Source organism: Pinus tabuliformis, chromosome 8, assembly GCF_031772625.1.
Source record: "Pinus tabuliformis cultivar Carrire ecotype Pingquan chromosome 8, CPIR1, whole genome shotgun sequence".
Lineage (NCBI taxonomy): Eukaryota > Viridiplantae > Streptophyta > Pinopsida > Pinales > Pinaceae > Pinus > Pinus tabuliformis.
This window is the reverse complement of record NC_142294.1, coordinates 260007786-260079874: the sequence shown is the minus strand read 5'-3', so window position 1 is coordinate 260079874 and position 72089 is coordinate 260007786. Positions and strand designations below refer to the sequence as shown.

General features: G+C 34.9%; 1 pseudogene; it reads right to left on the bottom strand.

The window, feature by feature from the left end:
- Positions 1 to 31631: 31631 nt before the first annotated feature.
- LOC149235142 (UDP-glucuronic acid decarboxylase 1-like) lies at positions 31632 to 52262 on the bottom strand (annotated as a pseudogene).
- Between the last annotated feature and the right edge of the window lie 19827 nt (positions 52263 to 72089).

The following is a 72089-nucleotide window of genomic DNA, read 5'->3' as shown; positions in this document are numbered from 1 at the left end:
ATTGGGAAAACCGCAATTATTTCCAATTATATCAAACAATTATAACTAATCAAATAATTTATATGAAAAGTTATAATAACTAAATTTACAACGGAATTGAAACGGGATCATCACATGCTTTTGTCGGCTGAAAGTCCTTGAAAAATAAAGGCCAGGATTGAAATCAGCCAACGAGAAAATGAGTTGACACCAATAGCAAGTGGATAGTAACTAGAGTCTACGGCGGAATTGCAACGGGATCATTACATGGTTTTGCCGGCTGAAAGTCTTTGAAAAATAATCGCGAGGACTCAAATCAGCAAAGGAAAAAATGAATTGACACCAATTGCAGGTGGATATTGCAATGGAATCATTATCATGGCTTTGTCGGCTGAAATTCTTTGAAAAATAATTGTCAGGCCTGAAATCAACCAACGAAAGACTAAACGAGATTGTCGCGGGAAATTAATCATCAAACAAATTTAGAAGAATATCATTAAAAACAGAAAGTATTTATACCTTAAACTAATTTTCTAAAAACCCTTCAACTAAGAACAATGTGAGGAGTGAAACTATAATCATTATAAACCCAAATAATCACCATAAACCCCAGCTAAACAGCCTTTTCCCAGTTTTCCTTGATCGAAAAGCTTGGGAGAAAAAAATATGGGAAAGGAAATGAGCTAAGTTAATGAAACGCGACTGATATTATTATTCCCACAAACATCACCGCAGCATGTGAAATATCAAAATCGATAGCCTGATATTTTCACTCCAAAACCGGTTATTCTTAAAAAGTATATTAACAATTAAAACCCAATGCAATTTTCTATAACTAGGGATAATCCAAAATAATTAAATCAGGGTGGTAATTACCAGTAATAAGACTTTCCTGAAAGAAAGGGTGAGTAGGAGGCAACCAGCTAATTTCAGCGTTTCCGCAGCTGAAGTGCTTGGAGATCAACTACCTGAAAATTTCCGCAAAGTGCGTGGACGAAAATTACTATTTAATAAAAATTGACAGGTACATTGATATGTAAACCATTAAGCTAAAACAAGGATTAAAAGAAAGTGTAACTTTCGTAAAGCTTCGGACTAGAACAATAAGTAATACGTATAATAGATCCCAGTGACGCCCACTCTTTTGGATTCGCTTGCAAATGATAAAACCTTCATCGTCGACCAGGAATTCAAAACGTACAGACCGGGAAGAATCAAATCAAAGTCGAAAACGCCAAAGATTAAAAGAATGCACAAACAAAAAATTCGAAAAATAAAATGGAAAGGGCAAACAGACCAACTATGCACTAATTAAGTTAAATCTAAGGAAAAGAAAATCGGGAGGCTAGAATCAAATCCTCAAACTCCGAAATTTGGCACTGCTTAAGCTAAATCTAAATCTAAGGAAAAGAAAAAGATGGGGCTAGAATCCAATCTTCAAACCCCGAAATTTCTCCCTGCTTAAGTTAAATCTAGGGAAAAAAGAAAAAGAAACAAAAGAGGGTAGAATCAAATCTTCAAACCCCGAAATCTCGACAGTGCTATCGTGACAAAATAAAACAAAAACTCCACAATCTCGCCTCAGCTCGCCCCTCCTCTCCTCTCTTTTCATTTCGTCTCGTATCTCCCATCTAACAAGTGTAATAACCAGAGCGGATTCCAATAGATATATATCGTGTTTATTAGATTTCAATCCGCCACCTGTCATCCAGTATGGCAAATAGTACCGTTATATGCGCTCCCTCATTCCGCACAATTGAGTTTTGAATTTTCCCTATGTGGACACAATGCTTCATACTTGCGCGTTTTAATTAAATGTTCTTTTATATGTTATTTTTTAATTAAATATTCATATTTACATTTTAGTTTTTTCTTAAATATTAGTTCGTTGCAAAAGATTCTGAATAGAGATAACTAAAAACAATCGTGTACACCTAACTAAATGGTTCTCTCTTTTCACATACAGGCTTGACCACATGCTAGACACGTGGGTTCAATTTGTTATTAAGGCAAGCGGACATCTCAACTTTGATTTCAAAATATTGTGAAAATCACAACGGGGCCAACTTTCGCTTATGTTGTCCAACCAGAAAAGGGCACCCTTCTCTTAATGAAGACTCCGCGTTACACTTCACTTCTTTTTATGTCACGAAAAATAAATTTCATTTTTTTCTTACGTGAAAAATAGTACATTGGTAAAGCATTAAATGAATAAATCAAATATATTTTAAAAAAATTAGTATTCACGGTCAGTTTTAACTTATTTAGTAATATATAGGTTTAGTTTAAATATAATTATATTTGAGTAAAAATTAATTCATATATAGTTTTATATTAATAAAATTTACAATTAAAATATCAAGGTATTTGATAGTTGCATTATTTCTGACCACACAAAGATAATAAGAATTCTGTGTGGATGGTTTTCACTATATTTTTTCATTTTAATCGATTATTTATATAGCGCTGTATGGAAAATCTATATTTTTCACCAGACCCTATCCATGCATGTGAATGGAGGATTATGGATGGATGGCAAACAAGTTTTAGAACAATAATGCTAAGCTATTGATGTTGAATGGTGTTGTAAATGAAAACCAAGCAAAAGATATATTAAAAAAATAAAATACATATAACATTGACAAATATTTTTAAATCCAATAGTATATTTCCATTTTATAAGAAATTTATTTCTTTACTTTTAAATTTAACAATAATTTACAATGCAATGTTTGGAACCTATTGAACATTTATTGCAATATTATAACATGATAAGTGATGCATATTAAGATGCTCTAGTAATTTATTGGTACATTGTTTTCTCAAATTCATTAGGATGAATTCGGAAACTACCTAAACACTTGGCCTTAAATAGATATCTATAAAAATATAAAGGAAGAAATGAAACACTAAAGGAAAAAACATTTCAAATTAGAAGTAGAGAATGGAGAAAAATAATCATATTGGGAAGAAATGAAAACCACCTAGACACTTCGCTATTATTAGAAATATTTAAAAATATAAAAGCAAAAACAATTAAAATTAGGATTAGATCTTAATCTCATTCACGTATTTTTAAGGAACATGATGATTGATTTTAATCTCATCCTTCCCTATTACTTAGCACAACAACCATGGAAAATATTCAATAATTAATATAAATAAATTAACTCTAGAATTTAAAATTTAAAATTTTAAAAACAATGAACCACCATCAGACAGAAAAATTAAAAAATGAGAATCATTATAATAATATAAATTGGCACAAATTCATCTTTGTTCCAAATTAATCAAGTTCTAAGATAAAATTCACCTATGATACTTGTAACCTATGCAAATGCACAAGCATGCTTAAGTTAAAATCAAGTTATTTTTTAATGTATTATAAAAAACAATTTCATTAGATATAATTTTAATTATTCTTTATGTGAAAGTAATTATATTTCAACATGCTTAAAAGTTTTTTTATTTTACATAGTTTTAATGGTTGCTACATATATTGGGCACTTTCTTCTTCTATATTAAAATTATCCAAAGCATATTGATCTTTGCTAAGTCATAAACTTGTATTATTCTATTTAATGAAGATTACATTTTGATATTAGAGTTAATATTTTGAAGTGATCAAATAAATTTCAAAATATGGAACTTTAATTGTTCTTTATATAATAAATCTTTCTTCCTTGAAAGTTCAATGAAAAAGAAAAATTGCAATAAGATTTTGGTAAAAAAATAAGATTCTAAGAAAGTAAATTGATTACTTGATTATAAAAAACACTAATAAGGAAAATTATATACATTTAAAATATATATAGTTTGCTAATTTAAAGAATGTTTATTTTATAAAATTTATTAGAGTTTAAATGTTAATAAGTAATGAGAATGTCATCATTATTGGTTACTATATATATAAACAATTGACTTTTATTTTTACTAAATAATTTACTATTATTTAAAAAAAATGTGTGGTATAAAATAATTTTCTAATAACATACCAAAAAAACTATTTACAGAACTACCGATACATTTCAGTATTCTACCACTAACTCTTTTTCCATTCCATTTTACATCTAAAAATCCTATTATAAAACAAAATATTAAAGAAATTAATTAATTAATTGAAAGAAAAACTCTTTTAGTTGTGGCGATGCATATTAACGAAATCAAAAAAATCTTATTATAAAACAAAATCGTAAATAAAATTAATTTTTTTATTTTTATTTGTTTATTTATTTATTTTTTCACCAAGACTGTTTTATATTATGATTAAAACAATAGATATATATGATTGACAGAACATCATCATAATTATGATATTGTATCCACTTTTTTACTACACAGTGAATTAAAAATTCAGTACATTCTATAGTTACAACCACATGCTAATAAGAAACAGAGATTTAGACTCCTACAATAGCATCGGCCCCTTCCAAAATATTTATCAAATTCACACAATGGAAATGAGAAAGCTTAAATACACATATGATATAGAACGTGTTTTTCATAGAGCTAAATATAATTGATCTTTCATCTGTCTTTTTTATACAAGACCATATACAAAACATTTACAAAAAATGGTACAAAAAATTTGCAAGGTACTTATCTGTGTTGACGTTCTGCTCCTTTGTGTTGAACTTTAATGCTCTATCCCAGCATCTTAATGCTTCCTACTTTTGTCACAGTTGATCCCATTTTTACCTAGATATGCATACCTTCTTCTGTGTCTAGTAATCCTTTTTTCGACATTTCATCTGCGTTCTTGTTGTGTACCCTGCTGATGTGTTGAATGGAAGATTGATGAAGAGTGCTCCATAGGCTTTGTAAGCATTTCAGCCAGCCTTGTAGAGAATTTTGTTGAATATTATTCTTCCCCAAAATGTGATCAACCATACATTTGGAATCTCCATATATTTGCATTTGTGGGACATACAAAAATTTGGTAAACCATAATAATCCCCATAAGGCTATTGCTTTTGCTTTCATACTTGTTCCCTCTCCTACATTCCAATGAATCCAGTACTCTTGTTCTTCTGTCACCTCTAGCCAAATTCCACAACCACATCTCCCTCCTTGTGCCACCCCATCAAAAAATCCTGCTGGGTATTTGGTAACTTGTACCATCCCCTTTTCTGCCTTCTCTTTTTGCTTGGCGCCAGCTCTCTGATTTGATTTAGATCATTGTTCTATGTACTCATAGATTAAATCCTCTCTCCATCTATTATATCCAAAAATCAATTGGTTTCAGCATTTCCAGATCTCCCAAAAGACAACCATAGTAACCGATCGCCAACAACTGTGCTTTGTGTACTCCACCATTTTGAACATTCCTCAATTGTATTAATCTCTATGTATGGAATCTACATCTTGGTGGTAAAGTGCTTCCAGATACTTATAGATCTTGGACAGTGTAAGAATAAGTGACAATTATCCTCACCTTCTTTCCTACACAGATAACATATCCTAGGTCCATGATGATTCCTCTTTTGTAAATTTTCCCATGTAAGATTCTTATTCTGCCATGTTAACCAAAGGAAAATGATAATCTTTATGGGGATACTAATTTTCCAAAACTTATAAAACCAACAATATTCCTCATCCTGTAGCTCCTTCAAACATAATTTGAGATAGCAATCCGCCACTTCAATCTCTCTGGATTTCTTCTTTTTTACCAACCTAGGTGATGTAGTCCCTTTTACTCTCATAACATATACCTGCATATTTTAATGATTTCACAAGTTGGAGCCAATCCAGTTCATACTATCCTGTAAGGTTCAGTTGGATGGAGTCAAGCCAGATTGGTATATTACCATTCCAATCACTGATCATCTGACTCAGGACAAATATGCCCTTTCTATTCAAGTGGTTTGTTAGCTCCATTGTACCGAGTGGGATCTCACTAGATCCCATAATGATGTCTTTTCCCAAAATAATTATATTACCAGATCCAAATATCCATGAGATGTTCTGGAATAGGATATTTTTGACCATGTTGAAACTGTTCCATATCTTAGATCCACATTTTTTCCCAATTGCACCTTGTCTCATCCAAAAGGTAAAATCCTTATTCTTCATGTACTTAAACCAAATCAACTTTCCCCATATGCCATTACTGTTGATGCCCCGCCACAGTGATTTTAGAATCAGTGCCCATCCAAAAATTTTAAGATTTAAAACACCCCATCCGCCCAGCTTTTTTGGTCTAGTAATCCTCTCCAACTTGACCAAATGATATTTGCAGCTTCTTCTTGCACCTGACCAAATATAGTTTTCCATTATGTGGTTCAGTAGTTTTATTATCATCTGCGGGATGCAGAACAAGTGAGCCCAATATATCCCCAGCTGCGTAAGAACTGACTGTGTGAGGGTGATACGACCTCCCATTGATAAACATCTGTGCTCCCACCCCTTAATCCTGGAGTGGAATCTTTCCACTAACCACATCCAGTCAGCATTTTTGTAGTTTCTTGGCTTTAGGCAGTATCCCAGATATTTCATTCCATTGTCTAAATTTATTGCATTTACCCCAAAGCACCTATTGATATAGTTGATATCGTCATGGTTGCAGGATCCATATAAGATGATGGATTTGTGTTCATTTTGAACAAGACCAGTAACTTTTCCAAACTTCTTTAGAATTAATGACAGTGCATACCACTTAAGTCTGTTTAACATACCCATCAGCAAGATATCATCAACAAAGAAACTATGGGAGATAGAAATATGACTGTTGATTTTTAGCGCTTCAAATTTGCGCGTGTTAAAGGATTTTTTAATTTTCAAACTAAGGCCATCCATCACCAGTATGAAAAGAAGGGGGGATAAAGCACATCCCTGTCTAAGTCCCCTGCCCACAGCAAAGTACCTTGTTGGATATCCATTAATTCTCACAACATAACGCATTTTTGTTACACATCCCATAATCCATTATGCCATGTTTGTTTTTATGCCAACTTTATGATGGACCAGTCTCAGATAACCCCAATCTAACCAGTCATATGCCTTTTTAAGATCCACCTTCATTATTGTTGCATTCATATTTTTTGTCTTGATAATGTGCATGCATTCCTGTGTGACAACCACAACATCAGGTATTATTCTATTATTTAGAAAACCATATTGCTCTAGTGAGACGAATTTTGATAAGGATGTGTTTATTATGTTGGCAATTATCTTTGATATAATCTTATATGTAAGATTTCACAGTGATATTGGGCAAAAATCAACAAAGGTATCTGCCTCTGTTTTCTTTGGAATAAGGGAGATATAGGTTGATTTTAAATGGGGATGTATGAATCCCTTCGTTCTAGATTCTTCTATAATCTGTAGTAGGTCCTCCAGAAAGATGTATATGAAGTGGGTGAAGAATTCCACAGTCCATCCATCTGGACCCAGGCTTTTGTCTCCTTTCATTGATTTGATAGCCCGTATCAGTTCCTCCTCCTTAACCTCCTTATACAACTCCACATTCTCCTCCTCATTAAATGTTGTAGGGTATTCATTTATTGCACATAGCCGTGAATCTGTTTCCTCCACTACCATTCTTTTATATGCTTTTTTGAAATATGAAACCGCCAAGGTTGTAATTTCTGATTGTTTCTTATAACAATTCCCTTCACCATCATTCATCTGCCAAATTGTGTTTTGTTTCCTTCTGTGATTGGCAAAGCGATGAAAGAACTTGGTATTTTTATCCCCTTCACTAATCCAGATGGCTCTGCTTTTCAATCTCCATGTCGTCTCTCTTACTTGAAGAATCTTCTTCTTTTTTACTTCGAGAGCATGGATCCGCTCCCTTACTTCGGCAGGAAGGGAATGGGTGGCCATTTGGCTATGCAGTGTCTTTAAGGCCTCCTCTATATCTATCAACTCCATTCTCAGATTTGCCTTCTTCTTCCGCTCCCATGTTTTTACCTCTGTTTTAAGGATTCGAAGCCTACTCATGAACCTTTCAGTATACGAAAGGTCTTCCTCTGTATCTCTTCTTTCCAGCCAGTATGATCAGATAAGTGAATCAAAATCTATATCTTCAAGCCAAACTCTATTAAACATGAAAGGCAAACTGACTCTTATATCAGTATTGCACAAAAAGAGAGTGATTGGGCAGTGATCTGATACATAGTTTCCAATAATGTGAGATCTTTCATACCCCATCTTTTCCACCATATTTTCTCGTACAAGGAATTTGTCAAGTCTCTTTGCTATATAGTTATTCCCACTTCTTCCATTATCCTAGGTGGGGGCATTATTTGGTAGACAAATATCTATTAAGTTGTGGGAGAAAATAATGTCCCTTAGCTTTTGTGCCATCTTATCCACCACCCTAGATTGCCCCCACAACTCCTCGATCCCTAAGGTACAGTTAAGATCCCCAACCAAAATCAGAGAAGATGAATGAAGGATCCCAGTTGCCTCCATTGTATCCCAAAAACATTCCCTCTCTTTGTAAGGAGCATACACATTAAGGATGTGTGTTCTTCTCAGGATACCTTTGATGCTACCAGCCAGAAAAATACCCATCGAGCAGGAAAATGCCTTCAGTTTTGCCCATCTTGGGTCCCAGAAAGCTGCTAAACCCCCAAATCTACCTGTGGCATCAGTTGCCACAATATACCATGTCGGAAACATCCTCCAAAAGTAGTCGACAGTTTGTGATGCAGAATGCATTGATTCTTGGATGAGAATAATATTGGAATGAGATGAAATAAATAGGTCTCTTAATGCGAGGAATTTTGGAAGGGCCCCCAAACCCCTGATATTCAGTGAGAGAATGGAGTTCATTTGAGCCTGTTAGAGGGCATACATGCTCTAAGTGCCTTGGGAGAGATGGGAGAGGAAATGGGGATATCAATGAGGGACAATGAGTTTGTCAGGGTTGTATGTGTTTGGCACGGATGACCTCTGAAGTGTCTACTGCCTCTGTTATTTGTACGTCTCATAGTTATATTCTCGGTAGAGGAGGGGCTTATTACAGGGGACCCGAAACCCTTTGGCTTATGAATAGTGAGAGATTTAAGGTCAAGGGTTTTCCTTTGTAGTAGGAAGTTGAGGTCGTTGTCAACAGAGTTATTTGGTGATGAGACCAAAGATATTTGAGCGGGAGACTTAGCAATGGGAGAATTTGGTTGTGTAGCCAGTGAATGGAGCCTTCGAGCTTGAGTATACATGGCATAAGAGGTAGATGGAATATCAACCATAGTGTGTTGTGACAGTACCAACAGCGGAGGCATGACCAGAGTGGAAAGAAGGTGGTGATGCTCCTAATATGGAGAGTTAGCAACAATATAAGAGCTAAACTATTCTGATGTCAGGGAGGAGGAGTGAACATGAATAGGAGTAGAAACATTTTTTATAGAGCGAGGAGAGGGCTAAAAAAAAACCTGATTAGTGTGAATGGAGTTACCTGAACCCGAAATGTTTCCAGTGTGTTTCGTGGCATATCCATGAGGTGGAGAGAGGCATTCTGACTTGTTCTCCTTCTATAGTCTTTGATGAGTCCCTTTACGCTCCCACGAAGGCCGCCACCCACCTCTTCCTTTGGGACAATTAGCTATTAAATGTTCAGTTTGGTGACAATTGAGGCACCAGAATGGAATTCCCCAAAAATCCAGGCATTGTGTGAGATTAATGTCCTCCCACCTTAACTCAATGTGATCCAAAAAAGCCTCGCCAAAATATTTTTCCATAAGGACCCATGCAATCCTTTTATCCTTGTCTCCCAGACATCGTGGATCAACATATATGAACTTACCAATGGCATTGCCAATATCAGTAAATACTTCCTTCATCCAAAATTCTAAAGGTAATCTGGAAATTTAACCCAGATAAGCTTGTTTTTGGGCATTTGCTTCAATGGATTAAAGCCTACGTACCATGCATACATTGCCAAAAATTTACAGTCCTTAACCCATGGCATTGCAACGATTTTTCTGAGATCCTCTTTGCTTAGAAAATGGAAGCTGTACCAGCCTCCCATGAGCCTCACCACCGTGGGGACATAACCCAACAAGATTTTCCATTTTTTTTCCAGCCATTGCCTCATCTCAGCTTCTTCTATCTCTATAAAATACCACCTTCCCACTAAGGCCCTCTTCTGGAGACTCGTTACTCTATCAAGGAGAACATCATGGTCGAATGAAAGTATAGGTGCAGGTGCTGTAATCTTGATAGCACGATGTTTTTTGCCACCCCACCTTCCGCCACCTTTTTTCCCCTCCAAATTATTTTATAACTGACAGCTGACATCTGTCCACATGTCACTTCCATCACCCAAGGTTGTCAGCCAAGGAGAGCATGTCACATTCAAAGTCATGCCCAAGTTTGCGTGGCGTTGTGACTCAACCGCCAACGTGGCTTGGATGAAGGCCTCGTGTAAGGATGTGTCATACTCGAAAGGGTCCATCGGCACAAATGGAATTACTGGTACACCCCTCAGGACTTAATGACATCCCTCCTACCAAGACATATTATTGCAGTCAAGATAGTTCCCATGTCCCAACCCACCTGGAAACCACCTCCCAAGAGAATGTCAACATCTCCAGGTAAGATAAACGTGAAGGCAAGTACATCCCCTGAGAATAAATATCTCCCCTTCTACTCGGATAGGCTACGAAAAACAATAAAGATCACCCGTTTGCATGCAGTCGTGGCCGTTCCCATGCCTCAACCCTCTTGGAACTCGCCGCCCAAGGGAATGTCAACGTCGTAAGATCGAGTGCCTGAATTGGGAAAATATCACCTCGAAAACATAGATTGTCTGAAAACAGTAATATCACATGTATGAGGGACAGCGGAAGACGTCAGGAGGACTGTGTAAAGAGTAATGGAAGGGACACCCGTTACCTCCAACGGGTGCTAGCAAGTGGTTGCAATGATGTTTTAAAAATTAATAATTTTGAAAACTCCCCGAAAAGTCCCAGAAACAGAATCTGTAACTGCACATTCCTAGAAAAACCAGTGAGTTTGAAAACCACCTTCCGAGCCGAGTCAGGAATTAGAAACCTCACAACAGCAAATGCAGTACCAGCCCTGGCAAAACCACCACCTATAGCAAATTATAATGGCAAAGCTTTTGCAGGGTCGTGATACAAAGAAAATGTTATTCCACTTATACCAAAATGTGTCCAGGGCATGAGACTGTAAACATGAGGTTTCTATCTGGAAAAAAGAAGGGCATGAGGGAGCTATAAGATAATTGTAGGCTGGCATTTAGACTGTGAGAGGAGTGTAGGGATTATCTTTTAAATGCCTATCAGTATGTCAATAACTAAGAGAATAAGAAGGGGAATGCATAATAAAACCAATATAACCAAAGCCGAGGGTATTTCATAACAACATTGTTACGTCATTCGAATATAAACCACCCTCGAGAAAGATAAACCAGAGACGAGGGGATATCAGGAAATATACAATAGAATTTTTACATCATTCAATTATAAATCACGCTCAGGAAATACAGACATACGTAAACTACACTATATCCTATTTTTTGTAGACGAATGAGATTTAATTCCTAATTAACAAGGAGTTGTCCAGGTTCAAAAAATTCTACCCAGACCCATTAAAACAACAAAACTATGTGCTTTAATTGCTTCAAAACATACCTTTTCCCCTTTGGTGCGGCGGCTTTCTTGTTTTCGGTCTGTTTCAGGTTCTTGCCAGCAACAACCCAATGTGTATTCCAGGAGAAAGCGGTATTCAATTCTGTCACAACCTTAAACTGTAACTGTAAACAATAAAACCTAGTAACTAATACCAATTTCAGGAATTCACCATCAGGTGAGGAGACTGTTGAGTCTGAATTTGTGGAAATTACCATCAATCCTCACCAAGGACACTGATAAGCTTAGTGGCAAAGCTCTCTCTCACCCGAAAGATATAATGATTTACAAACACAAACTAATTATCAAATTGTAAAGAAATTAATTAATTAAGTGAATGAAAAAATGTTTTAGACGTGGCGATGCATATTAACCAAATATTCAATTCGGTAAATTGTAACACTCATGAGCTCTCTATAATATATATATATATATATATATATATATATATATATATATATATATATATATATATATATATAGATATGTGCATTAAATCCTTATTAGGAATATTATAATAAAGGGACCCTCCAAGACATTTAAGTTTCATCACATAATTCTAGTAATACATAAGAAAACTTAATATATATATATATATATATATATATATATATAAAGAGGGTAATCACACCGCCTAACTACGAAAATGGAAATTACGTTCCTTTCTCTCTTCAATCATTTGTTTACTACCTTTTTTTTTTTTAATGAGTAATTTCATCAGGGTTATTTGAGAGGCATCAGAACCCTTTAGGTTCAAACTAGAACTAATATTAGTCTTGAATCTTTCACTGGCACTCTGTCCAGTTCAAGAATACCTTATGGGAGAAGCATCCCGTCTCATCCTCAAAGTCTCCTATATAGGTTTCTAAATCTAATTCTTTTCCTCGTGATGTCTCTTGCTTCCTCCTTGACTGCCTTTTTTGGCTATTTTCTTTTTTAGATTATATTTTATCTCAAAGGAAAGAACGGTAACTAATTCTTAACTATATGGGAAAAAGCGTTTTATGTTAAGGTTCCCTTCAGTGAACTCCAAGATTTCCCTTAGTTATTATTTGTTTTAGAATAAACATAGCAACAAACTATTCTCGTTAGGCTTCCACTCAACCTATAAATTATTTAGTCTTAAACGGTAAAAGTAAATGCAAGTAAGTAAAAAATATTCACAATGTCTGGAGGGGTGCTATATCTTTGCCCCCTAGAGCATAGCATTGTACCTAGTTTTATCTTGTCCTTTCAATAAGTTAGCATAAGCTTCTTGCATAAAGTTCTCATCCTCCAAAGTAGGGTCTTCTATGCTAAAGTGTCTCTACTGCACCTTAACCTCAGTGATGGCTCGCATTCATAACATTATTTCTCTCAACTCAAGAATACGTTGAGGCTCTACCAGGATCTATGCACCTCACTCACCCTGTTATAGAAACATACACTGTAATTATCTCATGCTTATCATTACATCAATATTACTTATACAAATTAAATTAATCTTTTTAAATTTTCGTTGAATATTTCGCTAATGAATAAGATGTCTAGGGTCATATATATCGCTTCAACAATAAAACATGAAATACATTATGAACCATTATATCACTGGGTAATGCTACTTGGTATGCCACTCATCCAATTCTTTCCAATATTTGGAAATGACCAAAAAATCAAGGAGCAAGTTTTGCGCAACCACTCCATCTCAAGGTATTTTTCTTTGGTTTGATTTGTACATATACATGATCCTAGACTTTAAATTCTTGATAGGTTCTTTTCTTATCAGCATAAGCCTTCTTCCTATCTTGGGCAAAATTTAAGTTTTATCAGACCTTCTTCATTATTTGCTCCATTTCCGCTAACATGTATGGCCCTAACAATATTCTATCTTCAAGGTTATTCCAATTACTAGGTGTTTTACACCTTCTCCCATATAATACCTCAAATGGGCTCATATTCAAAGATTCATGTTAACTATTGTTATATGCGAATTCAAACAAATGTTAATATTCTTTTCGCTTCTGTGGTCTGCCCACTTGTTTGTGGATGGGATGCAGTGTTGAACTATACCTGGGTTCCCAACCTCGTGAAAATAGCCTTCCAAAATGTAGAGGTGAATTATACATCTCTATTTGATATAACTACTTTAGGTACACCATGCAATCGAAACACTTCTTTCATAAAAATATCAACAATTCGAATAGTCTTATAAGTAGATTGCACCTGAATAAAATAAGTAGTTTTATTGAGTTTGTCTACTACCACCATGATTAAATAATTATGTCTCTTGGATTTGGGTAGTCCTGTTATAAAATCAAGTGTAATGACTTCCCATTTCCACTCAAAAATGGGTAGTGGATGGACAAGTTCGGTGGGGTGTTGGTATTTAGCTTTTATTTGTTTATACTCTAAACATTTTGCTAAATATTCTGCAATATCTCTTCTCATTCCTGGCCAAAAGTAATCCTATTTTTATTTTTGAAAGCATTTTTTGGTAATCAGGGTGAGGAGTATAAGGACTTCTATGAAATTCATCTAGAATCAGTTTTCTAACTGAAATTTGGTTAGGGACATATTCTCCCCCCCTCCCTTAAAAGTTAACAACTAATCTCATTAATGCCATATTCATATTGTTTTCCAGATTTGTTCGTCGTATCGCCTTGTTTCCATAAAAAAATATATTCAGAGACTTTTTGGGAAGCCTCTTTGATATATTCCAAAAAATTTAATTCTATTTGGTTATAGTGAAGTTCATATACACAATGCAACCTCTTGCTTAATTCATGCGCTACACGATTTTATGTTACCTTTAGATGCTTAATGTCAAATTTGAATTCACTAAGACATGCATACCACCTCACTTAATGGCCATTCAAATTAGGCTGCTTAAAATAACACATTAGACTATTATGACCTGTCATTAGTAGAAATATTTTACCTAGTGGATAGTGTCTCCAAATTTTTAGTGCATGGATTACAACAATTAATTCCATTTCAGAGGTAGAGTATCTCTGCTTATTTTCCTTCAACTTCCAGGACTCATATGTTATCACTTTCCCATATTGCTTCAATAATGCCCCTATGCATTCTTGATAGACATCCATGTAGACCACAGATTCCTTATTCGAGTCAGGGATATTTAACATGGTGGCAATGGTTATTAGTTGTTTTAGTTTCTCAAAAATTCTATGGAAATCTGTTTTTTACTTGAAAGTTCTTCATTTCTTTTGCATAGAAGTAATAGGGTAAGAAATTCTAGAAGATCCCTCAATAAAATGGTGGTAGTACCCTACTAGAACCATGAAGGATCATATAACTGCTACATTTTTTGGTACATGCCATTCCATAATGGTTCTAATCTTTTCAAGATCAATAGCTATACCCTCAGCGGAAATAACATGTCCCAAATATTGGATTTTGTCCTTTTAAAAATCACACTTGCTAAATTTAGCATACAATTGACACTTTCGTAAGACTTGCAACATTATACACAAATGTTCTTTATATTCCTCTAAATTTCTGGAATAAACTAGAATATCATCTATGAATATCAAGATAAATTTATCCAGAAACAAGTGGAAGATACCATGCATTGGACTCATGAACGTTGTTGGTGCATTGGTTAGTCCAAAAGCTAAGACCATAAACTCATAAATTCCATAATGGGTTCTAAACTCTATCTTATAAATGTCCTACTCTTTCAATCTAATTTGATGGTAACCTGATCGTAAATCGATCTTAGAGAAAATTGTAGCGACTTTAACCTGGTAAAATAGATCATCAATTCAGGGCAATGGGTACTTATTCTTGATAGTTAGTTTATTAAGTTTCCTATAATCAATGCAAAGTCTTAAAGTTCCATCATTTTTTCTTACGAATAACAATAAAGCTCCCCAAGGTGACACACTTGGACATATGTAACATTCGTCGAGGAGTTCCAGCAATTGCATCGTGAGCTCTGTTAACTAGTGTATACTCATATAATATTGAGCTTTTGACACTAGGAATGCTCCAGAGGCTAACACAATTGTAAATTCAAAATACAGCTTTGGAGGCAGTCTCCGTATGCTCTTAGGAAACACATCGGCAAAATATTGGATTATTGGTATGTTCTCTATGGAAGTTGTCTTCTCCTTACTGTTAGAATACCCAACTTGAACAACATATATCACATAGCCCTTTCTAACATATTTTCCTAACTGCGAGGCACTAACGGGACGTAATTTTATTGGATTTTTAACGCCTTGGATTTCTTGCTTGGAGCCATCTTTCAACAAGGTAACTAATAGAATTTTCTTTGCAATTCACTAAGGACCAATGCCCTTCTAACCAATCCATTCCAATCAACATGTCATAAGATCCTAATGGAAATATATTCAAATTAGCCTTAATTTGTTGTCTCCTTATTTCAACAGAACAATTTGGTACCTTAGTGGTCACTCTTTGCTTTGCTCCAGTAGCTAGTTGTACCAACTAGGGATTTTTAAATTTATGAATTTATAAATGACGTTTTTCCACAACTTTGTCATTAACATAACTTAAATTTGCTCCAAGATCTACTAAAATAGACATAATCTGGTTAAATAAATTACCTTACAGCTCTATCATGGTAGGTTGATAATCATCTTGATGATCTTCTAACGCAACATTGATCCTTGGCGTACTCCTCATCACCTCATCGATTGTAGAAGCTTCCTGTACTTAAGCATCTTGCTCAGGCCTAAAGCAATGAGGGGAATTTTTATAATAATGGGGTTTGTTACAACCCCAACACTATATAACGGGGGTTTTTGCGATTCATTGGGTTCCAACTTGCTTAATGTTTCTATTTGTTTGTGTTCAATTTGTGGAAGTCATTGAAGATAGATTTTCAGTTTTGAAATCATTCACCACATCGTTAAATTAGGCCAGCCATGTAGATTTAATGGCTAGGAAATATTGAAGCTTCAATTTATGAGTCGTCTAACGAGGCGGAGGAATTGCTCGGACGACCAAAAGTGGCCGTAATCCGGGCAAAAAAATTTCAAAAAATCTTGTAGAGGTAGTGTTTGAATCGTGTTTTCGATGGTGGAAATAGATTCAGCACCATCAAAAATGTCTAGGACACCTAGAACTTTGAAGTTTAACAACTATAACTTGGATTTACTAAAATTCTTGCTGGATTTTCTCTAAATATAACCGGAATTTCCATAACTTTCTGGGCAACTCCTTCACCCTATTAGACTACACGTTCAATTTATGGTAAATATGAAAAAACTTTATCATACATTTGATCCTTGAGAATAAACTATCGTAAACTTCCACTTGATAAGGCGAAAAATGAGTTAAGACGAATTGCAGGTGGTAGAGTCTACAACGTCGGATCAAGAGCTGCTGAAAGTGAATCGTCACGGGATCATTACAGTGTTTTGTGGGCTAAAAGTCTTCCCAAAAAAAAAATCCCTGTTTGATATCAGCCAACAAAAGGCTAAATGATCTTGTGGCTGGAAATTAGCATCATCAAACTAATTTCGAAGAATAGAATAAAAAACAGAAAGTATGTAAGCTTTAAGTTAATTTTCTAAAACCCTTAAACTAAGCCCAATGTGTAGAATGAAACTATAATCATTATAAACCCAAATAATCACCATAGGCCTAAGGGAAAGTCCCTTTTCCCAGTTTTCCTCGAGGAAAAACTAAGAGAAAAATTATTTGAAACGAAATCAGTGAAGACTGAAACTTAACGAAGATCGGCTGATATTGTTATTTCGCACAGACATCACCGAAGCATATGAAATATCTAAACTCATAGCGTAACATTTATACTCCAAAAGCGTGGATTCTTGGATTAGAAAAGCAATTAAAACCCAATGTAATTTTCTATAACCAGATCAAATCCAAAATAATTAAGTTAAGGTAGTTATACCATGTTATAATACTTTCTTTAAAAAGGGTGAGTAGGAGGCAATCAGTTCCAGCAACTGAGGTGCTTGGAGATCAATTGCCAGAAAAATTGCTATTTAATATAAACTACAGTTATATTGATCTGTAAACGATTCAACTAAAGCAAGGATTAAAAGAAAATGTAATTTTCCAAAACCTTTGAACTAGCGTAAACCTTTGAACAGAGAACGAAGAATCAGATCAAAGTTCAAAATGGCCCCGATTAAAAGAATGCAAACCAATAAAAAAACAAAAAAAAAGAGTGGAAAGCACAAACAGAACAACCCTGCCCTATTTAAGTTAAATTTAAGGAAAAGAAAAGAAAAAAGAGGTAGAATCCAATCTCCAAACCGCGAAATCTTTCATCCGAGCAACAATCATCACAAAATTAAACAAAAATCTGACAATCTCGACTCAGCTCGCGAGTCGCCGCTCATCTCCTCTTTTCTCATTTCGTCTCCCGGCTAGCGAAATGAAACCGCTCATCTCTTCCCATTCAATCAGCGGAACGGATTCCAATAGATTTCCGTCCTGTTTATTACGTTTGAATTCCGCCACCTGTCATCCACGATGGCAAACAGTACCGTTTAATGCGCTCCCTCATGCCGCAATATTGAGTTTTGAATTTTTCGTCCATTGGAAATGAGGTTAACCTTTTTAATTGAATATTCTTATTTTAAATAATTTTAAATTGAATATATATAAAAGCAACCATGTATACCTAACTTAGTGGTTCCCTGGGCCTGGAGTATGCCCCAAAACTGCTTCTGCTTGGCTAAGAGCTCGTCTTCCTAGGACGTAAGGAAACAGGTTAACGGCCCAAGACCCAGAGGCATCTGGAAGGAGTGAAAGCCTGCTCCCTTACAGACCACCAGCGGGTTATTTCAGGTGGCGTGGTTTCCCTTGATAACAGTGATGTGTCAACTGACATTCGCGGATAGCAGCCAGAGATGGCTGTCCTCACTGTTGGTTTGACAAACTGAGTTTGATAGGTTTTTCCACCTTTTGAAAAAAAAAAAAAAAAACAAAAACAAAAACTTAGTGGTTCCGTTGTTTGCACGTAACGGCACCACATAGCGCGACACATAGGGCGCCCATTTTTGCTTCTGTTAAGAGTACCCTTTTCTCAACGAATACCACAACAATCTGACCCACTACACTTCACTCTTTTTATGTACACACTTTTTTAATGTTAAAAGAAATATATTAGTAAATTTATCAAACGACTAAATCAAGCTCATTTTAATAATGATTATTTTATGATTTTACATTTATTTTACTTTTATTTTGAATAATTAGTTTTAATTTTATTTTAAGTAGATTAATTAAGTGAACATTACATCACATAATGTTTTAAAACATGATTGGTCATAACAAGGTGCGGAATACATCTAAATGTTTTAAAACATGATTGTCATAATAAGTTGTAGAATACATCTAAATGAATTATATGAATTTGCAATGCATTTCATTTCCATCATTTAACTTTTTGGCTAGGTAGATTTAATTAATTTTTTTTATTATTATTTAATTTGATTTTGTTATAATTTTTTGAAATATTAATAATAATAATATATTAATTAATATAGAATTATTTTAATTTCAGATTTATAAAATATGGAAAAAAAATTAAATTTTTTAAAATATAATTTTCTTTCATATATAAAATAAATAATAAGTGGTATATTTCAAGATTCTATAGATTTCTATTAATTGTTAATAATATTATACATAAATTTAACATTTTTATATATAAAAATATTTTTGTTTATATATATATATATTTTATAAAATTTTTAATTTAATTTAAAAGAAGGGAACGGAGTAAGCGGAGTTAAAATCATAATAAACCAAGCCATTCCCATTTCTCCACGAATAATCAATATTTGACAAAATCAAATCAACAAAAACTCCAGAAAGTGAAATGACATATTATTTACAATAGCCGGTCACACTATCTAAACCCTTAACATAACATTTATGTTTCAAAATCATATACGTTATGGTTATTGTATGCACCACTACTCATTTGATGTTAAACATACTTTCAGCCAACATAGGTTCCAGATGGATTTTAATTTTAAACTAAGTAATCAACCACATATGATAATCGTTTCTATGTGCATGTTAACCTATATAGCACGGCCTCACTATTTCCTTCTTCGCTCACTTATGTTTCCATTATTCTTTGCATCTGCAACCGCTGAACAAATTAATAGAATAGAAAAGGAATACATACTTGTATTAAGATGACTACATAAATGTTAAAATAGAAATTGCAAAGCTGAAAGAGCCCGCTGCGGTTGAAAAGGGATGGTGCACTAAACCCTAAACCACTTGAAAATTGCAAAGAGTTATCTTTTCAATGAAGGACACAAGACATGAATGACTGGATACTGGAGGGATATAAACTAAACATGCATAAAAGTTACTCGGAAACCAAGAAAATACAAGAGTTCGCCGCGCACAATGAAAACAAACAAAGAATAAGGCCATGTTTAAAAACCATTAATAAAACTATAATTCTAAATTGTTTATTGTTCAACCTTCAAATTTTTATAATCATAGTTTGGAGCTAGCAACAGTGATGCCCACCCTGTTAGAAATCTGCTATTGGAAACAGCAAATGCTTTTAACGTTAAAGCAGTTTCTAATCTTAATGTGACCCGATCTGATCTTAAAGCATTTAGATCTTATCTTAAAGCAGTTTCTAATCTAAAGCATTAGATCTTAAGCGTTGAATTGGTATATGATGGACGTACCAGATTAGAGTTAAATAATATATAAAGGATTGGGTCCTCTCTCTCCCACACAAGAGTTGCATTCTTCTCCATCAAGAAGCACATAAAGAAAGTGAGGGCAAGAGGAGAGAAACCGAATTCTGAAGAAGAGGAACAGTCAGGAGTCAGATCAAAGTAGATGGCAGCCATTACATCTTCCGCTGTTGATCAAGGTATGTCATCTCATATAAAGTTCTGTTTGTGAAATATTCGGTATTGATGATCTTTGGGCTGTAAGTTAAGAGTCTTAGCAGGTGCCTTTTTCTTCTTGAAATGACTTGATTTTCCTTTCTTTTCTTTACCAGCTTTATTACTCACAAAACTTACTGAGTGATTCACTTGATTTTTCAAACGTTCTTCTTCCTGAACAAGACTATTGGCCAATTCATTAACATTCCACTTATCCTTTATAGTGTTATAGTTAATCTGAAAAGGTCCATATTCAGAAGGTAGCGAGTTTAGGATGAACTGGACAAGAAAAGAATCCTCTACTGTAAGTCCCAGGGAGTTTAACCTTGCTGCAATATTAGTCATCTCTATAATGTGCTCTTGCATAGTTCGCGACCCATCAAACTTCATGGTCGTGAGTTCTGCCATAAGAGTACCAGCGAGTGACTTATCAGCTGAACAAAAACGCTCTTCCACAGACTGCATATATTCCTTAGCACTTTCTGTTTGTGGAATTGTTGACTTGATGTTGTTAGCAACAGTCATCTTAATAAACATAAGGCTCAATCTGTTACTGCGTTCCCATGTGTTATGGTGTGATTTCTCTGCCTCAGTACTATCTCTTGTAAGAGCAGCAGGCTTATCCACAAGAAGAGCCAATCAATAACTGAATATTTCCTATGATTGCAATTGATCTGTTTTGTGCTTTACTCATGTGATTGAGCCTTCGGGAAATTGTGGGGTTTCATGAATGGTATCAATGTTGTTCTGTATGATCAAGAGCACGCCAAACCCTAAACGGCTTTTTGATTGTTCCCAACAATGGGTTTCCTTCGTTTGATTTTAACACTATGAATTTTCATGTTTGAGGAAAGGATTTCTCATCAACTGGTTGCTTCCTCATTTCTGTTTTCCAAATGGCTTTGAGAATTCACGCCTTCTTGTGTCCACCCGGTATTCTCCCACTCATAGTAACAGCTAAAGTCGATTCCAAAGAGTCTTGCCTGGTAACAGCAGCGTATCGCTAATGTATGTTTCGACATTCACCCATCAAGGAAATGACTTGAATTTTTATAGTTATCTTCTGCATACGAGTGCGTGTATGACCATTCGATGAAGATAGTCCTTGCAGTATTTGTTTATGAGCTCCCATCCGAGTTCAATAAGGATTAGCTTGAGAACAGCCGTTGCGCCAGTCATTTGTTCGCTACAGAGGTTGCCATACACCGTGCTCTGTTGAATAGATCAGTGCGCGTGTTACTGTCTCTTATCATGTCACTAAGGTGGTCATTGCCTTGAGCTTCTCCATTGTAATTCGTTTGATAGCCCGGAGCACGCTCAATTTAATTCGACAATCATCGCCTCGAAGGAAAACTCATTCTTGGAACTGTATCATTGTTCGGTTGTCACAACCCTATTGCATGTCACATAACCATAACATCGGAGCCTTTAGCTTCCATACATTGCACAAATTCTTGCTTGGACTAGAACTCTGAATTATGCTCCGCGGTGATCCTTGGGTTTGGATGCTCTTTGTATTTTCGAGATGCCATATAATGATGGATCCAGGTCACCTAGAAAATTGCCGCATCATTGTGTGCTCGTTGTGTATGTTGGAATGAATATGCAGTGAATATAAGTTATTGAATCCTGGTAGATAGTCAAATTTGTGCACTGTAAGAAGACTAACAAAGCAATCATTTTTGTACAGAGTTGAGTAGAACTCCTGTAGGAAAGTTACAGTTTCGATTGAATTTGAAATTTGGGCATAAAAGTAATTGCTCTATGACTGATTGTTTTGCATAAGGTATGTGCTATAAATTATTTATGCACATGAGATTTATGATCACCAAAGTGGTCAAAATCAGAATGTTGTTTCGCATCAAGTATGTGTTATAAATCATTTATGCACATGAGATTTATGATTTTGTTAATCACCAAAGTGGTCAAAATCAGAATAATCACTTAGTGCATAATTGACATAATGATTATTGATAGAAATTGCCAGTTATAAAAATACCAATTAAAGCTGGCGTCACTAATGATAGAACCTGAGAACTTACCCAAAGGAAAGTCTTGTTCTATAACTAGTTGACATGATGAGGTTTAATAGATATTTTGATTAAATAAATATTGATCATCCAAAGATGTCAGTTCTATTTGATTGAATATATTTATTACCTGCTTATGTTTTGGTATTTAATTATGTTAAGTATAAGATAGTATCTACCCAAAGGAGTGCTATATTATACCATTATGTCTACATCTGAATCGCGTTAGTTATGAGCTTATAGTGATTTCATTTTTAATTTGCATGGGTTACCATGAATACACATGCTTCATCTGTTACATTGTTCACTGGTGTTAATTTTTCTGAATGGAAAGAACAAGTCAATTTCCATTTAGGTATTCAAGATCTTGACTTGGCACTCCTTGTGGATAAGCCTGCTGCTCTTACAAGAGATAGTACTGAGGCAGAAAAATCACACCATAAAGCATGGGAACGCAGTAACAGATTGAGCCTTATGTTTATTAAGATCACTGTTGCTAACAACATCAAGTCAACAATTCCACAAACAGAAAGTGCTAAGGAATATATGCAGTCTGTGGAAGAGCGTTTTTGTTCAGCTGATAAGTCACTCGCTGGTACTCTTATGGCAGAACTCACGACCATGAAGTTTGATGGGTCGCAAACTATGCAAGAGCACATTATAGAGATGACTAATATTGCAGCAAGGTTAAACTCCCTGGGACTTACAGTAGAGGATTCTTTTCTTGTCCAGTTCATCCTGAACTTGCTACCTTCTGAATATGGACCTTTTCAGATTAACTATAACACTATAAAGGATAAGTGGAATGTTAATGAATTGGCCAGTAGTCTTGTTCAGGAAGAAGAACGTTTGAAAAATCAAGTGAATCACTCAGTAATTTTTGTGAGTAATAAAGCTGGTAAAGAAAAGAAAGGAAAATCAAGTCATTTCAAGAAGAAAAAGGCACCTGCTAAGAATGGGCAGGATGAGGAAAAGAAGGAACTAAAGAGTGTTCAATGTCGTATCTGTAAAAAGAGACTTATCGTCTAATTCTAGAAAGTGGATATGTATTAAACTTATACAGTACCTTTTATGTACCTTCATTATCTAGAAACCTTATTTCCGCAAGTAAATTGGATATTTCTGGTTTTAGATGTATGATTGGATCTGGTTGTTTCAATTTATATAAGAATGCTAATAATGTTGGTTCTGGTATTCTAATTGATGGTTTATATAAATTGAAACTGAATGACACTTATGTGAATTCCTTGTTGAATGTAGTAAATAATGTTGGATGAAAACGTAGCATGTTGAATGAAAATTCTGCTTTCTTGTGGCATAAACGACTAGGTCATATATCCAAAGAAAGAATGATGAGATTAGTAAGTAATGAAATTTTGTCAAATTTGGACTTTAGTGATCTAGAATTATGTGTGGATTGTATTAAAGGTAAACAAACCAAACATAATAACATAATAAGAAAGGAGCCACTAGAAGCAGCCAGCTTCTTGAACTAATACACACTGATATTTGTGAATGTCCTTGAGACGTTTGTAAATGAAGTTGAGAGGCAATTAGAAACTGGTAATGCAAGATTCATTGAGAATGGTGAAGTCAGTGGGAGTACTAGAAGAGAAATAGTAGAAATAAAGGAAACAAGGGTAAATGTTACATTACCTAGAATAGTTCCTCCATCTACTATTACTCCAAATGTTGTTCCAGCTGTTGTATAACAGCATGATGATAATGAACAGCATATAAATGAAGAAGTACTTCCTGAAGGAAATGACTTACATAATGCTGATATGCATGAACCACAACAAGTAGCATTAAGAAGACCTCAAAGAAATCGTAGGTCAGCTATTTCTAATGATTATGTGGTTTATATGCAAGAATCAGATTATGATATTGGAATCAATAAGGATCCAGTTTCGTTTTCACATGCTGTAGAAAGTAAAGAGTCAAAGGAATGGATTAATGCCATGAAAGAAGAACTGAAATCCATGCAACAGAATGAAGTTTGGGATCTCGTTGAGTTACCACATGGTTGTAAAAGAGTCGGATGCAAATGGGTTTTTAAAACCAAACACGACTCTAGTGGTAATATCAAACGGTATAAAGCTAGACTTGTTGCTAAGGGTTACACTCAGAAAGATGGTGTTGATTACAAGGAGACATTTTCTCCTGTTTCGAAAAAGGACTCACTAAGAATAATAATGACATTAATAGCTCATTATGATTTGGAGTTGCATCAAATGGATGTGAAAACAGCTTTTCTGAATGGAGATCTTGATGAGGATGTTTATATGGATCAACCTGAGGGTTTTTTGGTAGAAAGTAAAGAACAATTGGTGTGTAAACTTAAGAAGTCAATATATGGGCTTAAACAAGCATCCCGGCAGTGATATATTAAGTTCAAAACCATTATTACATCTTTTGGTTTTAAGGAAAATACGGTTGATCACTGTATATACCGAAAGATCAGTGGGAGCAAGTTTATTTATCTGGTCCTTTATGTTGATGACGTCTTGCTCGCTGCAAATAATTTAAGTATATTGCATGAGACTAAGGAATTTCTCTCAACGAAAGATTACATGCTCATCCAATGAATCGGAAGTGATTGGATATAGCGATTCAGATTTTGCTGGATGCATCGATACTAGAAAATCGACTTTTGGTTACCTGTTTATGTTTGCTCAAGGTGCCATATCATGGAAAAGTGCGAAACAGACTATCGTTGCTTCATCCACTATGGAGGCAAAATTTGTGGCATATTTTGAAGCCACAATTCATGCATTATGGTTTTGGAACTTTATTTCAGGACTTGCGGTTGTCGACACTATTAGCAAGCCGCTGAAAATTTATTGTGATAACTCTGCAGCAGTATTTTTCTCAAAGAACCACAAGTACTCTAAAGGTGCCAAACATATGGAACTAAAGTATCTTGTTGTGAAAGATGAGGTTCAGAAACAAAGAATGTCAATCATGCACATCAGGACAGAACTTATGATTACAGACCCTTTGACAAAAGGGTTACAACCAAGACAATTTAAGGAACATGTTCAAAGAATGGGTCTTGGTTGTATTAATGATAATTGATGTGTGACATTCTGAGCTCTTTTATGTGTTTCTGATATACAATCATGTGTTTCTTGTTTTAATGTAGTAATACGTATTTTATGTAATTTTAAACAAGAAAGAGTCTTATAAAGATATTATGTTTAATCATTATGATATAAGACATTATGTGGACCATTATGCTGTTTTATATAAATTATGAGTATGAATTGATGGATTGCTGGTATTGTAGTATATGGAAGGGAATGCATTGAATTAATAGTGCACAACCGCCATAACTCTCAGCAATTTATCATAGTATGATGTTCAACACTTAATATTATGAATAGTCGGGTCAAGTGGGAGAATGTTAGAAATCTGCTATTGGAAATAGCAAATGCTTTTAACGTTAAAGCAGTTTCTAATCTTAATGTGACCCGATCTGATCTTAAAGCATTTAGATCTTATCTTAAAGCAGTTTCTAATCTAAAGCATTAGATCTTAAGCGTTGAATTGGTATATGATGGACGTACCAGATTAGAGTTAAATAATATAGAAAGGATTGGGTCCTCTCTCTCCCACACAAGAGTTGCATTCTTCTCCATCAAGAAGCACATAAAGAAAGTGAGGGCAAGAGGAGAGAAACCGAATTCTGAAGAAGAGGAACAGTCAGGAGTCAGATCAAAGTAGATGGCAGCCATTACATCTTCCGCTGTTGATCAAGGTATGTCATCTCATATAAAGTTCTGTTTGTGAAATATTCGGTATTGATGATCTTTGGGCTGTAAGTTAAGAGTTTTACACACCCGTCTTGAAAAACCTAGCAGACAAGACGTAGGTATTTAAAACGCCCAAAAGGAAGAAAAACATATTTCCATGAATGTAACCAAACTTGGGCAGAATTCTAAACTCTCTTCAAACGCCAAAATCTCGACCCCTGTTCTCTTCACCGGTTTTGCCTCACTTCACCGTTCCTGTTCTCTTTTCTCATTCATCTTGCAATCAGCTAGATGAAGCCGCTCTTCTCTGCCTTGCATATAAGAAACACTACAATCTAAATGGAATACAAAAGATTTCCATTCTCCTTATCATGTTTTAATTCATTCCCTTTTAAATATTTTCTTCCACTAACACGGTTATTATGCTGTCCATCATGTGGCCCGATTGAGTTTTGAATTGTTTTTTATTGCTCACGCTCTCCGTGATTGCACTCCGCTCTCTTCCTAGTTAATGAAAAATTTAAATTCAATAAGAAATTTAAGTAATCAGAAATACATGAGATGAATTTGAAAAAACTAATGAGAAATGCAATAAATGAATTTGCATTTCATTTCCTAATTCCAAGTAGCATAGTGTTGGAATTTAATTCCAACTGCAACATAAACAACGGGACAGAAATCTTATTTTATGTAGATATTCCAGGTTGTTCGATGTATTATCAAAGTAGCCCTTGATATTTTACACATTAATGTGCATTAAATTCTTAGAATTGAATTCCCTTGCGAGCGGCGACTTAATTTCTTGAGAAAGGCATCGCTGCTTTGCTGCATTCAATACGCACATAAGCGATATTTTGATTATTTTATTGTTTAAATCAGATATGTTTTAACATATAAATGTATCACACAATAGTGCTGTTTGAAGTTAGAAGAATGTAGAAAAAGACAGAGAAGCAGGCAGAGCAGAGAAAACAACGAGAAAACAGAGTCGCTTTGTTTTGGAGCAGCAATGGATTCTACAGGCTGTAACAGCAACTGTCTGTGTGTTTCAGCAACAGACTGTGTGGCTGAAACTGTAATTTTCTGAGACAGTGAGAAATTAGTTTGTGGAACTAAAGCGTTCCTGTTGTAATCCCTCTGTTAAGAGGAAGATGCTTTTCAACATAAATCTTTTGTGAAAATTGTGAAAATCCCTCTATGTAAGGAAGATGAATTTGTATCAGTTGGTTCACTGTTTATAAATACAAGTTATTTTTACATTGTTGTTATACCGTTCCACGTTGCTGTTACACCGTAACCAAAAAATAATCTTGACGCCAAAACAGCGTGTTGCTGTTACACAGTTTCAGCGTTGCTGAAACACCGTTGTTGTTACACTGCAAACAGAAACTGACAAAACTGCGTTGTTGAAACACCGTATTTCGCAAACGATTTTTATTTCCACTATGTTTTTCAGTTTTGTTTAAAATTATCAGAAATTCCAACACATAGTATGGTTATTATTATTGAACTCTTATTATTATTCTCTCCGTAGTATTATTATTGTCGTGATTCCTTAATAAAGGGTACAAATTCCTATAATTTCGTTCACTGAATATAGAATTAGTTTAAATTTAGATGACTACATAAATACACAGTTGAAAGAGCTAGCTGCGGTTGAAAAGGGATGGTGTATTAAACCCTAAACCACAAGACATGAGTGACTGGATACTCATTGTTTGGAGCTAGTAACAGTGATGCCCACCCGTCTTGAAAAGGTCCCGTGGATTAAATCCTCATCATCCCTTCCCTCCACATCATTCCAAAAAGGTTATTCATTCCCATATCATAAATTTGAATTTATAAATTATTCTCAAATCAATACATATAAAACTATTTTCGAAACTACCGCAAAATTTAACTTTGCTATTTCTTCATCAACCAAAAAAATTCAACATTTTTTCTAAATAAAATTAGACTTTTACTCCTCTAAATCAATGCCACCCTCGCAAACTCTACACTCCGCTCTATTCTTAACTAATGAAAATTTTAAATTCAATAAGAAATTTATGTAATGAGAAATAATGAAAATTTTAAATTCAATAAAAAATGTAAGTAATGAGAAATACGTTAGATGAATTTGAAGACACTTCGACTGTGTTCTCAACTAATGAGAAATGAAATAAATAAATTTGCATTTCATTTCTTAATTCCAAGTAGCATAGTACGGTTATAATTATTGAACGTTATTATTATTCTCTGTAGTATTATTAATGTCGTGAATTTTAATAAAGGGTACAAATTTCTATAATTTGGTTTATTGAAGATAGAATTAGTTTAAATTTAGATTTTGGGGATATTGATCACCTAATTGAGAGGAAAAAGAAGAAATATGATCGTTTTAATAGAATAAATTTATTATAAAAAGAATATTTCAATTGTGTTTCACGTTCTTTTTTGGTTAAAATTTATATTAATAAAAATTATTAGTTAAATGTATGTTTAAATTCTTAATATAATGCTTTGGCCTTGAATCTTACTTCTGAACTGCGGATAACCTGTCCTCCTGATCCCACTGGCCATTCAATCCCTGGAACTACTCCTACTCGTCCTCGTCTACCCAACTTTGACCAGGTGAACATGTCTCTTCTGCGTCACAAGATGCACTGCAGGAGGGGTAGCAGTAGAGGAAGAGCAATTTGCCCCCCCCCTCCCTATCACTCTTTGACGCGACCCCTTCACACTCTTCCTCCCCCTCAACGACGGCTCATTTCACGGGAAGTTACCCGTAGTGGTCGGGGGCGAGCTCAGTCGGCAGGTTCTCGGTGTGTTGAAGATGATCCACCTCCTTCTGCTGCCTCTGTCCTGTTCTTGCAACCCTGTCACTCTACCAAATTCCAGTTCCGTTGCATGTTGGAGCACCCTTGCATAATTGCAACCATTTTAGTAGATTTTAGAGAGGAGCCTCAAAGCATTGAAGTCCTAGCTTGCAACTTTCAGGAGAGGACTAACACCAACAAGAGAAAAGCCCCTCGCAGTAGCTCAGGGATGCATAGAAGCCATGAAGAAGCTCTGGACGCTCAAGTGCAGTTCAGGGATGCAGTAAGTCAAGCCGCTTCAAGACTATGGAAGCAACGCCGAGAGATCAATAAGATGAGGAATATGACATCGAGACATACAGGTGTCTGATAGTGGAAGAACCTCCTCCTATTACTGACACCTAGCTGGCCAAATTATTTTTTCAGGTTTTGGGTTCTCGACTCCCATCCTTAGGGGTTTATTCTGTTGTCTTTTTTGTGTTTTTGTTGTTAATTTTGATATTTGTTCGACAAACTATACTACCATGGCATTATAGGCTGCTACCCATGCGTGGGCAGCAAACACTTCTAGTTTTGGACTGGTTTCCCTGGTGCGGGCAGTCGCTCTCAGTTATTATTTGTTAAATATGGTATAATCTAAAGCTTCCTCTGTAGAGGCCGGTGCCTCCTTGTACCATTTGTGTTACATTAATAGAATTAGTCTTATTTAGGAAAAAAATAAAAGATAAAAATCTTACTTCATCATTCCCAATATCCATAATTCCACTTCCCTACCCTTCTTGAGATCACCACAAATTGTAGGAGGCTTAATATGTTAAAATTCTCATTTAAGATTATTAATCCCAATTTTCTCTTTAAAAATAATCTTGGCTTAGGATCTTGACATAGTGCTCCACAATTGTGCTCAATTCCTCTCCTTTGCAAGCTTCAATGAATTTTATGAGGTCAATGATATCTAGCTCCATGTTCTTGACCGTGTCATGGGATTGATCCAAGACACTCTCTAAAATGGTAAGTACATGGGGTGGGGCATCGATGAGGAATTAGATGGCTCAATTTGGGTGTGCAAACCTGGATTGTTGTCCATCATTCTGATTTCAGGGGTTGGCATTGTCACAAGAGGATCTGAATTTCCTATAGTGGGGAGGGGGTCAAAATGATTGCTAGTAGATTACTACTTCTCAATGTGTTTGGGTTGAGTGGGGGTGGGTTGGGGGGATGTTGAGCACATTTATTTTCCCCCATATTTGGTGATGTTTTCCTCATCAATGCTGGAGATCAGGTTAGGGTTAGAATATATAGCAAAAAGAAGGAAATGTCTATATGTATGGCCACACACATGACATCTTTAGCATTGAAAGGGGATATGCTTGTAATCGAATGTTTGTTTCTAGAGTTCACCATAATAATAAATATCAATGTATGTTGGGAGAAACTTTGAGATATTTGTATAAGCGTTGATGTAGGCATAAGCCTATACCTAGATTTATTTGTAGCTATGGAAGCTTTTACAAAATTTCAAACAAAGATGTCGATGTCGAAAAGGATTTCCACATCCTAGATTTCCAACAGAAATGAGTACATTCTGATACAAATTAGATATGCGATGAAATATTCTTTATCGAGTACAAATATCTCCATCCGAAAGTGAAGGTATGTTGAACACCTAATCCTCTATGGGTTAGTGTGAAAGCAGAATGGACTAAGGAAGTCCAAAAGACCTTGGGATGTGGAACCCTACGGTCACATAATGTACTATAAATGTATATCATTTGTTAATAAAAAATGTACTCTCATGTTTTAACCTTCATATTCTGTTGTTTCCCATGTGTGTGTTTAACATGGTATTAGAGTAGGCGTATTCCTGCCCTGCATAATTACTTTGAGTCATTTGTTTTATGGCCTTCTTGTGCAGGTCATTTCTGCCATCACTTCTGCATTTCATGAATATTTTCTCAGCTGAATTCTCGCTGTAACCTCTATCATTTCTCCAGCGCCATTTTTGGGTTCCCTTTACTTTATAACTCCCTATTCTGCCTATGTTCTGCCAAAACACTGCTCTCTATCTATTATTCACTTGCATATAAAAGGGTTACTCCTCTGATCTGCTCTGACATATAATATGTTGCTGGTATCTACTCTGACATAAAATACGTTGCTGGTACGCTGCCCATATGGATTTAGTTTCCCATAACTATTATTGCTCCTATTGTTCCTGAAGGTGCAATAGCTGACACTGTAGACGATGATGAGGAAGATAATCATTACTATATTCACAGCCACCACCTTTTTCCAGTCGTGCTTCAGGTTTGCAAGAGCCCCGGCCTTGCACGAGTTGTATTCATAGCATAAATGGGTCGTGTTGTTGCTCCAAGTCCTAAAATCAACCTCAGATGTGGCGTTCGCATTACCGGTCCAGTAAATCGAGCTCACATAGGTGAAGCCGCACAAGGTAGGGGACCTTTGTGTTTGCTGCCTCCCGCCTCAATTCTGATCACGCAATTTATTTTCTGGGGGTCATCTTCACTCTTTTCAGAGGCTGGCTAGCAGAGTTGTTAGTTGTTGAGCCAGATGTTTTTGCTATTTTTTATAGAGGCAGATTCTATATCTTATCTCTCGTGTGCCTTTCCTGAGTTGCAAGAATTGCAACAATATCAGTACCTCTGAAGATCATCTCCGAGAGAACAACAACCATATCACTGTCACTGTGCTTCTTAGTCCCCTGCAATGACAACAGCACACCAATGAAGTTAGAATCCCCTTTGTCTATGTTTGTAGGAGTAGCTTCGTGCTCTTCAATGGTATGGGTATATATTATGGTTATATTTGTGGTTCTGCTTTAACCCTTGATTCAACCTATAATTCCTTGTGCTCTCCCATGGAATGATGTTGAATTGGATAATTTATTCTAGAATTAAAATATCAGTGAGTCATATTATTGTAATAGGTTGTAGCAAACTCATCAAAGTATTTATCCATCTCCTATCTTTTTCTATAGGAAAAGAATTGTATCATTGAACAGAGTCGAATAGTATTTGTTTATTGACCAAGAGGGGACCAAATTCGAAGGAGTCATTGGTTGTTTATGATACAGATCTAAAGTTCCTCTTGGAACCATTTTTTCCTGTAGCAGGTTAATTTTGGAGAAGTCAATCCCTGAGTGCTGGATAATGATGTTGTCGTGTTCAACTGTGTAAAATTCCAATGCAAAAATTGAAGGTATGTTGACTTTTGAAGACTGAAATATGTTAAGCAACATGTTTTTCAAAGAGATCTGTGCTTGTTTCGGTGGTGTGAACTTTTAATAAGGTTGATACATATATTAAATGGTGAAAGAATATGCGCCGGTCATTTTTGTTAAAGAGGATGTGTTGGTTATGTGAAACCCATGAGGCTGTGGTGTATATATGAGTATTGTTTCATTACTCATTGCTAAACTGAAGATCAATAGTTTCATTTCATGGAGAAAAGATGATTATTTCCTGTAAGGGATGATAGAGATGTCCTCCTAAATATGCTAAGCTTTTGCGTGTTTTTTTGAGTGCTGCCATTGAGTACAGTCTTTCTTATTTTATATGAAGAAATTGATGATATTGTAAGCACTTGTTTTGGAAAAACTTGTAACAAAGTTTCACCCCAGGGTTTCGAGGGTGAGCACTTCATCATCTGCCATTTCAAAATTAGCAAATGTAAGGCGCTTCTTATGTGCTTTCAGCTTTGCAGTTTATGAGATTATGTATAGCTCTTTCTCTAGTGATATGTTATCCCACAATTGCAGTTGTTCCACATGCTATCATCAATGGTTACAAGAATGTATTAACAATCACTATTGAACTTGACTATTCTTTTCCATTGGCCGAGAAAGTGAAGGAGTATTTGAAGGATCCAAGCAATTTTGCAGTTGGTGCTACCCCCGTTGTGGTATTGTATTTAAAACTAATTATAGTTTTGTGTTTAGTGTTGAAGTTCCCGTAGAGTATTAAAGTAATATAGAAGTTATCCCCTTATTCCAGAAGTTTTATAATTTCACCATTCAGCCAAAACCTGGTGCAAATTGAAATTGGACCAACTTCTAATATCTTTGAAATAAGTGTATTTAATAGAGTTTGATTTTTTGATAAAATGGGAAGACTTTATGGAGCATTAGAGCTACTAAATATACTAATACATTCTAGTGTCGAAAACGTAGTCGAAATCAACAAAGACTCTCTCTTTGAAATTCAGGCATGTCTACAATATGCACAAGAACATATTGATTTTTTGCAGCTTGAATCTCAACTACAGCAGGAAGAATCACAACATTGGTGTCATCATTCTGAACCTGTTTCTATTCAGAAGATTGAAACAGACTCCCATAAACAGCAAGACAATAATGCTACAGTTCATTTAGATTTAGTACCCGATAAGGCAGCAAGGTTACATACAGATGCAGAAGTTCAGCGTGAACCTCCGAAGCCCATCATCAGACCTTGGGGAGAGCTTGTCCATAACAAGCGCAGAACTGGTCTTATATATGATAAGGACTTGTCCTTTCATATTCCAGACTACTCCAAACCAATCCAATTTCAAAGTGCTGGATTTCTTCACGATGGTTCATCTTCGCCTACGCCTCATGACAGTTCACCTCCAGTTGTTCCATATTTTACCCCTTTTCAACAGCAACAGATTGTGAAATGCCAACACTGTGACCGAGTTGGTCGTCTGAAAGATCATTGTTTTGATCTTCATCCATGTAAGCATTGTCATAAAACCAATCATTCTTCAAATAGATGCTTCAGAAACAATCCTCCTACAAGAACAAAGATTCATCTTGGATGGATCGCTTCTTGGCAATGGGCATCAACAACCATGAAGATATTCCAGTCACATGTCAGAACTTGTTTAAGAGTATTGAACAGTCTTGCAGTTGAGTTTTCTCCATCATCTCACCTTGTATCTGATAGGGGGAAATGATGGTCATCTACAAGCTTCAAAGCCACATCATGTGAGCTTGAGCCACAACCTGCCACACCAGTTTCAGAGTTGTATTTAGAGATAAAGATGCCCCTGAGCATGCCTTCAGTTGGTAATCTGGGACACTTCCTCTAGCAGAAGACTTCAACTTCTTGCCAGTTTCAGAAGAATTCCAGGAACAAAATTGGGGACACTTCCTCTAGCAAAAGACTTTAGCTTCTTGCCAGTTTTAGAAGAGTTCTAGGAATTGCATTAAGCATTCCAGAGTTGTTGGTCATCCTTAAACCATCACAGGTTGAGACTTTCCTTTTTAGGTTGAAGTTCTCCCTTTTATGCGGGGTGAGACCTTCCTTTCATGGTTGAAGGTTTCCCTCTTCAAAACATCAAGAGCACTTGCTCTAGCAGAAGACATCAACTTCTTGCCAACATTTCAGAGAGCACATTCAGCCTAGTGTTGCTGTGCATTTTAGCACATTTTGTATTACAACTCTCTTCTTGGACTCATACATAACCCTTCAGATTAAAGGGGGGAATGTTGGACACCTAATCCTATATGGGTTAGTGTGGAAGCAGAATAGACTAAGGAAATCCAATAGACCTTTGGATATGGAACCCAATGGTCACATAATGTACTATAAATGTATATCATTTGTTAATAAAAAATGTACTCTCATGTTTTATCTTTCATATTCTGTTGCTGCCCATGTGTGTGTTTAACAAGATAGTATCCAACATAGTTTAAGAAATACAAAACTTTTCAAAAAATTGTGTTTTATCTTCAATGCTTCCAAATATTATCGTAAAAAAGTCGTTGGTGCCTAGTTCCAATTTAATTTCCCCTTTAGGTTTCCACTTTAGCTAGATCCAATGGCAAAGTGCCTTCTCTGAGGGCCAAATACCGAAGAATTTCCCAATGAGTGTGTGATCTTGTATATATTAGATATATTACCCAACATGACTTGATTGCATTTCAATTTTTGGATCTATGGTAGCTGTTGGGAGGCAATTCCTCGGAATTCATTTCCCATGTAGGGACTTTGTGGAGAACTATTTCGATTAGCCCTGAGGGTTTTTGCTAGAAACCTTATGGTTTGGGGGAAAAGATTGTCCAATATAATCGTAGCCAGTTACAATTTGACACCATGAAGGGGCTCCACTGCCTGTAATGGCACTAGCTCTAGGAAGAGTAGTTGAGAGGCCATGCAAGAGTCAATAGTTAAGGTTTTAATCCAAAAGAAAAATTTGTAGAGCTCTCTTCTTACCAATCATAAAATATCATAATCTTAAATTGAAAAAATAACATAAGGATGCATAGGCTTGGCTCAAACTTTGGGGGATTAAGGAGGCGATCATCATGGGAAGCAAGGATAATATCAAAGATACTATTACCTCCAATTTTAAGGACAAAATGTGGTATGGTAAGGAGTTGGAGGGTAAAAGAAAGCTAAGATATTATAAGGAGGTGATCAACCCCACCCTTGATAACCAGAATTATCACTCTAAGTTGACCAACACTAAGAAGAAAATGAACATCGCTAAAATAAGAACTAATTCTGTGATGCCCCTAGTAAAGCGATAGTGTTTTAAATTAAAGGCAGTAAATTTAACTGTTTGACTATGGTTATGTTTGGTGAAATTGAGTAATTATTATTGTTACTACTGTTTAAATTAATTATGTATTTAAATTGTTGTTTTGTTGCTCCTAACTGATGTTGAAATAAAATAGTTTGACAATGGCGGTAGTGCCTCCTCATGAGAGGAGGATTAAAATTGAAATATGACAGTTGTCAAGAAAGGGAATAAAAAAAACCTAACTACCGTCTGGAAACAGTTGAGACTCTCGTAGGGGGAGGAAAAAGAAAAGAAAAAAAGCACACACTACGTCTGGTGATGATCAGATAGTGGAGGTCGTGAGCCAGAAGATGGAAGAAACACTAAGTCTGGTAATGATAAGATAGCGAGGCTCAGTGAGCTATATCCTAGCAGAGAACGCTATGTCTGGTAATGACCAGATAGCGCATATTTGGGAAGCAGAAGTCTTCCTCGAACCGATACGTCTAGTAGTGACTAGATAGTGCAGGTTTGGCAGCGCCAGAAGGCTTGCAGACAACAAGGGTCTTGCAGGAGTGCTTGGGGGTGGAAGGTCGAGGAGGACCCTCCTAAGGTCGGGAGGTTGACAAGCGCATTAGAGAGGTTTGCCCTCTGTTCAGGTATGAAATAACTAAGGAATTAATAGATTTGGTTTACACTGTTACATTTGCTAAACTCTAATGTCTTTGGCAAACAGAGGATTGTAATTTGTATTTAGGAAAGAATTCTGAATTAATATAGGCAACAAAAGATTTGATAAGTGTAAATCCATAAATCATTCAAGATTGAATCCTCTGTGTAGTCTCCATAAAACAAATATAAGAATCAAACCCAGGCTCATAGTTTCCAGAATACATCTTCGTAAATATAGTGATTAGTTGAATAAACATGGCCATATGTAATATATAGAACATCATCTGGAACCAAGCCGAAAACAATGTATATATATATAAATTCCCATAGTCTTTATAGATTAGAAAAACAACATAATGATAAGAGCAAGTAATGCATGCATATGCAGGGCTAAACTCTTGAAAAATTTCCTTAAGGCCTCTTTCTTTACTGGTGTAGCCTCAGGAAAAGGACAATACGAAAGTGGAACAAACCTCAGAGTTAATGTGGCTAGTAAGGACTAGCGTCCATGCAACAAATATATCTCAAACTGTAATAGACGTTCGGAATAGTCGTGGAATAACTCTGTAAATGAAAGGCCATAACATGTGTGAGTAAGGTAGGGTTTTCTAGAGAGGGTTTCCAAATTATAACCGGCAGCCTTCATTCAACAAAACAGATAACAACAAACAAACCCTGGAAATAGTTCCAAGTATCGAAACCTTGCAAGGGAGTCTACGAAACAGGTAAAGCACTTAATCATTTCCACAGCTAATTACGGGAGCTCCAATACTCAGACCAAGATTATATATAAAAACCAAACTATCTTCATAACCATTTAACGATAAAACATTACTGCAGAGAGAAAATACAATTTATTATCCTGGCAAAGGAGGAATAAATATCAGTCATAAAACTATAGCATTATGTGAATAGCCACAATGGGAATAACCCTTGGTTCTATAACAAAATACACATTTAGAACTCTGATAATAGGCGCAACTCAGTTAGGGCTCTCTCGCCAGAACTGTTCTGAGTAGAGCTAAATACATTATAGAGAAACAAGAGTGGGCTTGCAGGTTTATACAAAAATAAAAATAATAACAACTAGTAAGACTCCATGACTTAAGCATAGCTCGGGCAAGCTTGCCAAGAAGGAAACCAGCTCGGTCCTTCTTCCGGATTCATTCTTATACCCCTTAAATCTATTTTGACAGGTGCCTCTTACCTGGAAAGCAATTTGAGTGATGGAGTCTGTGCTAGTCGCCCACGTGGATGCTGGTCATGATACCATAGCCTAGCACCTGTGACAGAGGAGTCACCCAAAACTTTGTAAGAGCAAGAATGTTAATGAAAATCTGTAACCAAGACAGCAATTACCTAAGGAAAAGGGAGCGCAGGTTACCATGACCACTGTCCGTAGGCAGAATTCTTCGAACCCGCCAAGAACTGACCTGTTTGGGAAGTTTGAGTTGTGGCCCTGTTTGGGAAGTTTGAGTTGTGGTGAAAAAGCAAATCGCCAGAGACCTGTAAGAGCCGGAAACCACCCTCAGAATGAGCCCGAAAGGGTTCGAATGCTGCATTGAAACCCTCAAATAATATTTCCCATACCTGGAATGATACATATCGTTGATTTGAGAGCCCTAATCTCCACCGTTGAAAATGGCGTAGAAATCCAGGAGGGGAGCTCCCAAAACGGGTTGCTCCTGCCGTGTATGACAGGACGGAGGAAAGTACCAAGCAAATTAAGTATCCATCAAATAAATGTGGGATTTAATAATTATTTCGAATTATATCAAGATTCATCAAATGAATGCGGGATTTAATAACTATTTCGAATAATATCCAATTTCATCGAATGAATACGGCGTTTAATAATTATTTCGAATAATATCAAAATTCATCAATTGTATAAGTATTTTAATTATTTTAATTTAAATAACTTAATGGAAAGTACTATTTAATTTTATAATGGATAAATTCATGTAAATTTTTGTTTTTCTCATATAAATAATTATGAATTAATAGATATTATAAAATAAATACAACACATACTATTAATTATAGTAAAATTATAAAAATAAATAAAATTAAGATTTTTAAATAATTTTTGGATCGAATTTTATAATATAATATTTAAAAATAAATAAATTATAATATATATATATATATATTTAAATAGACCTCTATTTGATTAAAAAATAAATTATTTATTTTGATTTAAGATTTTATTTTTATGCTCAAAAAATTTGGAGAAAAACCTCCAAAACTCACTATAATTTTGATATTGTAAAAGACTAAAAAAATGAATATTATAAAATTATAGATAAAGAATTCATATAAGTAAATTTATTTTTAAAGGCAATCAAATAAAGACAAGAAAACGACGCTACCCTTCTAAGTGCAGAGAAGTTACCGATATGTGAGATTTGGTGAATATGTGGCAGCAAGATGATTGAAACAAAGAATTCTTCGAGACAAAATGAAATATGGGAATCCGCATAGGGCACTCTAATATCAACGAAAACCCATAACAATCTCGCATGCTACATTTCCCTCTTTTTATGTTAATAAAAATGCGTTCCACCTTTTTTTAATTGCGAAAGGAATATATCAACCAACCAAATAATTAAAACAAATATAAATAATATTTTTTTTTGAATAATTTGTTTTAATTTTAAGTAATCTGATTGAGTGAATAAAACATTATATTACATAATGTTTTACAATGTCATTGCCGTATTGACTTATGGAATACTTTGAGACTTAATATAGGAATTATATTTTATTTGCGACATTTTTTTTTGTTTATTATTTAAATTTAAATTTTTAAAATTTAATTGGATTTGTTACAAATTTTTGAAATGCAAAACGTAAAATATTAGTTAATAAAAATTATTTTGATTTCAAATCTAAAAAATTCTACAATACCACTGCCATATTGAGTTATAGAATACACTGAGACGTAATATATGAATTAATTATATTTTATTCGCAATTTTTTTCGTTTGTTTATTATATATAAATTTAAATTTTTTAAATTTTATTTGATTTGTTACAAATTCTGGAAATACAAATAGTAAAATATTAATTAATAAAATTTATTTTGATTTCAAATCTAAAATATTGTAACCGATCAAATATTTTAAAATATAAACTTTTTAAAAAATATAAAAAAAAATTAATACTTATTTAAATTTCAAATTAAAAGAAATCTATCTTAATTCCTAATAATACTACTTATATTATATATAAATTTCATATCCTTATATATAATACTATTCTTATTTTAAAATTTATTAAAATCTAACCGCACATATGGTTCCATACTTATAAACATATTTATAATTTGTTTAATTTAATTTTTGAAAATTACCATCTAATAATAAAAACGACAGTTACATTAATATGCAAACGATTAATCTAAAACACCGATTGGAAGGTATGTAATTTTCGAAAAGCTTCGAACGAGAACAATAAGAATACATAATATATCCATGCACTAGCGCCCTACAACCCAGTCATGCACACTTCTCGATCAATGATCAATTATTTGACCAAAACCAGTGAACAAAAGCGTCGAAAGAAGAGGATTCACGGATATTATTATTTACAACAACTGTCCACAATGTCTAAACCCGTATACATCTGTTCATTTGATATTGAATATACCTTAAGCCAAAATAGATCATAGTTGGATTTGAACTTGAAATTAACTAATCACTAGTAATTACTCACCAGTCACATTCCATCTTAATCCCTGCTGCAAAGCCTCTCTATTGCCTATATATTCTTTATATGTTATTTTTCAAAATATTTTTTAATTAGATATTCATATATGTTTTTTTCTTTTATAAATTATTTTTTAATTATATATATATATATATATATATTGTTTTACATGTTATTTTTTAATTAAATATTCGTATAAATATGTTTTTTTTTCCTTAAATTTTAATTCGCCGCAAAAGATTTTGAATAATAATAAGTAAACAATCATGTACACCTAACTAAATGGTTCTCTCTTTTGCACCTAAAGGCGACCACATAGCGAGACACATGTTCAAATTGCTCTTAAGAAATCCGACATACCAACTTTGATTTCAAAATATTGGGAAAACCACAATTATTTCCAATTGTGTCAAATAAGTGTAACTAATTAAATAACTAATTATGAAAAGTTGTAATCAGGATTTTAATGCACTCGATAGCGGCGTCACCATACATACATGCCCATGCCTTTCCATCTCGCATCCATCGTTTCTCGCGGCGTCACCATACATACATGCCCATGCCTTTCCATCTCGCATCCATCGTTTCTCGGGAGCTTGACTGCCCATCGCATCAAATTTTTTCTGCGAAGGGGTGACCCACCATCTCTGAGCTAACACCCGCTGTGCTGGCCCATTTTCAAACCAACGCTTGCACCCAAAACCGTCGAAGCTCCTCTGCAACCCCTCTCCAGCGTACACTCCATCCCGCTCACGGTGCTGGCTCACCTCGCAGGTCCGCTCACGGTGCTGAATCCCGGCAGATACACTGATCAGGCGAAGTATCAGCAAAATGCACAAGCAATCAAGCCTGAATCACGGTCGGACGAAGAAGTCCAGGCCCGAGCAGATTCAAATCTCTATTCCCCCAAATCTGAGAAGCCTAAATCACTTCCAAAACCGATGCACTATGTCCTGAAAGAGCAGCGTTGGTTGTTTATTTTGGTGCGTATATTGATAGCCTCTACGATCTTCATTCTCCAGCCCAGTCTTGCAAAACGAGACATAAGGAAAAATATAGGTGGCGCCGAGAAATTTTTGTCCAACAGAGCGGGGAATTCTGGAGTTCAGAAGACAACCACTGTTTCCAGGATCGTGGGTGGTGTGAAGAGGCAGCCTCTGAGAATAATTGCAACAGGGTGGCAGGATTTGTGGGCAGCCATCTGGTTGATAGGCTACTAGAGAGGGGAGACGATGTGATTGTTAACATCGAGCAGAAATTGAACAACGAAGGCCCCCATTTCAAATACAGTTTATAATATTATTGTTATCCATTTTCGTCTATGCGATACGTGTAGAAAGTTATTATGTTATTGTTATCCATTTCCCGTTATGTATTCTTGTTCGGCGCGTTCTCCTTGATTTGTTTTTCTCCGCCAAATATCTTCCGAGTCCGATATCTCCATAATCTGCTGTACTAAGTGTATCATTTAAAAAGATTATACATCAATTTATTTCTAGATTTTATGTTTCTATGATTCATGATATAATGTTATATATTTCGGTAAGTTGAACTTCTTCTTTATCCTGGTTTTAATGATGAATTAAAATCTAAATTTGAATAATTTCTCTTTAAAATATGAAAATTATATCCACCTGTTATAAAAAAGGAACTCGTTTTCTTGTAAGGCTATTAATCCTGGAGTTTGATCCTTGGTTATTTCTGCACTGCCCAGTTATTGAGTATAAAGATCCTTTATTATGGATACATCATTTTATGGTTTTGACATGAATCGTGTTGTATGCAGTTAAAACGTGTAAATTCAGGGGGAAATTATTGTTCCAGAGCTCAACTCACTTTTATTGAAAGTCTTGCAAAAGTGTTAACCATTGGTTTTATAGCTGCTTTGATTGCTCTGGCTTCCAGATCGAAATATCCCTGGCATATAAGATATTTCTTTTAGAAAGACTTTGAAATGTTTTGATTTTCTGCTTGGAAATTTTTCTACCGACTTTCAATGAGAGAGGAATTCAACATTGAAGAAGTTTGCAATGTTAGGATGAAGAGATAACTTACATGTTGTGAGAGTAACATATGTTAAAAGTAACCATGATTGAATGGAAAATTAAAGATTACGTGTTTACACTGTACACCAGTGGACTGTTCTAGAAGAAATCTATATAGGATAAAAATTGTAGCTTTCAAAGATTATCATTTGGATGAAAAAAAGGAAATAATAGCTATGGAAGTTGGAGTTATCAAAGTATCTGACTCATGGACTTCTTGATATCTTACGAGAGAGGTAGTTTAGAACTCTAGGTTATGCATTTATGATCACTTCCTTTCCACATTATTTTGTTCATTGGAAAGTGAAGTTTTTGGCCTTTAAATTATATATGGTTGTTTTCCTTAATGAGGCCCACGATAATTTGGCTGGGTTGTTTTCCTTAATGAGGCTTAGGATAATTTGGTTTTTTCTGATTATTTTGATAATTTGATTTTTCCAATTACTCTTGACTATTTTAATTATCTTTATTTTAGTAACTTCATTTCTCCTCACACCATCACCTAAATGCTACATCTACATCTACCTCTCTCTAGATGCTACTAGACTGACATGAAGATTGGTACATCCAAAGCATTAAGGTTAGAGGTACTTGAAACATAGCACACCCCTTTCAAATTTTCATTTTGCTTCCGGTATCTCCTTTTATCCCTATTGTTTTCTAACTACATAAACCATTCTTCATCCTTTTCATTTCTTTGTTATTCCTCCCATACCCACTTTTAACTCCATTTTCTAATTGGATTCCCGTAAATCTAAAACATGAACTCTACCCTAAAACCTACTTACAAAGGGCCATTATGTAATGAGAGAGGTATTAGTTTAAAGTAAGACTATATGGTATAATTAAATGGTAGGGTGTCACAAGGCATCAGGACATGGGTTTAACTTGGCATATTAAAATTCATTCACATGAGGAGACATTATTTATTTCTTTCCTTTTTCATTGCAAGGAAAAAATGACAATTTTATGGTATTGGAAATTATGTTGGTAATCTAACTCTAAGAAGTTCAAAGCTTCTTTTTATTTTTTCTTATCAAAAAGAATTAATTGTGTTATTTTATTCTTATTAATGATGTTATTTTATTTTTATTAAGGAAAACAGTTCCGAAGGTAGAGTGCTTTTTTAAGGGATTGTTTTAGAATAGTCCAATTAGTTCCATGGAAAAGATCTATACCTTTCTATAAATTTCTATATGAATCAAGCCAAACAAAAATTTCTTTTAAATTATGTTGAGTTAGAGTTAAATTTATCTATATGATTGATTAGATATTTTAAGTTTGACAATTTGAGGGCCTTATAGCTAATCAATTATGTTTTATGTATGGCTAAATACCAACTCTTGAACATGTGAACTATCTATACACTCAACGGAAGGACTGCTTATTGTTATTATGATACACATGAATGTAAAATCTAATATGGATTCCATTTCTAACCCAAATTTGTACTTTTACAATATTTGATTCTTATGCCTGCATTACCAAAGGAGTAATTTCAAACAGTTTCCATATGAGGTTTCTAAACATTTATATTGAATGTTGAAATAAATATGTTTTTATTTTTTTCTATTTTTTTTTTTACACTAAATATTATTTTTTTATTTCCTTGTTACCATGGTACCACACCTTTTGGTATGAATAGAAAAACCACACTCTTCAAAAGCATCTATGATTCTTAAAACATCTTAGCTATGTTATCATTTATGGAAGATACATATATTAGAGAGCATGAGTTCATTTTTAAATCGACACCTTGTTTCCAAAGAGACCCTAACTTCTCAATGACCATGATTGAGGTTATTATAATTACTTTTCAACTCTAGTCAATGCCTTTAATGGATTTTTGGGCTAAATGCCTACAAGATATCAAGCTCAATATTATTGTTTGTTTTCTTCTTTTTGGTGTTCTTGAAATTTATTAAAAAGTTATGTTTTATCAACCTCAATATTATTGTTTTGTTTTCTTTTCCTTGGCTTTCTTGAAATTGTTTAAAAAGTTATGCTTAAAATGGTTTTTTTTTTTTTTCAAAATGAAAATTCTCTTTAGCCATAAAAATGAGATCGGCCTTTCAAGTTCTTTCTTCTTTTAATATTCAATGGATTTCTCTCTAACCATTTAACCTCGTTTTCATTTATATTTCTCTCTAACCATTTAACCTTGTTGTCATTTCCATGCTTTGGATTATTTTTTTACAACAATTGTCTTGCACAGATTAATAAAATTTATCAATGATATATGTTTCTCTTTTAGCTTTTGAATACACTTTTACATAACACTAACCCTTTCTATTTGAAAATATCTTTGTGTTTGTTTAATTGCAACACTGGCAGAAGCCATTCACAAATACACTATTTTGTTAATGTTATTTTTGTTTCAGTCTCAAAAGAAGTCATTAAAGCTTCTTAGATATGATAATTCACATTATTATTATGAATAGAAAGAAGAGATAGTTATGTTTTTCTTTCCAAGATGAAGTGATTTATTTTAAGAAGACTTTATTCCCTAGGCTAATTCAATGGTATTGAATTACTCAAGATTGATAATGACTAATATTATATTATATGTATGGTTTACAATTGCAAGTTTGAAGTTATCATTATTTAAGTTAATTTTAGTGAGTTTATAAAATATCCACATGTATAACAAATTTAACATAAAATTTCTCTATTGCACACTATCTATATTAAAAATATTGCAAATTTGCAAATTAGCTTTCTCATGCAAATCTCCATGTTGTGATAAAATTCTCCTTTGTAATAATACAAATATATTTAATACAACATGACATCCTCTTTAAAATTACTTCCCTTATTTTAATAAAGTGTTATATTTTTTTTGGTAATCACAAATATATTTGACGGGTTCCTCTACAATTGAAGTTAGAAAACATAATTCCATTATAAGTCAATATGTGTCTTTTTTTTTTTTTTCCTTTTTTCAATATTAAGAATTCCAAATGTGGTCTCAAACACATCACATCTTATTTATTTTATTATGAACATCATTCTCTAATCCATTTCAATTTATTTTTTTCTAAACACACCAAATCTTATTAAATTTATTATAAATGTAACACTTGGTGACAATAGGAATACATGTGATTAATATAAGAATGCAATATAAAAATATCAAGATAACAATCCTAGTTCTTTAACAAGGTAGACATCCTAACTGAACGGCCATAACATATTGCTCCAAATAGAGGGAGGAAAATGTTATAAGATTTGGTCAATGGTAATATAGTTATTTTGTGACTAGGAGATGATTTATCCTAGAGTGCAAGCTTGATAGTTTCTTTTCGAGTTTCTCAGTGTTGGCTACTACAAATCTAAACTAAAATGTTGGCTTTTGTGAACTTAGAGAATTGAAAGAAAAAATAATGAGATAAATTCAGTAATTACTTCCCAACTAAACATAAATATGCACTTTATGGTGTCTTTCAAACAATGGGATAAACTTTTTTCATTTTTTATAAGAGGCATTAGAACCTAGAATCTACTCTCACAAAAATAATTTTGGTTGGGTGTAAGATAATGATGGTCTCACATGACACCTTAGTGATAATGCAAACATGTAAAAACAATAATAGACTAATTTTGTAATTAATTTGATTCTTATTCTTAATAATTATGATTTTTGAAATTACAGTCAATAGAGTCCTCTTTGAACTCTTTTTAGACTTGTTAAACATGGAAATATTTTTTGAAGAATTCTTCGGCGAAAATCACATGGAGAAATTACTGTCGACGCGTTTCGAACCAACCAGTGTGGTTCATCGTCAGGACAAACTTGTCCTGACGATGAACCACACTGGTTGGTTCGAAACGCGTCGACAGTAATTTCTCCATGTGATTTTCGCCGAAGAATTCTTCAAAAAATATTTCCATGTTTAACAAGTCTAAAAAGAGTTCAAAGAGGACTCTATTGACTGTAATTTCAAAAATCATAAAGATTAATTTTGATCGACGATTCGAGGTAATTCCCTAATGAAATTGAATATAACATAAAAAGATGGAATGTAGGAAAATGAATTACCTTTCTAAATATATACAACTTTTTATTTATCGAACATGTGTATAGCTCTCTGAAGTTTGAGTTTTATTAAGAATTGTATGTTATTTTTATGCAAAATACAATGCATGTGTTTCCATTAATGCTACTTTTAGATACCTAAATGATAGAATTTCACCACAAAATTTGTAGAATTGTAGAGAACATGATTTGTGTGTGTGTGTGTGTGTGTGTTAAATTATGAAATTCATTGTATCTGTGACATATCCTGTGGGTTAATTTCCCTTGTAAGAATTGTAAATAATTCCCCTATAATTATGTAATTATAAAATTAAAATGGTTAAGAAAGGGAGACAAATTCCATTGTTAGAGGGAAATTGCTTTAGGAGTTAGTCTGAGTGGTGTTAATGGAGGTAATTGTGTTACTAAATTCAATTGGAAAAATGAAGGACATGCCCATGTGTCTTTTAAGAATGACTACAAGAAAGAAATGGACAAGCAAATATTAAGAATATGGGCCACATTGCCTAAGGTAGTTAGACCATGTAGACCACATAGGGAGAGGACTCCTTCATGGAGGGAGAATAGAGAATTAAGGAGGAAGGTATGAGTGCTAAGAGAATCCTCTCAAATGATGAAGGAAGGGAGGAGGGATGAAAACTAAGAAAAAAAGAAAAAGAAGAGGTCAGGGAAGGCTTCTGTGGGTGTTGATCATACAAAGGTGACATGTGTAGGAAGAGAAAGGAGAATAAGACAAGAGGAGGTTGAGAGGTTCCTAAGGACCAACCATATTGTTCAAAGGGTATAGAAGTTATGAGAACTAAGAGAATTCAGGGAGAAGAGAAACTATGATCATAGTCTGCTGAGAAACCCATGGGGTTTGTTGACTCATAATCATAGAGTAATGCTTGTGCTTGATAGAGCTAACAAGTCCACCAGAGACCTTGTTGGTTGATAGCCATTGAAAGGTGGAGGCACACAAGGCTATTGGTCTGATAACGCTTTATGGTAGTTCCATGGCATTTGGGTTGAAAACATAGGTGGAAGATTCCACTAAGCTGCTAGGTTGTGCACTCTTATTACTTCAAAGTTAACATGGTTGATAAATCCTCATGACTTATAAATACTCTGTCTCATTTACTATATATATATATATATATATATATATATATATGTATCTAAATTGAGACTTTGTGACAAAATCCCTATAGAACTAAACACATGAAGCATGTTATAACATGAGTAGACATTTAAGATGAATGATATTATAAAATGGAAAAAAAAAATACATTAACGGGTTCTTTAGTGAAAGAACCATGGTATGAGAGTCCCAAGAAAAATGACAACCATAGTGTATACACATAGTCGAGACCTATACTGATGCTGATCAATGTTTGCCAATGGAATGAACGGTGATACTAAATCATCTCTAGCACCTACATCTACACTTGAGATTGCTCCAACCATTAGATCAGTAGACATTTTATGGATCTCCGCAAGGTGCTTTATCGTAAAAGAATTAAATCGAGCACTCCATATTTTTGCCTCTCTGTAGAGGGGCTTCAAATTGTTTGCGCGAACATTGTAGATGCCTTCCATGTGATTACAAATTAAATCTGAGTTTGTCAATACTGTTATGTAATTGACCCCATTGTGTTTTGCCTCTTTTAATCCTGCAACAAGTGTAATGTAGTATGCTTCGTTATTGGTTGTCTTTCCCTGCACTTCCCATATTCTATAAACCACATGATTTTTTGCCCCATTGTGAAGGACAAATTTTAAAGATGCTTGACCCGGATTTGGGCAGCATGATACTTCAATGCACAGTGTCCACTTTTCCACCATTCCGTGAGCTTAGAAGCATTGCATAGTGACAACAACAAAATAGATTCATGTTAGAATATGAAATATGATAAAATATCCTGATTGAAATTGATTATTTTTATTCTACCTCAAGTTTGAATGCACATCCTTGAAAAATAACACAAAATCAAATATCAGTGATAAGACTTTGGGCATAAAGAGAGCATCTTTATTTTTCTATTAGCATAAAGAGTTAATAATGCATGCTCATGTTAATAATGCATGCATGGTCATGAAAATGAGTATGTAGCATGACAAGAAGAAATGAACCATTTAAGATAAACCTTGTCATGCTATTTAGGATTCTAAGGATTTCAAAATATTATCTTTTAGTAAGATTGACTAAAGAAATCCTGGAAAATGTTTTTTACTGTTACATTTTCAAAAACATTGCTATATCCAGCGATTCCAATTGCAGTTGATTGTTAGTGTTTTCCAAAGCTACCGCTCACATCTTGAAAGAGAGATTTCATTGGGTGGAGGGTTCCAAATAGAGAGAAAACTCCTATGCCTATCCATATCTCCATCAACAAGAGGCAATATCCAGGAAATTCAAATCATGTAGGCAAGACAAGTCCAAGAAGGAGAGATTGGACACCACTTATAGCTATGATGGATGTTGAACTTAATTATTAGAGCTATCCAATTGTTTAAAGTCCAATGAAACAATTTTTTTTTTCCTGATTCTGCTTCCATTGTTTTGATATTCATTCAACCTCCATTGCCTTTGTACATAAGATGAGAGGGCCCAGCTTAGATTGTATTATAACATGAGAAGGCCCTGACACTGGATAATTAGCATTCAGAGGAATTTAGACAATGTATAACATGACGTGATTGTTCAGTGATCAAAGAAGAGGAAGAGAAAACTGCTCTTCAGAACAGGCATAAAAGAGCAGCCTAGATTGTTCTACCATACTATGTACTAGACTGGACTATGAATGTCTAGATCTTGGATGAGTTTATGATATATGTGACTGTTGTTGCATATATCTCTAGGTTGTTAGATTTTATCAACCATGGTTTTCGTTTAAAAAAATATAGAAAATATTAATGTGAGCTTGTCCATCTTCCAAATTCACAATTAAGTTAATGTGAGCTTGTCTTTAATTATGTTATCAATCACTTATGACATGAGGGAATAATTGCTTTCCAGTATGTTTGTACCTTATGTTTCTACTGTTCATTGAAATTCTTAGGTAACTCTTAGTAGCTTTGTCCCACTAATGGAGTTTGAACTTCTACATATAGAAACTTAACTCTTTTTTATCCTTTTGGCGAGTAACCTTAACTAACACCATTACAAATGTCATTTACCTCAAGTTCCAGCAATTATTTGAAGATTCTCCATAACAACTTTTCTCAATTGTATGTTAGCATCCATTTTCCTCCCCATTTGAACTTGACAGCCTAGGCCCTCTATATTGTAGTCACATTTAACAAAGGCGTGCACTCATCTCTGCAACAAGTACTATGAGGGCATGAATGATCTTTTGCACCTGCTCAATTTGTTTTTACTTTTCTACTCACAATGTACTCATCCACCCTTGAGTCTTCACAAACAAAAATAAGCATTGGTGAACCAAGAGTCTAGAAAGGATTCTTACTACAGTTCAGTCCCAACATTTAGCTTCCTTACAATCCTTTTGAAGAATGCTGAAAACATTCTGATCCCCTTGAAGACTCCTGGACTTACAGACTTCCTGCTACAACCCCAGTTATTAGAGCTAGTGTGACAATAGAAATAGCATTATGCGTCTTTAATAGGCTAAAAAGGACAGTACGTATTCACAAGAAAGGACATTTATGTAAGAAAATTGGGCCGACCTAATGGCAAAAGCATGCTGCTGAAGAATATTGGACAGAACCAACCTTAATACTCTGTAATGTGAATTACTAGTGTCAGCGTACATGAGAATACTAGGTCAACCAACATGGTTGTGGGAACAGTAATTACGCTCAAAACTATGAATGGATATTTTCTAATTCTCTTGCAAGGAAACTACTTGTGTACAGAAAACCAAGAACTAAGAATAAGGCACATACAAATTATATATCTCACTTAGAACATGGAGATATGGAAAACAAAGTATCTGAGGATACATTTCTTTCAAGCAGGTAATATCCATCCGAAAGATTATTTTCAGGTAGCAGCTAGAAACCCATTCACACTACAGAGATAAAGGAGTTGATACCTCCACATTGGCCCCCCGGTGATAGTCCATTGTCAAAGTCTGAGCTGTACGTTTGCCCTCATCATAACATCTTCTAACACCTGAGGATAAATCCTCTTAGTAAAAATAAAAATATAAATGATACAAGTGGACAAAGGATAATTAAAGCCTTAAACAGGAATACAGATGTTAGTTGTTCTAGGAACCAAAATTATGGGAATCACAGAAGTTACAATCAGGTCTGGGATTCCTGAAACGTTATAACCCATAAACATAGTTAACAATTGCATATCGTGCTCCTGGATGCTCCCATAATACATGACAGTACAAAGAAACATTTAACTTGTACATTTTGTTTTATTTCTATGTATGTCTGCGAACTGAAAAAAGGCAAATACAAAACAAACAAAAAACTATAGAAGACACTATAGACCACACAAATGGAAGCAATCAATCCATACCTATAGGATTGAAATTTCCCCAATATGTCTCCGTTTGTGGATGCTGGAGAGGATCCCCATATACCTCACTTGTACTGGTAAGCAAGAAGCGGGCTCCAATTCATTTTTCCAGACCCAACATGTTCAGTGTCCCCATCACATTTGTCTTGTATAAAGAATATTAAGAAAAACTTCAAAAATTGGATAAAGTGAAAGAGAACAGCAAATTTAGGAACCCTCCCAGAACAAGACATCCTAAGATTCTCTCCCAAGAATGGACTTGAATTGAATTATTATTAATGTCCAAAAGACCAGAAGTGCAGACAATGGGACTGCCAAAAAGATCCCATTAAAGATCCCATTATAAATTATTATGGAGGAGTTGCTTAACACGAAGCTAATAGCTAAAAACTAGGCAATAACCCCACTCCAAAGGAGTTAACAGCCTAAAATTAGGTAATTTTCGTTTAAGATCCAAAGGCAAGGAGGATAATCTATAGCCAAACAACTCACATCCTTAATGTGGATCATTGTAGGTTGGTCACTATCAGTGATCAAGGCAAAATATGAACATATCCTGCCAATATTATTGGAACCTATTATGTGTGCAATAGATGATTAAAGACGTGTGTGCAGGTGATAAATTCACCAAGATTTATCTCAGGACGAAAAGTTGGGAAATTGGTGCAAACCGACCTTCTAACCTAAAAGCTCAGCCCATATTTCAAGCTCAAATCCATTTCTATGCAAATATTTCATAGGAATAGGTTGATCCGTTTACATAAGCATGGTAATATAGCAGATTAAGTAATTTATGGCATCGATGAAAAACGACCTATAAAAGTTGATACCAAAATTAGGAAAACTAATGAGATCTTCTGCACAGACATAAAAATTAAAGCCAACCGAAATAGCAAAAGATGCATAACAGGGCATTGTTTCAATAACGAGATCGAGAAAGTATGAGCTGGACCACCTCGGATCCATTCTCACTGTGGTCTGCCCGCCCATATGGCATGAGTTTCAAAGGAATGAGACCAATTGCATGTCACCAGCAATTTTGCTAGAATAGCAGCCCTTCAGACCTAGGACCTAAGCCAAAGGATGTCCTATGTTGCTTTAAGAACTCAAAAAAAAAAAAAAGCAAAACAAAGGACATCAAGCAAAACTTCAAAATGCAGAGGAAGTCGAAACTTTCCTACAAGGTGTGGATGTGATTGTCTTCACAGGATTGAACTTCTAGTGAACGGGAGACGCAAGGCATGCCAGATGGTAAATCTGATTGACCTCCAACAATATCGGCTCAACAACATCATGCCGGATGAGCTCGAAGCGAGGATTCTTGAAGTGATGCATAACATTCTCCTTTCTACCAGTGAAGAAATTATCGATAACAATCACATTGTCTCCCCTCTCCAGTAGCCTGTCAACCAAATGGCTGCCCACAAATCCTGCCCCCCCTGTTACAACTATTCTTAGAGGCTGCCTCTTCACACCACCCACGATTCTGGAAACAATGGTTGTCTTCTGAACTCCAGAATTCCCCGCTCTACTAGACAAAAATTTCTCAGGCCCACCTATATTTTTCCTTATGTCTCGTTTTGTAAGACTGGGTTGGAGAATGAAGATCGTAGACGCTATCAACATACCCACCAAAACAAACAACCAACATTTCTCTTTCAGGACATAGTGCATCGGTTTTGGCAGTGATTTAGGCTTCTCAGATTTGGGGGAATAGAGATCTGAATCTGCTGGGGCCTGGACTTCTTCATCCTGGTGGTGATTTAGGCTTGATTGCTTGTGCATTTTGCTGATACATTGCATGATCAGTATATTTTCCTGCTTGCCGTGATTCAGCACAGTGAGCGGACCTGTGAGGTGAGCCAGCGCCGTGAGCGGGATCATGTGTACGTTGGAGAGGGGTTGCAGAGGAGATTTGATGGGAGCGCGAATGGAGCAAATGGAGTTTTGGGCACGAGCATTGGGTTGAAAATGCGCCAGCACAGCGGGTGCCTGCTCGGAGATGGTGGGTCACCCCTTCCCGGAAAAAGTTTGATGCGATGGGCAGTCGAGCTCCGCATGGGCATGTATGTATGGTGAGGCTGCTATCGGGTGCATTAAAGGCCCAATAGTAGGCTGGTTAGCTCTTCCCCTAAATTTACAACAGAATTGCAATGGGATATCACACGGTTTTGTCGGCTGAAAGTCCTTGAAAAATAAATGCCAGGACTGAATTCAGCCAACGAGAAAATGAGTTGACACCAATTGCAAGTGGATGGTAACAAGAGTCTACGGTGGAATTGCAACGGGATCATTACTTGATTTTGTCAGCTGAAAGTCTTTGAAAAATAATTGCGAGGACTCAAATCAGCAAACGAAAAAAAGAACTGACACCAATTGGAAGTGGATAGTAACTAGAGTCTACAACGGAATTGCAATGTTATCATTATCATTACTTTGTCGGCTCAAATTCTTTAAAAAATAATTGTCAGGCCTGAAATCAGCCAGCGAAAGACTAAACGAGATTGTAGCGGGAAATTAACCTCATCAGACAAATTTAGAACAATATAATTAGAAATAGAACGTATTTATACTTTAAAGTAATTTTCAAAAAGCCTTCAACTCAGGAGAATGTGTAAAGTGAAACTATAATCATTATAAACCCAAATAATCACCATAAACCCTAGGTAAAGAGCTTTTTCCCAGTTTTCCTCCATCGAAAAGCTTGAGAGAAAAAAATATCGGAAAGGAAATCAGCTAAGTTAATGAAACGCGACTGATATTATTATTCCCGCAAACATCACCGCAGCATGTGAAATATCAAAATCGATTGCCTGGCATTTTCACTCCAAAAACGGTTATTCTTAAAAAGTATATTAACAATTAAGACCCAATGCAATTTTCTATAACTAGAGACAATCCAAAATAATTAAATCAGGGTAGTAATTACCAGTAATAAGACTTTCCTGAAAAAGAGGGTGAGTAGGAGGCAACCAGATCATTTCAGTGTTTCAGTGTTTCCGCAGCTGAGGTGCTTGGAGATCGACTACCTGAAAATTTCCGCAAAGTGGGTGGACGAAAATTACTATTTAATAAAAACTGACAGATAAATTGATATGGTAAAAGAAAATGTAATTTTCGTAAAGCTTGGAACTAGAACAATAAGTAATTAGTGCACTAGTGTCCTACAACTGAGCCATTCCTAGTGCCCTACAACAGTTGCACTTATCTTTGGATTCTTCTTTGCATCTTAACTAATAAAACAAAACAAAATAGTGATGATTACTGTACAATTATTTTTTTAAAAATTGCATAACTACAGGAACCCGCTACAAGATGGATCATAACTAGGATGGGTTAAAATTAAACATGAACAAAAGATACCTAGAAGGCAAGGAAGAATACACTAATTCATCTTAGCGTCGCTTTATGTTGGGGATTTTTCTGGTAAAATCCCAAAAACAAACAAACTGAACACACACAGAGACAATGCTCTGTTTTTCTCCAGGATCTTTTGCACAGGGAAGCTTAAAAAAAATATTTCTGAGAACAGAGTATTACACACCCATAAAAGATTTGTATTCATTAAAACAAAATGCCTGATACATATTTCATCCTCTTTCACTGAGAGGGATTCATCAAAAATACATTTCAACGAACAAAAGAAACTCTGTCTCCTTCTGAGATTTTACACTGCTGGGTAAAATTCTCCTTTACATTCACTGCTATGAAAACATTTTACGTATACTACTGTAAAAATAATTTTTACATGTGCAGTAAAATTTTACATTACATTCACCAAAAAAAACATTATGTGCCTGCTCCCCTGTTCTTCGCAGCTCACACTTCTGTGCATATCACAAAGTTACAAAGTCATACAAAAAAAACTCTCTACTTCTTCTACGCACTGTTGTGTGATATTCGCCCTTGTATTATACAAAAAAAAGTGGTCTTCGTCTTCGTTCCTTTTTTTTTAACACCATGCACTGCTGTGCGTTTTGTGTCATACTCACACAATGGTCAACACACATTAAAACATATTTCATATACGATACATATGCAACCAAATAAAAAAAACTTATGTGCTTTTCTTACCCATACCTCCGTAAGAAGTAAAAATATTAAAATTAAAACTTATACTTAACATCTACGACTAGCATTAACTTTTCATTAAATATTTTCTGAAATGTTGGTCAAACAAAAATGTTTACTCCACGTAATCGTATTTGATGCAGGCCTGTACGCAACTTGGATTGATGGACGGCGGAGAATGCTGAGCTGAATCGGAAGGTTGACGGCGATTTCGGGAGCCCATTTTATGCTGAACGTTAGGCTCCGATAAAGCTGTACGGAAGAAAATATGCTGAGGACGCGCGTCAAGATTTCATTGCATCGGAGTCGATTATACAGAAACCACTTCACACCAAAAGGCGGTCCGAAATGCGTCAGGTGCTTTATGGTTTCACTACAGCGGTTTTGGGCGTTGTACAAACGTAGTTGAAATTATATTTCAACACTCTCCTTTAATTTCAACTGCTGGGCATTCGGTCATACCCAGACACTTTCTCAAAAATTCAAAGCTTTTATGATCCAATGGCTTTGTCAAAATGTCTGCAACCTGTTCCCGAGTCCTGCAATGTTCTAAGACAATTTCTCCATTGTTCACCAATTCTCTGATGTAGTGAGACCTTGTATCAATGTGTTTCGTTCTCTTATGAAACACTGAATTCTTTGACAATGCAATAGCTGAGCTATTGTCACAAAAAATCATTGTTGCTTTTGCCTGCTCCTGGCCTAAGCTCCTCAACATTCTTCTCATCCAAACTGCTTGACATGCTGCTGCTGTAGCTGCCACATATTCAGCCTCTGCTGTAGACAATGCTACAATGGACTGCTTCTTAGAAGCCCATGAAATGGCTCCTGAACCCATGTGAAAAACATAATCGGAAGTGCTTTTCTGATCATCTACACTTCCATCCCAATCACTATTAGTGTATCCAATTAAATTTGAATGTTCTGAGACAGTATATAAAATGCCAAACATTTTTGTACCTTTAACATACCTCAGAATTCTTTTTGCTGCCTGCCAATGTGCATCTTTTGGTCTCTCCATGAATCTGGAAATTAAACTAACAACAAACATTATGTTAGGCCTAGTTGTTGTTAAATACATAAGGTTGCCAACAATGCTCTTGTACAAACTAGGATCAAAATCCTTGCTACTGTCCTCTCTGCTGAGTTTTAATCCCATCACTGTGGGAGTGATTGCTTCCTTGCACTCTTGCATGTTAAATCTGCCTAATACTTCATTTACATATTTTGCCTGTGAGATAAAAATTCCATTTTCATTTTGATCTACTTCTATTCCTAAGAAGTATCTCAACAAACCCATGTCAGTCATTTCAAATTCCTCCTTCATGACTGATTTGAAATTCTCAATGAGATGATCATCATTACCTGCGAAAATAACATCATCAACATATCAGACAACAATTAGCAATTTACCATTCTTTTCTTTGATGTAGATGGTGGGTTCTCCTTCACACTTGTCGAATTCATTATCCAATAGATAGGAATCTATCCTGCTGTACCATGCTCTTGGCGCTTGCTTCAGCCCATAAAGAGCTTTCTTCAATTTGCAAACTGTGTGCTCTTCACCTTTCTTTTCATAGCCTAGAGGTTGTTCAATGTAAACCTCTTCCATTAACACTCCATTTAGGAACGCTGACTTCACGTCCATTTGGTCAACCTTCCACTTGTTTTGTGCTGCTATGGACAACATTGCTCTCACGGTTTCTATTCTTGCAACCGGTGCGAAAGTCTCCTCATAGTCTCTCCCATACTGTTGCTTGTACCCTTTGACAACCAGCCTTGCCTTGTGTCTTTCTATTTTGCCTTCAGCATTGCTCTTGGTCTTGTAGACCCATTTAACTCCAATGACTTCTTTACCTTTTGGTAACTCAACCAAATCCCATGTCTTGTTTCTTTCTATGGCATTAATCTCCTCATCCATAGCTTCTATCAATTTCTTATCTTTAATTGCTTCTTCGAAATGAATAGGATCATCAACATGACAATACAAAGCAAACAAGGAATTCATTTCTTCATCATAAATGTCACTTAGATTTCTAAACTTCTTACCTCTTTCATTTGGTGTGCAAGTGCTTGATGATGCACTTGAATTTCCTCTTTGTGGTGTGCTTGGAGAAGCACTTTCATTTATCCTCAATGGTGTCCCTTGCTGTCCTTGTGTTGGCACTGCTGTTTGGGGATGTATTTCATCCATCTCCTCATCATCTTCATCATGAGACAAACAGTTTTTAACATTCATTATTTTCTCTATGCTTCCATCCCAAGCTTCCTCTTCAATGAATTGAACATCTCTGCTGACAAAAAACTTCTTGGTAGATGGGATATACAACCTGTAAGCTTTGGATTCCCCACTGTATCCAATGAAAATACATTTCTCCCCTTTGTTGTCCAACTTCCTCCTTAGCTGATCTGGAATGTGTGCATGGGCCACACATCCAAAAACTTTCAAGTGGGTGACACCTTGCTTTCTCCCACTCCATGCTTCTTCGGGCACTTTGTTCATGACTACTTTTGTAGGACATCTGTTCAAAATGTAAACTGCACAATTTACAACTTCAGCCCAATAATCATTTGGCAAATGCTTTGCCTTCAACATGCTCCTCGCCATATCCATGATGGTCCTGTTCTTCTTTTCAGCAACTCCATTTTGTTGTGGGGTGTACCTAGCTGTAAATTGCTTATGAATCCCATTTTCTCTACAAAACCATAGAAACTCCTTGGAGATATACTCACCTCCTCTATCAGTTCTCAAAACTTTGATGCGCAGCCCGCTTTGGTTTTCCACAAGTGCTTTGAAATTTCAGAATTTTTCAAACACTTCACTTTTGTTTTTAAGGAAATATACCCAAGTTTTTCTTGTAAAATCATCAATGAATGTTAGGAAATATTGGCTGCCTGCTAATGATGGAGCTTGCATTGGTCCACATAAATCTGAGTGGACAATTTCTAAGGGTGCTTTTGCCCTTATGCTTTTCCCTCATGGAAAACTTTCTCTGTGTTGTTTACCCAATATGCAACCTTCACAAAGGCTGTTCGGTTTCTCTATCAGTGGTAATCCTCTTACCATTCCTTTTCTGCTCAACAAATTAAGACCTCCAAAGTTGAGATGTCCAAATCTCAAGTGCCACAACCAATTTTCATCCTTTGGCACACTTTGGAAAGCCTCTTGGGTAACTGCTGCAATTACTTCTTTGTTTTTCAAATCTGCCCTTATTCTAAGAGGGAACATCCTGTTCCTTGTCATCTTCACTTCAGCAATGCATCGTTTGCTGGGTGCTATATCCATGATGGTGCATACATCATTTTCAAAGAAAACATTGTAACCCTTTTGAACAAGCTATCCAATACTCAAGAGGTTACATCTCATTCCAGGAACATAATAGACCTCTACTATGGTTTTCGTTTCACCCTTCTTTGTAAATATTTTTACCTATCCTTGTCCCATAATAGAAATTTTGCTGTCAGTTCCTAATGTGACTTGTGATTTTACATTCTGATCTAGAGCAGAAAAGAGGGCTATGTTTCCTGTCATATGGTTGCTGCAACCTGAGTCTAAAAACCATATGTCTTCACTGTTTGTTTCATCCATATTACAAGCTAACAACACATTATCTTGGTTGATGTTTTCTCTAGTAATATTTGCACTATATCTATTGTTCATATCATGCTGTTTCTTTTTACATTCACTGGCATAATGCCCATATTTTTTACAATAATAACATTGGACATTGGATTTTTCATACCTTTGTCCCTGAGCATGATATTGTCCTCTTTGTTGGCTGCTGCCTTGGCTTTGGTTCTGATTTGGATTGCTGCCTCTTCCTTGTGCATTTGCTGGGCTGTTCCTTCCACCTCTGTTCTGGCTTCTGCCTCTTCCTCTCTTGTTTCCTCTGCCTTGACCTCTTCCTCTTCCAAAAGACATCTGGGTCTTGAAGGCTTGCTCTAGAGATGAGTTTTCATTTCTACTCAATCTCTGCTCATGTGTTATTAGTGATGCATGAAGTTCATCTAATGAAAAGTTTGAGAGATCCTTTGTCTTTTTATGGTGGTGACAATCACATCAAAATTTGAGGGTAGGACCCTCAATAGTTTTTCCACAATCCTCATTTTTTCAAGAGTTTCTCCATGAGTCCTCATCTGTGTGACCAGACCAATCACATGTGTGAAGAATGAGTTAATATTGTCTGACTCCTTCATGCTCAGATTCTCAAAATCTCTCCTCAGCAATTGTAGTTTTGTTGTCTTAACTTTCTCCATGCCTTGATAGACTGTCTTGAGGGTTTGCCATGCTTCTTTGGATGTCTTAGCTGCTACTATCCTTGGAAACACACTCTGGTCCACTGCGTGATACAACAACACACGGGCTTTTGAATCCTTTTTCCTATTGCTCTTCAGCAGATCCTTCTCTGCCTGAGTTAACCTATTAAAACCATTTTCATCTACTGGTTCTTCAAAGCCATCTTCAACTAGTTCCCATAAATTTTGTGAGGCAAACAGGGCTTTCATGGTTATTACCCAATAGTCATAGTTTTTCCCATTAAACTGTGGGAGCTGGGTGTTAGACATACCCATACTGGTGCTTGTGCTGGCAATTCCTTGCATTCTTAGCTATGGTTTAAATTCTTGACTGTGTGCTTAAAATACTGACTCTTTCTTCAGCAATAACACAAAAAAACTTTGAGAAATACCTGAATCTTTTGTCTAAGACTTCACTCTGCTGGAGAAGCTGTTGCAGCAAAAGAACTCCTTTCTTCAGCTTCTTGAACACCTTCAAAGAGCCTAAGCCTGCTCTGATACCACTGTTGGGGATTTTTCTGGTAAAATCCCCAAAACAAACAAACTGAACACACACAGAGACAATGCTCTGTTTTTCTCCAGGATCTTCTGCACAGGGAAGCTTAAAAAAATATTTCTGAGAACAGAGTATTACACACCCATAAAAGATTTGTATTCATTAAAACAAAATCCCTGATACATATTTCATCCTCTTTCACTGAGAGGGATTCATCAAAAATACATTTCAACCAACAAAAGAAACTCTGTCTCCTTCTGAGATTTTACACTACTCGGTAAAATTCTCATTTACATTCACTGCTATGAAAACATTTTACATATACTGCTGTAAAAATAATTTTTATATGTGCTGTAAAATTTTACATTACATTCACAAAAAAACATTATGTGCCTACTCCCCTGTCCTTCGCAGCTCTCACTTCTGTGCATATCACAAAGTTACAAAGTCAAAAAAAAAAAACTCTCTACTTCTTCTACGCACTGCTGTGCGATATTCGCCCTTGCATTATACAAAAAAAATGGTCTTCGTCTTCGTTCCTTTTTTTTTAACACCATGCACTGCTGTGCGTTTTGTGTCATACTCACACAATGGTTTTTTTTTTAACACCATGCACTGCTGTGCGTTTTGTGTCATACTCACACAATGGTATATTTCATATACGATACATATGCAACCAAATAAAAAAAACTTACGTGCTTTTCTTACCCATACCTCCGTAAGAAGTAAAAATATTAAAATTAAAACTTATACTTAACATCTACGACTAGCATTAACTTTTCTTTAAATATTTTCTGAAATACTGGTCAAACAAAAACGTTTACTCCACGTAATCGTATTTGATGCAGGCCTGTACGCAACTTGGATTGATGGACGGTGGAGAACGCTGACCTGAATCGGATGGTTGACGGCGATTTCGAGAGCCCCCTTTTATGCTGAACGTTAGGCTCCGATAAAGCTGTACGGAAGAAAATACGCTGAGGACGCGCCTCAAGATTTCATTGGATCGGAGTCATTGCATCAGAGTCGATTATACGGAAACCACTTCACACCAAAAGACGGTCCGAAATGCGTCAGGTGGTTTATGGTTTCGTTGCGGCGGTTTTGGGCATTGTACAAACGCAGTTGAAATCATATTTCAACACTTTAGAGAAGTGCATCGGCCATTACACAATGAAAAGTAGCAGAGTAGGGCTCTGTTCAAAACCCCATCATACTAAATTTCATAGATTTTTACGTGCTCCTTGTTATGGTTATTTGCTCTAACAGTCCTAGTGACGCCCACTCCTTTGGATTCACTTGCAAATGATAAAACCTTCATCATCGACCAGGAATTCAAAACGTATTGGAAATGGAAGAAAGTAACAGGCTGGGAAGAATGCACAAACCAGAAATACAAAAAATTAAAAGAATGCACAAACCAGAAATACAAAAAAGAAAATGGAAAGGGCAAACAGACCAATCATGCACTGCTTAAGTTAAATCTAAGGGAAAGAAAAAGAGGAGGCTAGAATCAAATCTACGAACTCCGAAACCTTGCACTGATTAAGTTAAATTCCTAGGGAAAAGAGGGTAGAATCAAATCTTCAAACCCCCGAAATCTCGACAGTTAAGATAATAAAACAAAAACCTCACAATCTCGTGTCACCTCGCCCCTTTTCATTTCGTCTCATATCTCCGATCTATAAGTGTAATAACCAGAACGGATTCCAATGGATTTATATCGTGTTTATTACATTTGAATCCCCCACCTGTCATCCACGATTACAAATAGTACCGTTAATGCCCTCTCTCATGCCTCACAATTGAGTTTTGAATTTTCCCTCTATGGGCACAATGCTTCATGCTTACGCGTTTTAATTAAATGTTATTTTATATGTTATTTTTTAATTAAATATTCATATGTACATGTTTTTTCTTAAATTTTTTTCGTTGCAAAAGATTTTGAATTAAATATTCATATGTACATGTTTTCTTCTTAAATTTTATTTCGTTGCAAAAGACATTTTGAATAGAGATAAGTAAAAACAATCATGTACAACTAAATGGTTCTCTCTTTTCACACACGTAGGTTCAATTTGTTATTGAAGCAAGCGGACATCCCAACTTTGATTTCAAAATATTGTGAAAACCACGAGGCACCCTTCTCTTACTGAAGACTGCGCGTTACACTACACTCCTTTTTATGTTACGAAAAATACAGTTCACTTTTTTCTTACGTGAAAAATAGTATATTGGTAATTCATTAAATGAATAAATCAAATATATTTAAACAAAATTAGTATTCACGGTCACTTTTAATTCATTTAGTTTAAATATAATTATATTTGATTTAAAAACAATACACACATAGTTTTATATTAACAAAAATTACATTTAAAATATCAAGATATTTGATGGTTGTATTATTTTTGGTTACTCAAAAATAATAAGATATTTTGTTTGGATGGTCTTTTTTATAGGTTTTAATATTATATTTTTTCATTTTAGTACTGCATGGAAAATCTATATTTTTTCACCAAACCTTATCTATACATGTAAATGAATTATTATGCATGGATGGCAAAAATGTTTTAGAAGAATCATGCTAGGCTATTAATATTGAATGGTGGTGTAAATAAAATCAAGCAAAAGATACATTAAAAAAATAAAATACATATAACATTTACAAATATTTTTTAAATGCAAGAGGATATATCCATTTTATAAGAAATTTATTACCTTACTTTTAAATTCAACAATAATTTGCAATGCAATGTTTGGAACCTATTGAACATTTATTCTAGTATTATCACATGATAAATGATGCATATTAATATGTTTAAGTAATTTTAGTACATTGTTTTCTGAATTGCATCAGGATGAGTTCGGAAACTATCTAAACACTTGGCCATAAATGGAAATATGAAAAATGATAAAGGAAAAAGTTAAAATTAGAGGTTCACCTGGGATGTTGCATAAGTAGAGAAAGAAGAAAAAGAGTCATATTGGGAACAAATGAAAATCACCTAGACACTTGGCTATGATTAGAAATATTTAAAAATATAAAAGCAAAAACATTTAAAATTAAGATTAGATCTTAATCTCATTCACTTACTTTTAAGTGACTTGATGATTGAGTTTAATCTCATCCTTCCCTATTACTTAGCACAAGGACCTTGGAAAATATTCCATAGGTAATATAAATAAATTAATTCTAGAGTTTAAAATTTTAAATTTTAAAAACAATGAACCATCAACAATAGAAAGAAAAATTAAAAAATGAGAATCATTATAATAAAATAAATTGGCACAATTTCATCTTTGTTCCAAATTAATAAGTTGTAAGATAAAATCTACCAATGCTACTTGTAACCCTTTCAAATGCACAAACATACCCAAGTTAAAATCAAATTAATTTTCAATATATTATAAAAAACAATTTCATCTCTTTCTTCTTATATTAATTAGGTATAATATTAATGATTCTTTATGCAAAATTAATTATATTTGAACATGCTTAAAAAGTTTTTTATTTTACATAGTTTTAAGGGTTCCTACCTATATTGGGCACTTTCTTCTTCCATATTAAAATTATCCAAAAGAATGACCCAAAATCATATTGATCTTTGCTAATTCATAACCTTGTATTATGCTATTTATTGAAGATGGCATTTTGATATTAGAATTAATATTTTGAAGTGATCAAATGAATTTCAAAATATGGAACTTTAAATTATTTTTATCTAATAAATCTTTTTTCATTGAAAATTCAATGATAAAAAAAAATTGCAATAAAATAATGCTTAAGAAAATAAGATTCTAAAAAAAATGGTTAGTTAATTATAGAAAACACTAATAAAAAAATTTGTATACATTTAAAAATATATATAATTTGTTTCTAAATCTATTATAATTTAAATATTAATAAAATAGAATATCATTATTATTGGTTCCTATACATAAACACTTGACTTTTGTTTTTACTAAATATTTTATTATTATTTAAAAAAATGTGTTTCCTAAAATGATTTGCCAATAATAAAAATAATAAATAATAAATAAATATGCAAGGACCAATATAGTTAAAAATAATAAATAATAAATAAATATGCAAGGACCAATATAGTTGAGTATTCTACCACTAACTCTTTTTTCTTTCTATTTTACATCAAAAAAATTACTATTATAAAACAAAATCCTAAAGAAATTAATTAATTAAGTGAATAAAAAAATATTTTAGACGTGGCAATGCATATCAACGAAATCTTCAATTCGGGAAATTCTAAATTCTATAGAAATTAATTAATTAATAAGTTGAAAAATCTTTTAGACGTGGCGATGCAGGTTAACCAAATCTTCAATTCGGGAAAATGTAGCACTCATTAGCGCTATATAAAAAAGAATTGTTTGAATTAAATTCTTATTAGGAATATTATAATAAAGGGACCCTCCAAGACATTTAAGTCTTATCTCACATATATATATTCACAAGGTAACCACACCACTTAACTATGATTGAGAATTGCAGTTACGTTCTTTTCTCTCCTCGATCATCTTTATATCAGAACTATTTTCTTTTCATTAGTAACTTCATCGGGATTATTTGTACGCATCAGAACCCCTAGGTTCAAACTAAAATTAATATTAGTCTTGTGGTTGCTCTTTCTCTAGCTCAAGAATACCTTATGGCTTTTTGTCCAGTTCAAGAATACCTTCTGGCAGCAGTGTTCTGCCTCATCCTCAGAGTGTCCTATATAGGCTTTTGAATCTAATTCCTTTTCTCCTTATCCCTCTTGCTTCATTTCCTCCTTGTGCCTCTTGCTTTGTCTAGCTCAAAAATACCTTATGGCAACAACGTCAACCTTCTGCCTCATCCTCAGAGTGTCCTATATAGGTTTTTGAATCTAATTCATTTCCTCCTTATGCCTCTTGCTTCCTCCTCGACTGCCTTCTTGGGCTATCTTCTTTTGAGATTATATTTTATCTCAAAGGAAAGAAATGTAACTAATTCTTAACTATCTCGTAAAAAGAGTTTTATCTTAAGGTTCCCTCCAGTGAATTCCAATATTCCCCTTAGTTGTTATTTGTTTTAGAATAATCATAACAAAAAACTATTCTCGTTAGGCTTTCACTCAACCTATAAATCCTTTAGCCTTAAACGGTAAAAGTAAATGAAATAAGTCACAAATATTCACAACGTCTGGAGGGGTGTTACATTTGTGTGTTACATCTTCGCCCCTCGAGCATAGAATTGTCCCTAGTCTTATATTTTCCTTTGAATAAGTCAGCATAACCTTCTTGCATAAAGTTTTCGTCGTCGAAACTAGGCTTTTCTAGGCTAAAGTGTCTCCACTACACTTTAACTTAGGTGATGGCTCGCCTCTGCAACATTATTTCTCTCTACTCAAGAATAGGTTGAGGCTCTACCAGGAAATTTGCACCCTATTCGCCCTATTATAGAAACATACAATGTAATTAACTCATGCTTATCATTACATCAATATTACTTATACAAAATTAAATTTTCCTTTTAAAATTTTACTTCAATATGTTGCCAATGAATAACATGTCTAGGGTCATATATATCGCTTCAACAATGAAACATGAAATACATTATGAACTATTATATCAATGTGTAATGCCAATTGATATGCTACTCGTCCAATTCTTTCCAATATTTGGAAAGGACTACAAAATCAAGGGGAAGGTTTTGCGCAACCACTCCATCTCAAGGTACTTTTCTTTGGTTTGATCCTTTCATATACATGATCCCCAACATTCAATTATTGATAGGTTTTTTTCTTATCAGCATAATCCTTTTGTCTATCTTGGGCAGATTTTAAGTTTTACCAGACATTTTTCATTGTTTGCTCCATTTCTGCTAACATGTCTGGCCCTAGCATTATTCTATCTTCAAGACTATTCCAATTAGTAGGTGTTTTACACCTTCTATAACACCTCAAAATGGGCTCATATTTAAATATTCATGTTAACTATTATTATATGCAAATTCAAACAAATGTAAATATTCACATTTGCTAGGTTTCTACATAACGTACATTCTTAACATATCTTCGGGTATTTGGTTCACCTGTGCAGTCTGCCCACCTGTTTCTAGATGGTACGCAGTGTTGAACTATACCTGGGTTACCAATCTCGTGAAAATAGCCTTCTAAAATATAGAGGTGAATTTTACATCTCTATATGATATAACTACTTTAAGTACACCATTCAATCGAAACACTTCTTCCATAAAAAATATCAGCAATTCGAATAGCCTTATAAGTAGATTACACCATAATAAAATAAGTAGTTTTATTGAGTTTGTCTACTACCACCATGATTGAATAATTATGTCTCTTGGATCTGGGTAGTCCTATTATAAAATCAAGTGTAATGACTTCCCATTTCCACTCAGGAATGGGTAGTGGATGGAGAAGTTTGGTGGGGTGTTGGCATTTAGCTTTTACTTGTTCATACTCTAGACATTTCGCTAAATATTCTGGAATATCTCTTCTCATTCGTGGCCAAAAGTAATCATATTTTTATTGTTGAAAATTTTTTTTGGTAACCAGGGTGAGAAGTATAAGGACTTCTATGAAATTCATCCAGAATCAATTATGTAACTGAAATTTGGTTAGGGACATATTTTCCCCCCTTAAAAGTTAACTACTAATCCTCATTAACACTATATTCATACTGTTTTCTAGAGTTGTTGGTCTGATGGGCTTCATGCCATAAAAAATTGTATTCAAAGTCTTTTTGGGTAGCCTCTTTGATTGATTCCAAAACTTTTAATTCTATTTGGTTATAGTGAAGTTCATATACACAATGCAAGCTCTTGCTTAATGCATCCTCTACACGATTTTATTTTCCCTTTATATGATTAATGTCGAATTTGAATTCACTAAGAAATTCACACCACCTCGCTTAACGTGCATTCAAATTAGGCTGCTTAAAATAACACGTTAGACTATTATGACCTATCATTAGTAGAATTTTTTTTCCGAGTAGATAGTGTCTCCAAATTTTTGGTGCATGGACTACAACAGTTAATTCCAAGTCATAGGGGGGATATCTCTGCTCATTTTCCTTGAAATTTCGGGACTCGTATGTTATCACTTTCCCATATTGCTACAACATTTCCCCTATCCCTTCTTGACAGACATCCATGTAGACCACAAATTCCTTGTTCAGGTGAGGAATCTTTAACATGGGGGTAATGGGGGCAATGGTTATTAGTTTCTTTAGCTACTCTAAACTTCGATGGAAATCTGTTGTCCACTTCAAAGTTCTTCATTTCTTTTTCAGAGAAGTAATAGGGTAAGAAATTTTGGAAAACCCCTCAATAAAAGAAATAGCAAAGCCAATCCATGGTATGTCAAAGATTGTAAAAGTGCGAGGAGAGCAATTAAGGAAGCTATTGATGAATCTCTTAAAATGGACAAGATAAAAATATATAAAGCCCTAACTAAAAGGAAAAAGAGGTAGTACATTCGTCAGAGACAGGAGAATCTCTTACACTTCTCTAAGGTAGCTCCTAAGAAATTTTGGAGGTAGATTTTGACTAGGAAGACTAAAGATAATAATAAAATTGCTCTTCACAGTTGGAATTCCTATCTTAAAAAGCTTTATGAATCTCCAAATGTCATGGATAATTTGGAAACCCTGCTCACAATGAAAGAAGTTTTCTCTTTAGAAGACATTAAGTTTGGGGTTAATCGCCTCGCTAATGGGAAAGCTAAGGACATTGATGGTTACCAGGTGGAAATATTAAAAATTGGAGGTCCTGTCCTCATTCCCCACATCGACAAGCTTTTCAATCAAGCAGTCAAGCAAGCGTTGCCTAAACCTTGGACTGAGAGCCTCATTATCCCTATTTTTAAAAGTGGGGATACAAATAACCCCTCTAATTATCGGACAATTATGATCAACCCTCTCTTAGCCAAGTTATATGGTAGTATTTTGGAAAAGAAGTTAAGCATATGGCTTGAAAGTGAAGGTAAGTGGGCTAAAGGCCAAGCAAGTTTCAGAAGGCATCACTCAACAACAGACCACCTCGTTATGCTTAGGATCATTATGGAGGAATGTCGTAATGATAAATCCAATTTATTTTGTTGCTTTGTGGACTTTAGAAAGGCTTTCGATACAGTTCTTAGATACAACCTTTGGAATAGATTAGAAGAGCTAAAGGTTCCTCTCAAGTTGAGAGTTGTCGCTATAGAGTTATACGAGAATATAATTGCCAAGATAAAGAGCAATGAGGGGTGGTCGAAAGATATTAAGTGTAACATCATAGTTAAACAACGTTTCCCCCTCTCCCCTACCCTATTTGGCATTTACATCGATAAGCTCAAAGGCTATATAGAGGAAGCAGGATGCGATGGCACGATCTTAGCTGGGATAGTCGTTGTCCTTCTTCTGTATGCTGATGATATTGTTCCTTTGGCAAGGTGCCCATCTGATCTTGATAAGCAAATCAGGCTTCTTAAGGATTTCTGCTCTACCATGGGTATGATTGTTAACACTGACAAAACAAAAGTTATGATTATCAAATCCAAGAAGGACACTTACGCTAATTTTATGTATGACAATAATAACTTGGAGGAAGTGTATTCTTACAAGTACCTAGGAATTGATATTCATCATAAGCTCAACTGGAACCATAGCATTGAGAAAAGGATTAATGGGGGGTGGAAAGCTTATTTTGGTCTTGAAAATAATTGTAAAACAACAAACATTGTAATGTGGGATAAAAAGAAGTTCCTCTTTGAAACTTTAGTCACTCCTGTTATCTTATATGGTTGTGAGGTTTGGGGTTGCAGCATCTCCAGAGAATCATGGAGAAATATTGAGCAAATACAGAAGCATTTTATAACTTATAACCTGAAAATTAAAATTAATACACCCTATCCTATTCTCCTTATAGAAGCAGGTATTTCCCTTATTGAGAGCCTAGCTATGATTAGGTTTCTGTTGTACAAGTACCTAGGAATTGATATTCATCATAAGCTCAACTGGAACCATAGCATTGAGAAAAGGATTAATGGGGGGTGGAAAGCTTATTTTGGTCTTGAAAATAATTGTAAAACAACAAACATTGTAATGTGGGATAAAAAGAAGTTCCTCTTTGAAACTTTAGTCACTCCTGTTATCTTATATGGTTGTGAGGTTTGGGGTTGCAGCATCTCCAGAGAATCATGGAGAAATATTGAGCAAATCCAGAAGCATTTTATAACTTATAACCTGAAAATTAAAATTAATACACCCTATCCTATTCTCCTTATAGAAGCAGGTATTTCCCTTATTGAGAGCCTAGCTATGATTAGGTTTCTGTTGTACAAACACAAACTCAATAACGTAGACAATCATAGACTTCCTAAGCTAGCTTTAAATTCCAGCCAAAACCACCTAAGGCTCAATCGGGAGTGGCATAAAGACACAAGGGCCTGGTTAAACTATTGGGAGATCAACGAGAATGATGCACTGCAAAACATAAATAACATTAAAGATATTGTTACTTCTAAGTTCAAGGAAAAAATGTGGCGTGAGAAAGATTTAGCGGCTAAAAGAAAATTAAGTTATTATAAGAAGGTCATCAACCCCGCCCTAGAAGATCAAAAGTATCTCTTTATTTTAACTAGCTCAAAGAAGAAAATTAATATAGCAAAGATTAGAACAAATTCTCATGAGCTCCATAGTGGAACAAGTCATTGGGCAGTTCCTAAAATGCCATGGATGGAAAGGATCTGCCATATATGTGAGAATAGGAACATCGAGGATGAAAACCACTTCCTCTTGGAGTGCCCCGCATATAACTACATTAGATATCATTTTCACAATATTTGTTACAATACTGGCCTTCATAGCCTTTTATAATGTCAAAATTATAGTGAGCTCGGGAGGCTTCTCTCCAAGATTTTTGAGCATAGGAATAAAATCTTAAATCAAAATAAATAATTTGTTTCTTTAGGTCCGATAGACCAATGTTTGGTCTCAGCGGACGTTAACCATCATTATCATCATCATCATCAAAATGGTGGTAGTACCCTACTAGAACCATGAAGGATTGTATATGTGCTACATTTTTTGATATAGGTCATTCCATAATGGTTCTGATCTTTTTAGAATCAACAACTATACCCTCAGCAGAAATTACATGTCTTAAATATTGGATTTGATCCTTGTAAAAATCAAACTTGCTAAATTTAGCATACAATTGACACTTCCGTAAGACTTTCAACACTCTACGAAAATGTTCTTTTTGTTCCTTTAAATTTCGCGAATAAACCAGAATATCATTTATGAATATCAAGACAATTTTTTCTAGAAACGAGTGGAAGATACCATGCATTGGACTCATGAACATTGTTGGCACATTGGTCAGTCTAAAAGGTAAGACCAAATACTCATAATTTCCATAATGGGTTCTAAACGCTATCTTATAAATGTCCTCCTCCTTCAATCTAATTTGATGGTAACTCAATTGTAAATCGACCCTATAGAAAATTGTAGCATCTTTATGTTGGTAAAATAGATCATCAATTCACGACAATGGGCACTTATTCTTGATAGTTAGGTTATTAAGTTTCCTATGATAAATCAAAAGTCTTAAAGTTCCATCATGTTTCCTTACGAACAACAATAGAGCTCCCCATGGCGACACGCTTGGATAGATGTACCCTTCGTTGAAGAGTTCCAGTAATTGCATCTTGAGCTCTGTTAACTCAGGTATGCTCATATAGTATGGAGATTTTGACACTGGGAATGATCCAAGGACTATCGCAATTGTAAATTCAAAATACTGTTTTGGGGATAGTCCTAGTATTCTCTTAGGAAACACATCAACGAAATATTGGATTATCCGTATGTTCTCTAAGGAATTTGTCTTCTCCTTAGTATTATAATACCCAACCTGAAAAACATGTATCACATAGCCCTTTCTAACATATTTTCCTAACTGATAGGAAATAACAGGACGCATTTTTATTGGCTTTCTAACGCCTTGGATTTCTTGCTTGGAGCCATCTTCAACAAGGTAACTAATAGAATTTTCTTTGCAATTCACTGAGGAGCAATGCCATTCTAACCAATCCATTTCAGTCAACATGTCAAATGATACTAATGGAAATATATTCAAATGATCCTTACGCCATTGTCTTCCTATTTCAGGAGAACAATTTGGTATCTTAGTCATCACTCTTCACTTTGTTCCACTAGATAGTTGTACCAACCAGGGGTTTTTAAATTTATGAATTTATAAATTAAAATTTTCCACTACTTTGTGGTTAACATAACTTAAAATTGCTCCAGGATCTACTAAAATAGACACAATCTGGTTAAATAAATTACCTTCCAGCTCTATCATGGTAGGTTGATAATCATCTTGATGATCCTCTAATAGCATTGATCCTTGGCATACTCTTCCTCACCTCATCAACTTAAGAAGCTTCATATACATTAGTAGCTTGCTCAGGCCTAGAACGATGGTAGGAATTTTAATAATAATGGGGTTCCTTACAACGCCAACACTATAGAGGGGGTTTTTGCAATTGACTGGGCTCCAACTTGGTTGATGCTTCCATTTGGTTTGGTTCAATTTTCCATTTAGTTTTTTATTTATTTCTCCCAAACTGTTTATTTGGTTGGCTTTTCTGTGTACTTTTCAAACTTTAAGTCTTTATGTTTCTAGTATTTTGGAAATTATTTATCTCTTTCTTATGTTACCAGCCGTTACCACCATCCCTCTTTTTCCTTATTTGCTGTTAGCAAATTTAGGCCTTCCAAATTGCCTCATCAAATGTCTTGACGTTATCAAATTCTTGCATCTCCTTCATATATGTAGGCAAACTACTAATAAAACTTTAAACTTTAGCTTTTCCGACACAAATATACGGAGCATATCTTAACATGGATGTAAACATGGTCACAAGTTCATCCATAGTTAGTTTCCCCTACTTTAAATCGCGAAACTCCTTTCCTTTCTTGTCATAAAACCGTTCTGTTAGATATTTTTTTAAATTGATTCTTGAATTCATCCCAATTAACCTCTTTCTCTTCAATTCCTTGCATTGTCTTTACCTCTTCCCACCATAAAGTATATTTTCTTGAAGCTGGTAAATAGCCAACTTGGACTTAAGGTTATTATCTTACTCATAGATTTGGAAATATTTATTCATATTAATAATCCAGACTTCTGCAACTTCCTCCACTTCACCATCAAATGTTGGGGGTTTAATTTTTTTAAATTCCCCCTGCAATTAGGTTTTCCGTTTCTTTGTTCTCCTTTTATCAAAAATGTTTCCATATTTCTCTTTTTTATCATTCATATCTCCTTTAGTTCTATGGGTATGACTTCTTTCTAGCATATTATCATTCCTCTGTGTAGGTTCTTCATCCCTCGCTCCATTTTCATGGTTGGGTATAGAAGTCATTTGATTTTTCTTGTCCTAAATATTCTTCGGGATTTGTTCTTAATATTTTTCAGTTGTTGGATGATTTCTAATAGCATAGCGGCTGGGTTTTGTCATTCTTCACCCAAATGCACCCACATTTATGGATTCTCTTATGTGATTGATATGGGACCAGATTCAATAGTTGGCCTCATTAGGGGTAAAATTCTAGCTTCCCTCCTCATCCTTATTCTCCCCTCTATGCACATTAACACACTTTGTTATTAATCCACTTTCCCAAACAGGCCACAACATTGAAACTACACTCTGATACCACCTATAACACTCATCAACTCTATATGAAAAAAAATGTTTGCA